At 40.0% G+C, this 72,089-nt stretch overlaps 1 long non-coding RNA gene across 3 annotated transcripts; it reads right to left on the bottom strand.

The window, feature by feature from the left end:
* Nucleotides 1-26,373: 26,373 nt before the first annotated feature.
* LOC311583451 lies at nucleotides 26,374-56,561 on the bottom strand. 3 transcript variants are annotated; one of them, XR_014774521.1, is made up of 5 exons: nucleotides 49,285-49,415; nucleotides 37,777-37,910; nucleotides 37,132-37,261; nucleotides 30,290-30,387; nucleotides 26,374-26,803 (listed from the first exon to the last, which is right to left on the bottom strand). It is a non-coding gene; the product is annotated as an uncharacterized lncRNA (long non-coding RNA). The 3 variants fall into 3 exon arrangements; XR_014774520.1 differs by lacking the exons at nucleotides 26,374-26,803; nucleotides 30,290-30,387; nucleotides 49,285-49,415 and adding an exon at nucleotides 56,127-56,561 and having other exon boundaries at nucleotides 35,124-37,261; XR_014774522.1 differs by lacking the exons at nucleotides 26,374-26,803; nucleotides 30,290-30,387 and having other exon boundaries at nucleotides 35,124-37,261.
* Between the last annotated feature and the right edge of the window lie 15,528 nt (nucleotides 56,562-72,089).

Raw genomic sequence — 72,089 nt, 5'->3', positions numbered from 1 at the left:
TAAAGCAGCACTAAACAGGGTCATAAAGCCTTCTGTTAAGTTCCAGGTACTTCTCATCCTTAAATCCCTCCTTGAGGACTCCCCAGAGGACTTGCCAAGTCTGATGGCTTTTCAGTTTGTCTGAAGCTTGAGCAATCTCTCTGTCCAGAGGGTCTTGCTACTCACTGCAGAGCCAAAATGTTATAAAAAAGAAAATCCCAAAGGATTCTATTTTACCAAAGAAGAGTCAGGTGTCTGGTGCTGAGGTGATAACTTGCTAGCTCAGAGAAGCAGGGAAAGCGCCCAGCTCACCTTCCTCCTCTGTTCATGTCCCAGAGGAAAAACCAAAAAGCCCACAAGCTCAGCTGACAGCTCAGGAGGAAAAAGGCAAAAGCTCTTTCTCTTCCCCACAATGTATTAAATACACTTCAACTCAAAATCCCTCTGAAGGAGAGATAAACCTGTTTTTTTAGGATCCCAAGTGTGGGATTGGAATGGTCTCATGAGAGAACAGGTGAGGTTAATCCACTAGACGACCAACCACCTCGTGCAGGAGCTTAATTGTTGCCAGCTGAAAAGATCCCGTGAACAGACTCTGGGAGGAGATATATAAATGAGCCAAAAACTAGAGGTGGGGGGGGGGCTTTGGAGACTTGGGATAGATTTGGCTGTTCATCACAGCACTTCAAAACGCTCCTAGAGAGAACTGCTCAAGGGAAGGCTTTGGGGCTCCGGCTCCTGCTGAGGTTCTGGGTTCTGGTTATCCTAGGTTCCAGCAGAAGAAATCCTGCTGATTGTGCCAGGAGAATCATTCCTCGGAACTGATATCCTTACGGTTTTATTATTGTGTCCATTAATCCTCATTTCCTATTGTTTTTGTAAGCCGGCTTATAAGTGATGTATGCTCGGTCACTAAGTTGTTAATAAAATATATCTGTTAAGAAATTGAACCTACATCCCTTCTACTCTTTAGCACCTGTCAGCTGGTTTCTTGCTCTGCCTCTTACTTGACCTCTGGTTAGTTTTATTAAATCCTATGTACAGAAAACTCTTGCATTAAACGTATGTGGTAGGACTGACCAGAGCTAAACAAGGAACAGGTTTTTGCAGCTCACAATTTCAGGGTTCACAATGGGATCCAATATCATGAAACATCCCTCCCCTTTTCCTCAGGAAAGGGGAACCTAACCCCATACAAGCCTACCCCAGCACGTCAAGTCACACCAGTGTTATGCACATCGCCTTCCACTTAGGACAGACCCAGCAGCCCAGCTAGGGGAAAGTGATTCAAAAGCAGGGAGCAGTGTCCACGTCAGACACAGCTCCACTCCTCTTGCTATGGGACCCATATGAAGACCAAGCTGCCCATCAATTACATATGTGTGGGGAACATAGGTCCAAACCATGCATGCTCTTTGGTTTCTGGGTCACTCTCTGTACACCTTAGTTGACTCTCTTGGTCTTCTTGAGGAATTTTTGTCCCCTATGGCATCTTCTACTCCCCCCCCCCCCGCATTCCTTCACAGGACTTTGTGAGTTCCACCTAATGTTTGGCTGTGAATCTCAGCATCTATTTAGATCTACTGCTAGGTAGAGCCTCTCAGAGGACAAATCCACTAGGCTCCTGTCTGCAAGTATAGCAGAATATCCATAATAGGGTCAGGAGTTGTCTCTCACAAATGGGGTGGGTCTCAGGTTGGGCCAGGCACTGGTTGGCCATTCCTTTAATCTCTGCTCTATCTTTTCTCTTGTACATCTTGGTGGCGCTCTTCAGGGACCTCACAGAGCCTTCAGGAGGTGCAGCACTGCAGAGGGAAGCACATCACTGAGGGTGGCTTTGGGGGCTTTTAGACTCATTGGTTTACTGTTTGCTTTCTCTGCTCTGTTTTCAGCTGAGATGTGGTCTCTCAACTCTCTGCCCTTGCCACTTGTCCCCACAGTTCCCTGCCATGATGTGACTTCACTCCTCTGCATCTGTAAGCGGTTTGTTGTTGTTGCCATGAGTGACATCTCAGAACCTACTCTTCTGGCCCTTCTAGAACATTTTAAGTCTGCTAGCCCCGCCCCCCGCACACTGACACATTGGCTGTTCTCTGAGATAGATACTCGCACACCATCTCTTTCCTCCTGAGTAGCTAACTAAACAAAATCATATCAACATAGCAGGCCAATTGAGTAGAATGCCCACTTCTACTTGTGCATGAGTAGGGGTTAGAGAGGCTGCACAGTGCACGAGGAGAAATGCCTCTTACTGCGCGTCCTGTGACTGTGTCCCATCGTCCTTCTCATGTGAAACACTTCATCGTCTTGTAAATGATATTGAAAAGGCCACATTTAACAGATCAATAATTCAGTTTCTTACTCTGAAGCTACTGATCTTGACAATGTATTCTCACAGTTCCTGACATGAATTGACATTTTCCATTGTTATCTGCTTTGTACACCATTATTCCACATTAAGCACAGCCATAATTCAAAGCTACAGAAAAAAACTGGTGCTTAAGCTTACGGTGGTCCCCAAGCCTACCACGTACCCTGTAGCACACTGGTAAAGTAGGATTTGCAAAAGGAAATGGTAATTTTTTTGTCTGTATTTATGTGAGTGAAGCTAAATTTATTTTCAATGTAATATACAGAACTTTGCAAAGTCATTTGGGTTTTTTGTAACCCAATTCTTGTACCAAGTAAATGCACTTGAATAAAGCACAGTGTCTATGACAACGCCATGCTAGTCACAGAGAAAGTCTCCAGATGAAAAGTATTCCTGTCACCATCTGCAATTGTCCCTGCACTGATGGAGATGTGGGCCTCTCCAGTGAAAGCATCTGGTCCACAAAGTTCACTGAGTTTTATGCAAGATCCATTACATAGTATAACTGAAGAGGGCATTGGCCATGATCCTTAACTCTTGTCAGTTTTACTATAGAGGTTGAATTTAGTTCATGTGGCATAAATGCCCAACTCTCTCACCACCTACTCAATCAACCTTGACCCTATGATGAGCCCATGCTTAAACAAACTATGGTCAGTTGTAGGTCATCTTCTTATCATGAACTTCAGCATGGCACCAGGGGTTCACCATGAATGATAAGTCTAGCCCATTATTTGAAAAAAAAAATCCAGATATTTAAAAATAGTGTCCCAGGAAACAATGTATTATTTTTAATTCTGCCTCTGCTCCTAAGAGTCACAGTATTGGCAAATCAGTTCTCACAGTGTTTGACTGGATGAACAGCCTGAGGTCTGTTTACTAAAGGGTGTCCTGAAGCGATTTGACCATTCCTCCTGCTGATAAACAACACTGAAAAAAGTAGGCGAGAGAGGTTGTTTTACCTCACAATAGCTCATCACTAGGGGGAGCCACATCACCTCCACAGTCAATGCAGCCAAGAGCAGCACCCACATCTTTGCTGGTGCTCAGCCTCACTTCTCCTTTCTTGGCAGCTTAGACCCCAAGCCTGTGGGATGGCACGCTTCACATTTCAATGGCTCGTCCCACATCACTTACCTTACGATATGCCCCCCCCCATCGTGTCTGACGGTCAACTCCATGTAGACAACCACTCATTAAGATTTCACTCCCAGGTGACTGATAATGCATGGTTTCATCCGTTGTTGTTATAGTTACTGGATCTTAGATATGTTTTCTCTAAGCCTTTCCAGACTGTCCATTTCATGAGAATAGTTAAAATTAAATAGAAGAAGTAGATTTGAGCAGAAAAAAATTTTTACATGGCCCTTAAAAAGTATATAGTGTATTATCATTTATAATCTTGAGTGCATAAAACGGGTAAAATGTCCTATAATTTCTTCTCAATGTCAAACAGGGACTAAAGCGTATTCCACTTACAAAATAATAGGTCATAGGTCATTTATCTTGTTAAAAGAATTCTAATATGGTTATTAAATTAAGCCTTTTAACTCTCAAAACCAAGATGCTATGCATTCTCCAGTGACTTAACTTTCAAAGGCCGAATTGAAGGCAGAACACAGTTGTAGTCTCATTTCTATTCCCAATGAAGAAAACCACTGTTTCATGAGCAATAGCATCACAGGCACTGGAGAGCTTTAGCAAATTAAAGCTGCAGTTCTGAGTCATTAGCAGGGAACACTGTGTCTGTCCTAATGGGCTGTAGAACATCGTGCCGAACTCTTAACCATGTGCTCTCTTATTTTTATTAACTTTCTTTTGGAATGACTTTCAGCCTCAACTATCCTAAATATTGTTTTTATTTTATTTAGAAAATGTGTCAATTATTCCTAGGCTAGAGGAGGAGAAACAAGCTTCCCTGAAGGGCAGTGGACAACAGAACAACAGCATGGACAAAACTCATATCTGCTGTGGTAGAAATACAGTTTTATACACTTCTGGTCTCCTATAGGAATGTGTGCCCATTTTATAACTGACACTACCATGCTAAAATATTCTCATGTCCCATTCTTTACCATCCCAAATTTTATTACATAAATGCTCTTAACTCTTAACGTATTAAAATGGGGCACCATGGGGACTAAAAGTTTCCATCCAGTGTGTGAGTCCTGCTGGCATTTGAGACTCCAACTTTAAGAAATGGATTTGCTCATGCAATTAAACTCCAGCAATTGAGACCAAAGCAGATTTCTATCGCCTTTTACGAGCCATGCTCCAGTGCAGTGACATGGAAGGGCTTTAGCCTTTCAAACTAAAGCTTCCTGCCACGGCTACTAAACCATTCTTGACATGGGGGCTGGGCATGCAGCACAGCACAGTGAGCATGTAAGATTCTATGAATAAATGTTCTAAGAGAAATGGTTGCACAACTCACTAGCCATCTACACTCTGAGGCACTTGTACTCTGAGGTCAGGTACCCTCACAGTTGCTCTAAGGAAGAAGATGGAGAGAGTACGAGTGACCATGCAGGGAAGGTCATGCAGCGTGATGTCACTGACATTGCCGAAGGTCCCGTGCCATGCCTCCACTCTGCATATCCTCAGTCTTATACATAATATCAAACAATCTTAAATGTTTGCATTGATATGTTTCCTTTTCCCTATGGTCTATTTATTGTAATTATTTTAATTTTTACTGTGTATAATCCTCACACATGATAATGCACTCTTTAGTAGATTATTTTAGAGAGCTTTTAATAGCCTATCATACTGTGTATTTCATTGGAATTTTAAATTAAGGCACTTGTGGTAATGTGCCAGAGATTAACATCTCAGATGATGTTATTCTATGCATACCTTCTCAAGTTTGGCCAGGGATGCATTTCCTCAATCTCTGCTCCATCTTTAGCCCTACATTTCTTGAAGGCTAGACACATTTTGATTCGAAGGTTTTATGGGTGGGTTGGAAGTTCCACCTGGCCACTTCAGACTCCTTATGCCCTGCTTCTAGTAGTCTTAACTAGGGTGACCCCATAGACTCCTGGGGACCTCCCCTGTCCAGAGATCTCCCCCGTTGATTTCCATTCTCCCCCTAGTCCTCCCCCTCCCCTTCCCCCATACCTGATCCCACCCTTCCACACCCCTCTCCCATCCCGATCCCGACAACAATCTACTTCAGTTGTCTATTTTATTTTTTCTTCTGAGTGAGATTCACGCAGCCTCCCTTGGCCCCTCCTTGGCTTCTTTGGGCCTATGGATTGTGACATGGCTATCCTGTAGTTTATGGGTAATTTCCACTGATAAGTGAGTATATACCATGCTTATCTTTCTAGGTCTGGGTTACCTCACTCAGGATGATGTTTCCTAGTTCCATCCATTTGCCTGCAAATTGCGTGATGTCTTTGTTTTAAATAGCTGGGTAGCATTCCACTGTGCAACTGCACCACATCTTTATCCTTTAGTATTCCATTGTGTAAATGTACCATATCTTTATACTTTCTTTAGTTTAGGGACATCTAGGTTATTTCCAATTTCTTGCTATTATGAATAAAGCCACTATGAACATAGTTGAGCAAGTGTGCTTATGGTATGGTGGAGCATCTTTTGCGTATATGCTCAGGAGTGGTATAGCTGGGTTTTGAGGTAGAACTAATCTAAATTTTCTAAGAAAGCACCAGGTTGATTTCTAAAGTGATGGGACAAGTTTGCACTCCCACTAGCAACGGAGGAGTGTTCGCCTTGCTCCATATCCTTGCTAGAATATGCTGTCATTTGAGTCTTTGATTTTAATCATTCATATGGGTATAAGATGGAATCTCAGATACATTTTGATTTGTATTTCCCTAATGTCTATGGACATTGAACATTTCCTTAACGTTTCTCAGCTGTTATAGATTACTCTGTTCAGAATTCTCTGTTTGGCTCTGTACCCCATTTTTTAGACACTAAACCTCAGATAATGATTATTTTGAAACTTCCTCTATTAATGAAGCATGTTTTTCAGAGTAACAGAATATATCTACATAAATCTAGAATAAACTGAAAAGTTCAATTACCTCCAAAAATAAATATGTGGTACAATATTATTTTTTTTGCATATGTATATATGTAAAAACTGATTCGTATGTGGGGTGTGTGTGTGTGTGTGTGTGTGTGTGTGTGTGTGTGTGTGTGTGAATTCATGTGTGTATCTATAAAATCAGAGTAGGACACCCAGTGTCTGGCTGTCTCACTTTCTTTCTTGTTCTCCTGAGACAGAGTTATTTATTAAACTCAGGTTATGGTGGTGGCCAATAAGTCACAGAAATAGGTGTAGCCCACACGCATCCCTAACACACTGGGTTACAGACCTGTGCATGTCCATGTCCATCCACCTGCATGCTGAGATGCGAGCTCAGGTTTGTGCCTAGGACACAGGCATGTCTCCCTACTTAACCACCTCTCTATTTCTCTGTCATAGTGAGCCTTTACTATTTCCACTTTCTTAGGACCGCCATATTCTCCATCACTTTGAAACAAAAATCTCAAGTCAGAAGAAACTATTAACTCACATCCTATCCATTTCCAGCATGAATGTACTGAGTGTTTTGTTGATATCTCTCATTTCCAGGCATGACTGGGCAGTTCTAGTATGAGAAATGCAAGAAAATTACTTGTATAATTAATCAGAAACCAGCTCATGCCTGAAGATTTCCTTCGACTGCTGGTAGGTGATTCATAGCCCAATTTATGTTCTTTAATTATAGTGTACTCTTGTTTCAACTTTGGTTTCAACATTGTGTTGCGGAAGTATTTCAGAGCACATTACCATGAGAATTGTTGCGGAGTTAGCTTTAATAAGGTTACATGGTGGTGGAGGTAGCAGTAGAAATGTATTCAATTACCTATATTCAATTGAACTGAAAGATTTTTAAGAGAAAAAAATTACTGAATTGTGTTAGTTAGGTGATAATAGCCAGGCTCTTTTTGGGTTTGACTTTCCAATATAACACAATAGCATACATTTTAGCAGACTTATCTACCATGATTTTAATGGCCCTGCTGATCACATATTGATTATCCCTTATTAAGTTTTACATTCTTTGCTTAATATTCCTAGAACCATAACCCAAAGCTGATATTATAACACAAAGCATCAACTTCAATTTTTCTCCACTGACCTGCATGCCAATATATTTCCATCTTCTTTTATCTAAGTCCTTCATATATCATTTATCCATTATCTATTTTATATACTCATATCTGCAATCTATCTGTCTGTACATATGCCTGTCTATTTTTCTTTTATGTATCTATCATCTTTCTATCTATGTATCTATCTATCATTTATCTGTGTATCTACATCATCCACCATATATCTACTATTTATTTACCCACCTGTCCATCAATTGTTTATCATCATCAGTGAGTGTCCACTATCAGTTCTGTTTCTCCAGATAACTGCAATTCTTTATTAAAAGGAGATTTTTCACATCACCTTTGAATTCTGAACTATTCTTTGCTAAAACAAAGTAAAGGATTTTTAGAGTTTAGAAAAGACTCTTCATAAATGTGAGAACCATACCTTTCTAAAGAGAAAACCTTTCAAAAGAGAAACGAATGAAGATTGCTATGAAATTACAAGGTCCATGTTGCCCTGCAAGCCTAACAAACTGGGAGTAATAACAGAAAAATGGAAATATTTCTAGTGTTGTTATTAACGTGACTATCTATTATTTTGAGTATGGTGGGGAGATACTCGGTTTTCTAACAGATATATGAATTTAGATACAGTGATTGGATCTGTAGTAACAACATGGCTATAGAATTGTTGAGCAAGGTGCTGAGATACCCACCTATAAGCCTAGATCTTGGTGCTTGTCTCAGGATCTCGATTGCTGTGAATAGATGTCATGATTGTGGCAGCTCCTATAAAGGAAAGCATTAAACTGGAGCTGGCTTTTACTTTCAGAGGTCTAGTCCATGATTTCCATGGTGGAATCACAGTGGTGCACAGGCAGACATGGTACTAGAGAAGAAGCCAAGAGTTCTACATCTGGATCTGCAGGGAGCAGAAAGAGAGACACTAGGCGTGGATTTGGTTTCTGAACCACCCTCTGCACCCAGGACACACTTTTTTCAACAAGGCCACACCTGCTCCAATGAAGTCACATCTTCTAATGTTGCCACTCTCTATAGGTATATTAGAATTCAAAGCAAATTCAAAATAATTAATCTTTTTATAATGTAAAATGGTTTACATAAATATTGTAAAGAAACTGTAGGAATCAAATATCATCAGGTCATATTAACACTTCAGATAAGGTGTCTGCTAGAGTGCATGAGTTGCTGCTGTGAGGGACATACAGCTTTTGTGTGTTATTTATAGCTCTCAGTGTTTACAAAGGCAACAATGGGAAGATCTTTAGTGTGACACTCACTGAAATCAATAAAAAAATATCCTAGAAACACAGCAAAACCACAAAGAAGTAAAATCAAACCTACAAATATTCATGGTGAATTTGGAGGCAATTCAATTTTCTTATGAAAGGTAAGTTAAAAAGTAAGACTTGTGTAGGCATTATACATTCACCCAAGAATTCCTGACGTGGAGTTTCATTAATGTCAGTATTGTATCTGATTGATATCCCACACATTTCTGGTAGACTTGTTCATCATAAATACACTGGGCATAGACTCATAAGTCAAAAATAAAAACACTGAACTCAGGGATACAGCCCAGTGGTGAAGCCTTTACCTCCAGTGAAATAAGCCTCAGAAACACACACACACACACACACACACACACACACACACACACACACACACACACACGGAGAGAAAGAGACAGAAAGAGATAGAGAGAGACAGAGAGAGAGAGAGAGACAGAGACAGAGACAGAGAGACAGAGAGAGACAGAGAGAGAGAGAGAGAGAGAGAGAGAGAGAGAGAGAGAGAGAGAGAGAGAGAAGAAAGATGAGAAAAGAAGGAGAGGGAAAGTGAAGGAACAAAGAGAGAAGAAAAACAAAAATTACAAAGATTAACAGCATAAAACAAAATCCTGACATATTATCTGCACAGAAATAGAGACATTAACATGGTAATTATTATCTTCATCAGAATAGGAGAGACCAGAAATATGTGAGCCTAAGGTTTTTCACTGAGACAGTGTGGTCTTCACACATCAAAAACAACTAGTTCCCCAGCACAAACTCAGCAAAGTCAGAGGCAGTTCACACTGAGTTAGAAGAAACCCAGACCAGCAGGTGTTCTAGATGGAAATCAAAACCTGTCCAAAGGATAAAAATGTTAACAGCAGTGTTAATGTTTAGAAAGTCTATTTTCTGTTTTGAACAATTTCTTTAACATCAAAACATCTATTTGCAGTAGATGGTGATTAACACACCCAACTACAACAGACCAAGGTACAGAAAATGAGGCTGGCAATCGTTAGCCCTAAATGGGACTTATATATCACACCCTCTGCTAAAACTCAAGAACCTTTATAGAACAGAAGATGGAAAGCATGAAAGAGCTAGAGGTATTGATTGAATACAAGAGAAAGGTCTTCTGGACGCTGATGAACTTGTGAACTCACTGGCTTGACTGTTGTGAGAAGCCCAGGGCTGGCAACCCCCAGCATGTGGTTGTGAGGTGTGCATGAAGTCCTACTGTACTGAGGAGCTGTTGGTGACTGAGAGCTGCAGAGAGAGTAGCGTTCAGTCTTCTTTAAGGTTATGACCCTGGGTAAGGGGACCACACTCTGCTGGAGACAACACACTTAGGGGCATATGGCCACCAGGGAACCACACTCCACTGGAGACAACACACTTAGGGGCACATGGCCACTAGGGGACCACACTCCACTGGAGACAACACACTTAGGGGCACATGGCCACTAGGGGACCACACTCCACTGGAGACAACACATTTAGGGGCACATGGCCACCAGGGGACCAAACTCCACTGGAGACAACACACTTGGGGACACGTGGCCACCAGGGGACCACACTCCACTGGAGACAACACACTTAGGGGCACATGGCCACCCGGGAACCACACTCCACTGGAGACAACACACTTAGGGGCACATGGCCACCTGGGAACCACACTCCACTGGAGACAACACACTTAGGGGCACTTGGCCACCTGGGGACCACACTCCACTGGAGACAACACACTTAGGGACACGTGGCCCCCGCAAATCAGGACACAACTGTGCATGAGCAGGACAGCATGCGGTAGATAAGAAAGAAGTTGGTTGAAGGAGATGAATATCATAAAAATACACTGTGTAGAACTCTCAAAGAACTAAAGAAACTTAGAAATTCAAAATCAAATTTTATGGTAGACAAAAAAAGCAATTAAGGAATTGAACAATATGTTTTCAAAATATTAACAAAGTAGGGAATTTATCTGTGAGACATGGTCCTTTGTGGTAAGAACTTATGCTCAGGTTTAACAAAATATTTTACACGTTAACATTTTCATGCATTATATACTCTGTATCTTGATCAAATCCTTCTCTCCAACTTCCCTTTGCTTTCCCTACCCAACACATCTCCTTAAAATTAGAAAAGAGGGAAAATATAAAATGCACAAGTAAATGAAACTGCTGAGTTGAAACTAATGCCCAAGCAGAATTCTAAGTGTAAGATAAAGAGAATATGTGAACGGATTACATCTGGAAAACTAGGACAGCCACTAAATATCTCCCATGGAAGCAGAGTCTAGGGTCTGGGATCCTCTCTGCAGAATCATAAACACTTTCAGAAAGAGTAAGTTTTCTACGAGTAAAGGAGAATGCAGATTTTTGGGGTATTTTATGTTAAGATCATCACTGAGACAAGATCTACACAGGATGCCAATAGGCTGAGGTTTGTGGATCTAATAGCAGGCTGAATCTACAAATGTCTCTGAAAGACTCTTTTCATTTTGGACATTAACCCATTGCCGGACATGATCCCTACAAATATCCTCTCTCTTTTCTTTAACTCTTACTTAATCTCAAGGTCCAGTGGAATTTAAGCCTCGGTGCAAGTGCATCTCACAGGTAGAGTCACAATCAGTGCGACTCATGTGAGTCACGATAATGCAGAACAGGAAATAAATATGAGCGTCTTGATGAGAGCCACACAGGGAACGAGGATGAATACCTTCTTCTAGGAGGTTGGCAGGTGTGTGGTTGATGCTGAGGGACCGCGTAAGAGGAATCAAAGCCTGAGATCATCCCGGCTGCACGCTTTCTTCACAGGTGGGGAACCAGGAAGCTGCTGGCCTTGTTCAAAGGGTACACATCCTGATACTCCCTGCTTACTCTTGTGGCACACAATGGGGATGCAGGCCTGGATCTGAAAGACAGGGGGCTCACCCAGACACTGCAGAATTCTGTCACTGTTTCTTTTTTTTCCCCCAAGATATATATTATTTTATTAATTTGTTCTTGTTACATCTCAATGGTTATCCCATCCCTTGTATCCTCCCATTCTTCCCTCCCTCCCATTTTCCCCTTATTCCCCTCCCCTATGACAGTTCCTGAGGGGGATTTCCTCCCCCTGTATATGCTCATAGGGTATCAAGTCTCTTCTTGGTCTGTCACTGTTTCTTATCCTCATCCCATTGAGGCCACGTGATTCTGCTTGGATTGGCAGATACTATTTACTGATTATGTTTTAATTTTATTGATTCAAACAGTACACTAAACCATTTCACTTGTCTTTATTGATTCATTTCTTTGTTTCATGTTTTCAATTTTTATTGAAAATAGATTCTTCTTTCATACACTACATCTCAACCACAGTTGCTCCTCCGCCTGCTCTCCCCCCCCCCCACAACTCTTTGCAGCTCCTCACCTCCCTCTCCCCCGGATCTACTTCCCTTCCATTTTCTCTTCAGAAAAGAGCAGGCATCCAAGAAAAGACAGCTACACAGCAAGAGAAGGAGGAGGAGGAGGAGGAGGAGGAGGAGGAGGAGGAGGAGGAGGAGGAGGAGGAGGAAGAGGTACAAGAAGACAAGGCAAAAGCCCGCATACTGAGGCTGGACAAGACAACCAAATAGTGGGGAAAGACTCTCAAGAATGTATTTCTGAACACAGTGCCTTAGAATGTTCAGCAATTCTGGCTAAAGAGCATATTTCTTTTATGTATTTGTTTGTTTATTTATTTATGATTTGTTTGTTTATTTACTTTACATCATAGGTGTATCCTTGTCCCTTACTTTTCCTCCACCCCTCCTTGTTCCTCAGAGGATGAGAGCCCTCCCCCCAATGCACTCCATCTGATCAAGTAGCATTAGGACTAAGCTCATCCTCTTCCCCTGTGGCCTGGAAAGGCAGCCCCCCGCATGGGGAAGTGCTCATAAAAACAGGCGACAGAGTCCATGTCAGAGACAGAGACTGCCCCTGAGCCCCTTACTAGGTGACCAACAGGAAGCCTGAGCTGCCTAGCAGCTACATCTCTGTAGGGAGTAAAGAGCATATTTTTTAATAGTTGATTTACAACTCAAATTCAAAACTCATAATATTTTTATATATATAGATTTTTTTTCCAATATTAAAATCATGAAGATTAGCAGCAAATCTCACCTGGTGTTGGTAGGTTCCATTTTGGAGGACTTTTTGGTGGTTAGTACTAAAACTTAAATAGGAATTTCCAATAAAATGCTTTATTTCTAAATTAGAAGGTAATTTTTCCTCTTTTTGTGTTTTGTGTGGTTTGACAAATTCTAATAAAAATGGAGAGAATTTTCTTTAAAAAGAATAGAATGTGATTTAATAAGCATTTCTTCCACGAAGCGATAGGCTACACCACCCCAAAGTCTGTCCTCGCCCTTCCACTGTGATGTTTATAATCCATTCAAGAAGGGAGACATGAAAATAAATCACAGCAGAGCCAAGTCAGCTGCATCCTGCAGAATTAAAACGCCATGGTAAGAAAAACCTTCATGGCAGACGTGCTGAACTCACTCATTTGTTTATTCTTATCTGTTGAGACAAAATATGAAGCCTGTTGTCACTAGGAATGTTCTTAGTTGGTAGGGAGGAAATCCGTCTCTGTGATTGCTCAAATAACATTTAAGATATGAAGGAGTTTATAGAAAGGAGCAACAACAACAACAACTTCTTCAAAATAAGCAGCATTGCCTCCATTGTACAAGTTAACTCATTAGAGCCCTGAGGAAATTGCATTCTTTGCTGAAATATCTGCAGAAATCTGGGTTGGACTAGCCCTTTCTCATTTGCCGTGGAGCTTTGCGATTCTCCTGGATGTCATAACAAATTGGAAATTTCTGAGTCATTTGTAATTATAGATTTTCTTCCTAGAAGGTAAAAAAAAAAATCCAGATCTGCAAAGAAGCTCATCTGTTACTTGTTAGACATTAGCAAAGCCCATATGGATGCAAAGCGACATCCATCAGAAGTGAGGGAAGCTGCGTGGCAAACATCTCCCTGTCCAAGTGTGCTTGCCAACAGAGAGACGGTACACCTAAACCCCGTGCAAGACGGATGCCATCTGCATCGAATTAAATACCCCATGAAAAGCACCAGCTTCCCCAACGTACTGACGTGCGATACAAAGACAACTCACTTGTGCACTGAAGCTGCCAAAAAGGCCAAACTGCGCATTGTTCTATAACGCTTTGCGAGAGCTTGCATTTACAGCAGTATCCAAGCCGGCATCCCAAAGCAAGACTTACCCCTGTAAAAATGCAATGAGAACAACAGAGCCTTACTGCGTGTTGAATCCTTCGGTCCTTCCGAGCTTTTTATTTACATGTGCCTCTGTCTCATCATTACTCACAAATGCAAATGTAAGCCGTCTATAATTTCCTGTTCTTCGCATAGAGATCTATTACAGAGGCAATTAGGTGAGCTTTGTTTAAAATGCTTCCAATACTCACAAATAACATCATTAACGTGGTAAAAATGCCATGTAGAATGCTGTACTATTGGACATTTGATGGTTCTGCTGGCAAAATTATGTTTCTACATATATGGTGAGATGTAATATTGTTTTATATATGAACCCATTAATATGTATGTGCCCCTTTCCTTGTAGTATAAGTATTCAATGTAATTCATCACTACTAAAAAGCAACGAGCACAGCCCTCTGATCATTGGGAAACAAGTCATCTCTGAGTAGTTTGTCATCCTGGCTTTGTCCATTAGCTCATAGACCACTGAAAAGAAAAAGCAGGAAGATGTTTAGCAGTGGTTTTTGTGTGTGTGTGAACTGCATAAGCTTTGCTCTGAATGAGAGCTCATCAATTCTGCTTGAAAAGCTAAATTCATAGACAGATAGAGCCCATGTAATTGCATACATTTTGCTGTTTTGTGCCATGGTAAAAGTTTTAGGTACAAAGTATCCTACCAGAGGCATTAGGCTGTCAGATCTCACGCATCACTATCAGAACATTCTCAGAAAAGGAGGAAATTAATGATTTCATGTCACCGACACCTATGGTGTAGTTTCTAGGTAGAAAAGTCAAGCAGGGCCAGGACTTCATCTCCAAACCCAAGTGTCTGCTAGGACTGAGCTATGTAAATCCATAATACTGTTTGAAACACGCCCTCGCAGATCACCAGAAAGATAAACAACACACTTCATTCTATTTAAAAGTGTTGAATTTTACTTTTCTATCATCTTATATTCTACCTAATAAGTGCTTCATGTGAAAGCTGATGGCTGCAGGGTGCATTCCATTGCTTGAGAGAGTCTTACTGTCTTAGATGTGGTTACTGCACTTCTGATTTTTTTTTTTGCAATGTTTATGACACGTCAGTGTTCGATCTCACATCATTCAGGTGAATGAAGACTTGTACAAAATGTCTTTCCATACATAGTTTCTCACTGGCATTCTCTGCCTCTGACTTGATCTAGAACGAAATATTTATGAGGACAATCAGGAATATCAAATAGTGAGGATTAGGTAACGGAATGAACACCTTCTCAGTGCCATGGTCATGTGAAGGATCACGTGAAAGGTGTAACCACCTTGGGAATAACCATGGAGCCTCCTGGAAATCTAAAAATAAAACCAATCTACGACCCAGTGATGTCACTCTTGGGTGCACTTGAGGATCTTAAGCCAGTAAACCACAGAGACACTAGCACATCCATCTTTACAGATGTTCAATTCAAAGGAGCCAGGAAGTGGAACCCGCATATCTGTCTTCCAATTAATTAATGGATAAAATATGTGGTATATCATGCTGTGTAACTTATCATCTATACTATAAATAAGATAAAATTACATTATAAATAATAGCTCTGCTTTACTTGAGATTAGCAACTAGTCAGGCTGACTGGATACAGAAACATGAACTAGAAAACTACAGGCTATTCAGAACTAACAGAAAAAAAAAAAAAAGAAAGAAAATCCCAAGAAATGCTGGGAAACTGGGCCAGAGACCCTAAGCTGCTCACGGGGAAGGATTTTTTGTATTCTCGGTTTTTCCACTGAGAAAAGCCAACACAGCTGCTGTGGTGCGCTGCCACCCTGAACATCAATTGCATGTGTCATTTGTGTACCCTTTTCTGTATATGTTCACTTCCTCAGGATATGTGCACTCACTCTTGAAAGAAAAGTGTGGAGAGCTTAACTATCTCTTAAATTATGTTTTGAATCAATGTAAAGGGGGTTTCAAATATTTGTAAGCAAACAAAGAGAAAGAAAATTATATCAATCATGGCAGATTTTATTTCTATGTTTTTTATTTTCCAGATGGGGCTTCTCTGTATTGCCCTAGCTATCCTGGAATTCACTGTGTAGATCGGGCTGGCCTTGAACACAGAGATCTGCCTGTTTCTGCCTCCTTGAGTTCTGGGATTTACAGCATGTGAAACTTCCATCAGTAGGTTTTATTTCAACATACCTATCCTGTAAACGTTTGGAAAGTTCGCACTACTTATTGATGATCTAATTTTAACATAGGAATCATGTTGACCAATATAGCTTTCTTCAGCATCTCTGATCCACCAAACTGAACTCACCCTCTTTTTAAAATTAATTAATTCATTTATTCACTTTACATTGCAATCATAGCCCCCTTCCTACTCTCCTCCCAGTCCCACTCTCCCTCCCTCTTCCCCATCTCTTCCCTCCCATGCTCCTCAAGAAAGGGGAACCCCCCCTCCAACCCACTCCAGCTCATCCAGTCTCATGAGGACTGAGTGTGTCCTCTTTCCCTGTGGCCTGATGAAGCTGCTCCATGAGGGAGAAGTGATCAAAATGCAGACAACAGAGTCCATGTTAGAAATAGCCCTTTCCCGCTTACTAAGGGACTCACATGAAGCCAGAGCTGCCCATTGCCTACATCTGTGTAGGGGGCCTAGGTCCAGTTGCATGATCCTTGGTTGGTGCTTCAGACTCCACAGTCCCCCCTGGGCTCTGGTAAGTTGGCTCTGTTGGTCTTCTTGTGGAGCTCCTGTCCCCTCGGGGTCCTTTTATCCTTCCCTGACCTCTTCTGCAAGACTCCCTATGCTTCACCCAGTGTTTGGCTGTGAGTTTCAGAATCTGTTTTGGTCCACTGCTTGGTGGATTGTGAACTTTCTCCCTAAATCACACTACAAGTAATCATCCTCAATATGTACCATACATTTCTACTGACTTTCATATAGTTGACTTTGTGGCTAACCAGCTTATTCAGACAAGTTAGAAAAAGGCCTCCCCTTGTATTTCCTTTAAGACATTTCATTTTTGGGGAATAATTGTCAGTTTTTAAAATATATTTTATTAATTTATTCATATTACCTCAATTGTTATCCCATCCCTTGTATCCTCCCATTCTTCCCTCACTCCCATTTTCCCCTTATTCCCCTCCCCTATGTCTATGACTGAGTGTGTCATAGACTCCCCCTGCATATGCCCATAGGGTATCAGGTCTCTTCTTGGTAGCCTGCTATCCTTCCTCTGAGTGCCACCAGGCCTCTCCATCGAGTGGACGTGGTGACACTTATTTTAAACCTATTGTTGACCTATTTCTCACTGAAATCTCCCTTTGCAACGTCGAAATGCTTCTTTGTTTTCTGTACTTTGCAGGATCCAGTTTATAGCATTGAAACAAGTGCAGGCTCAGTCTCCCTGAGCCCATGAACAATTTCACAGGTGATCTGTGCTGTGCCCACTCCCCACTCATTAGAACACATCTGATCCTGTCTTTCATCTTCTTATTTGACACACAGGATGCAGGGTAGTGCTTTATAACCTTCACTGAAGTTAATAACTGATATAAAATGAATTCATATTTGTTGACTGAAAACATATAAGGAACATTACTTTATATTGGAATGAGGAACTAAGTTTTGCTGCTACTGATACTCCCAATTCTGAATTCTGTTTCATAGTTGTGAAGGATTATATTCTAAAACACCTTTATCCTCCTTACAGTTCAGTAAACCCTGTTGGCTCACGTCCCTTTTAGGGGAATTTTTTTACATTTCCCCATTACCCACAAAGTTATTAAAATAAATACTTACATAAAAACTGTAAGAGTAAGAACTTACATGCTTTTTGCAGCTGATAATTATTACAAAAGATTTTCAGTTTTCTAAGTTTTTTTTATAGAATTTGTTTTAAATTCCAAACTGTGTATAAAAGGAAGACACTTTTTTTTCATTCCGCTGTCAAATCATACTATAGCATCCTTTACAGTTTTACTGAATAATTATTCTAAGCAAAACCACCTATTCAGATTTCAGCAGAAGGTATTTATGTTCTGTGTCAGGTCTTCACACTTTGCTTTACATATTCTTAGTGAGCCATTCTTGAATTTGTTGTCAGAAGTTAGTTGATGATATTGGCTCTTTGATGACTTGCTGTCAAGAATGGAAATCCATTCAAGTGAAGAAAACATTGTCATTGATATGCTATTTAATGATGATGAAAGCATTTCGTTTTTATAGTCAGGGATTTGTTTAATGGAAAGGACACAAGAATAAAAGCTATGTGGAGGGAAGTAGGACATTTTATGAAGAAAGCGTGTTTTGGAGCTTTGCTTCTAAGGGTAGTGAGTGAGTGGAGGGACACTTGAGCCCTGAGTCTAATTCCCCACAGCCTGCAGAACACTTCTACGTCCTGCGTCTTCCTGACCTGAGCTTTCCTCCAGGAAGTGAGCTTCAGTCATGTCCACGATGCTCAAGAGCTTCCTGTTGGTCATTCTCTGGCTTTCTACTTCTCCCTTTTGCAATTTGGATCCTTTCTCTCAGATGGGTAATGTTTTTGAAAGTCTACATAATATCTAATCTTGAAAAACATTAATACAGCAGCACATGCGATATTCCAACTATCTTCCTTGAAGCTCGACCTTGAATAATTTAGAAACATACAGTGATACAGCAATTATTTGAGGTGGGTGTCGATAGGAGCCTGGACTCTAATCTAGAACAGCACCAGCAAATTCAAACACATGAATCTATGGGGGCCACTGCTCAATCCACAACAGAAAGTACGAAAAGAGTGTGAGAGCCAGAGGTCATGAGGACAGCTACAGAACAGCTGCTCTGCAGGCATATCAGGACTATGCACAGAGAAGCTCATAGGGACTGCGACTTCATTCAGAGCCCATCACAGCTTCACAGCAGACAAAGCCCCATCATGAACTGGTGAGGTACACAAGAAGTCCTATGACTGCTTAAGAGTTATTGGCAACTGATGGCTACAGGGAGAGGGTCAGTGTCCGTTTCCTTCATAGATGTGACTCCCAATCAGCAGCCTGTGTCATGTCCATGTGTATTAGCAGCACTATATTTTGACCCAGGTTTTACAGTATCACATTAAATTGGGAAAGAAAAGGGGTGGGTGGTGTATAAGAGGTGCTGAAGGCAAAAGGATGAATGTGGGTTTAATAAAAACATTTACATGTGGAAATTATATTTAATATCCATTCACATAATGTATACTTGTTTTTGATGGTAGGAACGTGAAACTTTGCCCAGCCAGGCAGGTCATCTTAATGAGCTGTGAAAAGAAAAGAAAAAAAAAAAGAAAAGAAAAGAAGAGAGACAGAGAGAGAGAGAGAGAGAGAGAGAGAGAGAGAGAGAGAGAGAGAGAGAGAGAGAGAGAACTGGATATCTTCCTAGAAGCCAGCCAACACATTGTTGATTCTTCATTAGTCATAAGGGGAGATGGAAGGCAAGGTTACTTGCTCACGGCTGCATAGCTACCTGGCTGTTCAGTCATTCTTGAATTATTCTAGCAACATGCATCTTTTCCAAGTAACAGATTTTCATTATTAGAGAACAGAAGGTCTGTTTCATGTTTTGCCCCAATGTGCCACTTTAAAAAAGTGATATTGGATATTAAAAACAGAAGCTTCCAAAGGGCCAATGAAGGAAACAGTATCCTATGCCAAAATACAAAATACAAGAACAAAATTGGCCTCCTTCTGTTACCAATTCTCGGGCACCCTCCAGCGAACCCTTTAAGACATGCCTTCTGTTTTAGCAGCTTTGAACATTCAAATTAGGAAGCTGAACCTTCAAAGCAAATATCATCAAACATTACAAAAGCTACTCATAGATTTGTGCTGGCGGGCTCCAAACTCAAGCAAAGAGATGAGTCTGAACTCAAATTTTCTTTGTTTAGACAAAAGGAGTCAGAATCTCTCCCTGCAAAGCATGGTTAATTTTCATTTTTATTAAATGTTTTCATGTTCTTGTTTCATTTCCGTTGCTCTAACAAATACCATAGTGAAAAAGACTTAGGGAGGAGGAGTGTGTTTTATGTCACAGTTACAGGTTACAGTCAATTACTGGGGAGGAGGTCATGGCAGCACAACAAATGCACAACCATGTCCAAACAGAGAATAAGATGGTCCCATAGAGCCTCCTAGCATGTCCTAGGGCTTTGGTCAGTGATGGCACAGCCCACAGCCAGCTTGGTTATTTAATGATCAAGAGAGAATCCCCCCACATAACAACTTTATGTAGACTACTCCTGTATTGACAATCTGATCAGGTAACTCTAGATTGTGGTAGGTTTGCATGTAAAATCATCAAACACACTGTTCTTCACATAACTTCATTCTATATTCTTTGACACAAAAAACATTAAAGTTAAGAAATAACTGGTTTTCAGAGTTTCATTTGACAGGCTACATTTGTAGAGCACCTATCCATTTAAGATTTAACTGGGTTGTTATTTTTAAGGAAAGGACCATAAACTTACATCTTGGCAAGTGCTTAAATTTGATGATGCTCTTATAACAGAAAGTCTTCAATACCTTCCTACAGAAAAACCTATATATTCTAGAGTCTTGCTGATCTTTAGTGCACTGCTTGGAGGTCAAAGATACTTTTCAGTACTAAACAGTAAAGATGTGAGTGTCATGGACTTAAGACTGAATTGCTAAAAATTTGTGATTTACATAGCAGTGGGTACATGAGCAGCTCTCACTGCCACCATGAAAACTCGATGTTAATCCTTCAGAACTTTTGTCATCTATTCAAACTCACTTTGTAGTTCAAATGGTCAGTGTGGAAATATTTATACCATGGCACTGAGTGAATGATAGAAAACTCCTTCAGTCATACACACTGGGAGCTGTTAAACATTTATAGGCTCAATGCCGTATATTAGGGCAAAGTTATCATCTTCATTCTTTAGAAGAATCAAATATTGTGCATGATCTCACCTCAAAAAATAAAACTGTAAAAAAACATATCACGGTGAGAGACAGTTTATTACTTTTTTACTCAAGTCATATGACCTATCTTTCTCTTTAAATTTTTGCTTCATTTCCTTGACTCAATTGAGTTCTATAAAGAAATTTTAGTTTTGGTTGAGATAACCTACCTTCTTTTTATACCTTAGAGTTTTAAAAATGACACCTTAGTTGTTTCAGTTTCCAGATAGTCTCCCTTTCTAAGTCCTGCGAGTCTGAGCTGATGGTTGCTACTCATTTATTCCCTCACCTTTGTGTTGCCCAAAGTGGTTTCACCATCTCAAAATTGGTGGAGCTGTGACTGCTCTCAGAATACCCTGAGCTTGGGCTCACTAATGTCCCCCAGTGGACATCAGAATCATGGGGCTCACAGTGCCATAAGGTCATGGTTCCCAACCCAAGGACATAAAAGTGTCTCCTCAGTAGGGAAACCACCCTTAGTCAACTAAGCTCCTCTCAGGAACTCCAACAACCTCACAGTTGCAGTAGGCTGAACCCAGGTGCAGAGTTTAACCTCACAGCTGCCCTAGACTGCACCCAGGTGCAGTCTATTAGGTGTGTCATTGTCTACTCTGTCTGCAAGTGAGAGACGTGGACTCCTGTGGAAAAGTCAGTCATTGCTCTCCTCTTGTAATGAACACACGCCAAGAATTCTACTAAACATAATATATGACTAAACACCAACATTCTCGCCATAGTGGGTGTGCTTTGTCTATACAAGAGGTCAAAATGTTGAAGGTTTTCTAAGATTATTATTTCCAATGTCACAGAATTTATCTAGTATTTTCAAATTTGTCCTTAGACCGAACATCCTGTATTCATCAAAATAATACACAGATGTTCTTCAGACAAAGACAATTCAAACCTTCATTTTCATTCTCATCTGTCTCAGTTGCTATATATTGCTGTGTAGACACACTATGACCAAGGCAACTCTTATGGAAAGCAGTATTGGATTGCGGCAATTCAGAGGGTTAGTCCATTATCACCATGGTAGGTAGCATGGTGGCATGGGGACAGTATTTGAGACATTTTTTTTGCAGAGATTGCTTCTTTTTTAAAAAAATATTTTATTAATTTATTCTTGTTACATCTCAATGGTTATCCCATCCCTTGTATCCTCCCATTCTTCCCTCCCTCCCCTTTTCCCCTTATTCCCCTCCCCTATGACTGTTCCTGAGGGGATTACCTCCCCCTGTATATGCTCATAGGGTATCAAGTCTCTTCTTGGTAACCTGCTGTCCTTCCTCTGAGTGCCACCAGGTCTCCCCCTCCAGGGGACATGGTCAAATGTAAGGCACCAGAGTTCATGTGAAAGTCATACCCCACTCTCCACAGTATTTGAGACATTTGCAATCTGATTTACAGGCAAAGAGAGAAGACTCGTCCCTGGCATCACCTGTGGAAACCTCAAGGTCAATGCCCAGTGACATCCAACTCCACACCTCATCTTTCTCAACTAGCTCCATTCCCTGATTAGTAACCATTAAGAAGTAGAGCCAGTGGAGCCCTGGAATGGGGTGTGGGGCTCTGAATAGAAACGGTGCCCTTAGGCTCCTCTACTTGAGTGTAAGAGCGGGACCATTAGAGAAGGATTAGGAGGTGTGGCCTTGTTGGAATTGATATGGCCTTGTTGGAGGAAACATCTGGAACTAAAAACAAGCCCTCAGCCATATGAGTTCTTGTAAAACAGATGCCTTGTCTTCAGAAATAGAGCAGTTACTAAGATACCATCCCGTGCTCCATAGCCCCATCAATCCTGATCTGACAGGCAGTAGACCTCATCCTACAATTTGCTCACTAGATGTCCAAGGATTGTCAGCTGCAGTGGGAAGGCAGACATTTCAGCTCAGAGCTGTTTTTCTTGTTGTTCATTCTTGTTTTAGCAAAGCAAGAGTATGTGCCCACCTTGGCGTTATCATAGCACAACTCATGGCATTGGTTTCTGTAGGTGAATCTATTGCAATTTATACACATTCTCTTGACCACCTTCCCTTGGTAATCGTGAAATGTCACCAGCTTCCTGAGCCTCGGCTGGAAAAGAAATCTGTAAATGCCAGATATGAATATAGTTGACTCTTGCATTGCTTCGAAACAAGTATGTGTGTATGTGTGAGATGCCTGGGATGATGAAGCCTCTTGGTCAATTCAGAAGCAGATGACAAACAGCACAGTACTTGTTCTCTGGAAAATATTGTTATCTTCTTGAAACTCAGACATGCAAACAGTTCAACTTAATATACCATGTATGCCAGTGATCATTCAGGGATATAATTCCTGTACTACTTTTTAAAGATTTAAAAACATAATTTATTAATTCAGATTGTCCATGTCTCTACTTCTGACAAACTAGTCACTCTACGTAATTTCATAGCCCATCGTTTAGCCCCTGGTCCATGTTTCTCTATGTTGTAAGCTTCTGAGCTTTGTGACAATTGATTCAATTTATACTCTGTTGTGGAATGCCATCTAACCTCTCCCCATCACAGTAACAAATTGTGCTTCAGTCTCCTGTGATCTGATTTATTAGAAGTCTCCTTCACGCATGTGTTTAACTCCTAAGAAACTGAAGAGTGATACATGAAAAATACACACACCAGAGGAAATTCACAGTCAAGTAATAGTGCATTGACTGGTAGTTGTCCAAATTCCATTACTGGAATTTTTTGGACACAACAGGTAAGGGCACCTGCTTCTGAGACTGATGGTTAAATTTGACTCTGATTTTTATGACTCCTAAGGTAGAAAAGAATCATATCCTTCAGGTTGTCCAGGCATTATGGAACAAGTACATACACTCATACCACCACCATCACAAGCAAATGAATAAATACAATAAAAGTGATGTCATTATCTATTATGAAGCTATAAAAACTAATGCAAAATATTGAAGATGCAATGGGGAGTGGAAGGGAGAGAAATCTGTTAAATCTGGGAGTGTGGTGTAGGAAAATCTAGTCAAGTTAGTGTGGTTATAAATATTCTTAAGTTTTCAGCATTTATTGCATATCTGCCATAGCTATCTGATATCTGTATTCACAGAAGTTGGGCATTTTTATTAAAGTGCTGATAGTTTATAAACTTATGAATGTTGATCTGTACCACATATGCCACTGTATGAACAGCTGTTGGGATGGTGTAAGAACACAGGTGCACAGTACAGTAGTCCAGCCCTCAGACGGTTTCCAGAAGCAACAATTCACTCAGGGTAGACACTGTGCAGAATCATTGTTAGCATCAAGCATGGGACTTAGTATGAAATGCTCAGAATTCTTTTCTGTTGGGGAAACGTCTTCAGAACCTTTAATTGGCTTTTGATAAAGAATTCAGATGAATATTTGTTTTGTGCTTATTGATCAAAGGCTCACAGCCATAATGTGTTTCAGAAAATCAAATGCATTAAATGAAATTACTTTGAAATTTGAAACTGCTACTTCCATTAAATGAATATAGAAATTAATATAAAATTAATGAAAATTTATTTTTCAATACATGCATTTTAATGTTAGTCACTTGATTGTTTCTCAGTTTTGCTGATGTCAAATTGAACAGGTTTATACATGATTCCATTGATTAGAATGATGTATTTGCTATGGTTATGACATGTTAAATGATACAAGTTTGCTAATGGATGCAATATGAAAAGATAAAATGAGACGGGAGAAAAATGAATGATTTGTTCTTTCTGATGAAAAACACCAAACAAACTTCTTGCAGCCCACAATGAGGTCAGTGTCTGTCATTCATCCCTTTCTTCTTTGTTATAGAGTCTTAAAGTCCTGTGCTCATAAAATTGGCATAGAATTTTGGTGTCCCATATGTATCCAATTTGAAACACAATTTTGCGTATGAAAATAATAGAAGATACAGATCATTTTGTGATCACTTTCTTGACAGTAGAAAAGATTGTGATTCCTTTGGCTTCAGACATGGAATGGCTGTAAATGCAGGGCTTCCAATCTGCTGCCTATGAAAGTTTTCTCATTATTTTTAAATTTGAGTACAAAAAACTGTTTGTCCAAAATATCTTACAAATATATATCTGCCTCATCTTATTTTCTTTTATAGACAACACTGCATGTGCAAATGTTTTATATATTTCTTTAGTTTTTATTTCACAGCTAGTAGTGCTTTAAAATGTCAGTGTCCTGGTATACATCTCAGGGTATGAATTTCTCCAATTAACTTAATTGAGAAGCTTGTCTAATAACAGTAATTCACTTTGATTAGCCAAATATTTTTACTACTTGTAAGATTTTTGGCTTGAATAAAGCCAGCCTAGAGCCCTGTTTGAATATATACAAAAGCAGATTTTCTAGGAAATATGTTCTCTTTTTTTTTTCTGATACAAAGTAATGTTTCTTATGAACTATAGTGAATTCAGGTTATAATTAATGTTCTTTAAAACAATCTTTCTCCACCACTTCAAACAATTTCTCAATCAAAGGTTACACATTCCATCCTTTCTGAATTCTCTGCAGGCCTTGCCTTCTGTAGGCTGCCTATTGCTGTCGCCCTAAGCACTGTCTAATATTCTGCCAACTGTTTTAATACAAAAGCAGCATTTTTGAATTGCAAAAAGCATTAGCAAAACTGACATTAAGCACAGTTTGTCTTTATTAGAACACTATGCTTTTCCCCAGCGTGGGTAATTTTGATACATGCATAAAATGAAGTCAGCCTCCCTGGCTGGGTTTTCCCTCCAAGTGTTACATATGGCCTTCTTCACTGTCGCTACCTCTTCCATTGGAGGATATCAGCGTCAGCCTCACACACACTAACAATTATATTAAGAAAGCCAGAAGATGTGCCTTTTTTCAGGGTTATGAAGAAGAGAAACGTCTATTCGCATGCCAGGTTTTAATTTATATCCAAGAGAACTGTGTACTCAGACTTCAATTATAAACTAAAGATTATTGAATTTAAGTTTCACAACATAGCTTTTCATTTATTCTTTGACAGTTTCGTGTATTTGTATAATGGATTTTAGTTTAGAATTTAGAATAATTTGCCCTATTCTCCTCTATCGTACATAACCTTTACCTTCACTCTTTCCCATTGAGGATTGTCTTTCTTCCCAGTAAATCCTCCCTCTACTCTCTTGTCTTATATTGCCTATGACCCACTGCACTGAGTTAGGATAGCTTGATGGTCACATACTTTCCCATTAGTAGGGATTACTTTACACGCCGCGCTTAGTGAACTTTTACCTACACGTTGGGGACAGACACTTCAGTGGTCCCTTTTCTGAAAGGCACAAAATTTTCTCCAAATGAAATAAAACAATCACTCATAGTATTTGCTTTATTTGGACAATCATGACACTTCAAATACATTTTAGTAATGAAATATTTCATCAACAAATAAGAGAAATGAGTGAAATACATAGCTCGGCTTTATAACTTGTCAAATTAAGAGGGAAATAAAAATGTTGCTAGCCGATCTTTACAAATATCTTAGGTAGAGATTCTATAATCTTTTAAAATCTGCATGGAGGAGATGGCACAAATAAGACATTAGACTTGGCAGCATATTTTAATCATGAATGAAATCAGAATGCTGGAGATCATGGTTTATAAAATAAAAATCTTGCTGCCAGTCACAGTTTGCCTCCCTATGGGTTAATGGTCATTAAAGCCAGAGAGGCACAAAACACTACAGGATATTACCATGGCTGATGACTGGCCACCATGGCTAGACTGTCATACACCACAGACTTCTGTTATGGGACCTTAAGAAATCAATCTCTAACTGGTGAAAAACTCTCTCAGATTGCTGGCGTTCATAGTGCTGGAAGAGACTATGGAAGCACCTGGGACACAAACAAAAGATATCAACAATTATACACAGCACTAAATCCTGTGTGCCATAATAAAGAACTGCAGAGTGAGATGTAGTTGTGGTAAAAATATTCACTGGGATCACTAACTCCCAATGATTGGCTGTGAGTCTCCCAAAGGAGGGACCAAAGTAAACATGGCTCAAAGCAATAGCTAGAGAAATCATAGATGGTAGACAAGAACCTATTGTTTTTCTAAACCATCATGTATTGAAGCGACTTCTAAATATTTATGTTTATACTCTTTGCTGCTCTCAACCTTTGTCAGAGAAATTTCTTATTGCAGATTGTTGTACTTAACGCAGAGGCTTATAACTGTTTAAAGTGCAGGGATTCAGTGACTGAGTCCTCAGCCACGAAGACAACACTCACGAGATCACTTAGAGGTTCAGGAAAGACAACAGAAAACAACAGAAGAGTTAGAAGTGTGCTATGAAATACTGGTTTTGTAGACAACATGTCTATTGCACACACACACACACACACACACACACACACACACACACACACACACACACACACACGGCAGCTGTGGTTACCAACACAGACTTGCACCAGATCAAGCTAGTTAAAAAATTCTAGCTTGAAGAAAGAAGCGGTTCCAGAGACTACACCCCTGGCTGAAGGGATGCTGCTGGTTAATGGTTTCTTGGAGAGAGAGAGTCAGTTTTGAGGGGAAAGATGGACACAGTTGGGACATGTCCAAGTGGATGACACAACACCTATACACATATGGCAGCACTAATTTGTACTCATTGGCTTATAGACAGACAGACAGACAGGCAGGCAGGCAGGCAGGCAGACAGACAGACAGGCAGGCAGACAGACAGACAGACAGACAGACAGACAGACAGACAGAGACAGAGACAGGGAAACAGACAGAGACACAGACACACAGAGAGAAAATGCAGTTGAAGATGAAGAAGTGTTGGAGGAGTCTGAGGAATTTGAAGGGATAGACCCAGAGGTGAATATGGTCAAGACACATTGCATACATGCATGAAAATTTCGAATAACAAAAAGGTATTAGAAACTAAAAACAAAAACAAAAACAAAAAACCTAATAAACTAAAAAACTAGAAGTTTTCTTTTTTTAAAAAACTATTGTTTATTTACTTTACATGATGGGTGTAGCCCCCAGTCCCACTCTTACTCCCTAACTCCCCCTTCCCTATTCCATAGAAAAGGGGAGCCTCCCCTACTTACCCACCTCAGCTCATCAAGTCCCATCATAACTGACTTCATTTTCTTCCCCTGTGGCCTGGCTAGGCAGTCCCACCAGGGAAAGTCATCGAAAAGAACACAACAGAGTCCATGTCAGAGACAGCACCTACTTCCCTTACTATTGGAATCATGTGGAGTCTAAACTACTCACTGGCTTCATCTGTGTAGAGACCTAGGTCCAGTACATGCATGGTCCTTGGTTGATGCTTCAGACTTCAGGGCCCATCTTGGCCTTGGTCAGTTGGCTCTGTTAGTCATTTCGTGGAGCTCTTGTCACCTCTAGGTCCTTCTGTCTTCACCAACCCCCACTTTTCTAATATACTCTGTAAGCTTCACCCAATCTTTGGCTGTGAGCTTTAGCATCTGTTTTGAATTGCTGCTGGATGGAGTCTCTCAGAGGACAACTCTGATAGGCTCCTTTGGCAGAGCATCATTAATAGTGTCAGGGGTTGGGGTGGGCCTTGGGTTGAATCAGGTATTGGCTGGATATTACTGCAATATCTGTTCTGTCTGGTCTATCTTTATCCCTGCACATTCTGTAGTCAGGGTGAATTTCGGATCAAAGATTTTGTGGGTGGGTTGGTGTTCCCCTCCCTCTACTAGGAGCCTTGTCTAGTTAGAGGGTGTCCTCTTCAGTCTCTACGATACCTACTACTAGGAGTCTTTGTTAGAGTCCCTTTCATATGTCCCTGGGAGCCTACACTGACTTAGGTCTCCAGCATGTCACAGAGATGCCTCTGCCCGTGGTTTCTCCTTTCTTCCTGTCCCCACCCATATCTCTCTGTGTTTCCTCTCTTACCTTATTCTTCTCTTCAACCACTACCTCAATCTATTCTATTTGCTCTTCTGTGTAAGACTGAAGCATCTTCCCTTGTGTCTTCCTTTTTATTTGTCTGCTTTTTATTTATGTGCATTGTAGTATAGATATCCTGTCCTAAATGGCTAAAATCTGCTTATAAGTGAGTACAAACTATGTGTTTCTTTCTAGATCTGAGTTACCTCACTGATGATGATCTTTTCTAGTTACATCCACATTTGCCTGCAAATTTCATGCTATCCTTGTTTTTAATGGCTATTTAATGGTTTTCTATTGCATAAATATACCACAGTTTTTAAAATATTAGAAATATATAAAGAGTTAAACAAACAAACAAACCCCGCCAACAAACAAAATAACCCAATTAAAAAGATGGGGCACAGAGCTAAACATAATTCTCAACAGAGAAATCTCCAATGGCCGAGAGACATTTAAAGAAATGCTAAATGTCCTCCATAATCAGGGGAATGCAAATCAAAATGACTGTAAGACTCCATCTTACATCTACCAGAATGACTAAGATAAAAAAAAACTCAAGTTATAGCACATTCTGATGAGGATGTGGAGAAAGGGCAACATTCATTCACTGCTAGTGGGAGTGCAAACTTGTACAACTACTTTGCAAATCAATCTGATGCTTTCTCAGAAAACTTGGTATTTCTCTACCTCAAGACCCAGCCATACCATTTCTGGGCACATAACAGAAAGATGCTCCACCACACAACAAGGACATTCGCTCAACCATGTTCATAGCAACTTTCTTCGTAATAACCAGAATCTGGAAACAGCCTAGATGTCCCTCAACCGAAGAATGGATAAAGAAGTTTTCTTTTTAGAACTAAGGGAAAATATTCACAACTAATTGTATATGAATATTTTTATAAAGATTAAATGCTGTATTGCTCTTCTGCTCCAATTAAATAAGTAGTTGACTACTTATTCCAAAACTAGTGCTAGGCCCTTCAAGAATAGGTGCGTTAAAATAGTGTCTTAATCGTCAGTTTTCACTCCCTGCGTTCTCCAGAGAATAATTTTCTCAAGCAATGGCACCCATGGCTGTTGTGTCACATGGTGGTGAGCACGGCTGTCATTGCCATAGTGTTTTGCAAACAAAGACAAGAGTAACTGACTCTGCCTGTGTGAGATGATATATTCCCCATCTCTGATTTTGTTATCGTCATTTTCTCATGGTTTATTTTGTAAAGAAGGCCAAGTGCAGCTGTCTGGAATGTGAATTACAGCACAGAGACTTCATTTTGAGTGAAAATATATCTAATAAAGCCAGAGGAGATTTTGTGAGCTATCCATTTGTGCCATGATGCACAGGCAGATGCCTTATTTATAATCCAAGATGGTTATTTGATATTTTTTCAGACAGTCTCTTTATTATAACAGTGAAACAGGTATATACTGCTTACTTTCATTGTGTTTCAGGAATACCAGGATTAATTTATTATGACTTTTATCTCATTCTTCCAAAAGCTTTTATAGTAACTTATTATCTTTTTCATAGTTTCTAGGAAAAGAAAAGATAGAATGAAATTATTATGGAAATAAGTGGCATTATTAATTTTCAGCTTAATTTGGGAATCCAGGAAAAATAATCATCTTGAGCTCAAAGCTATCTTTTACTGACAGCTGATAATTTCAGTCATTTTCATCTTAAGGATATATTGGTAACTAATGTCTATACAAATGTAAATATTATTTATATGAAAATAATAAACAGCCACGTGTTGCTGGTAAAGGGTTTATCTGAGAAACAGGGGCTCAGGTTCCTTCATCAAACATGATATTGCCAGGATATTCTATTTGTTTTTTTTTTTACAACCATTATCATGTGTACAGTCTGTTACCAATGGGAATATTACTATGTCACACATGAATGTCATGTATGGTCTTTGTATGATCTACTGTGTGCATATATGAAATTGTGAACATATTACAACTGCCATATTTTATCCTCTATAATCTGGCTTATAATATTGAAATCAACCTCTTCCTTACTAGGACAATTTTTTGAAGGCAGAATCTATTTTGGTCCAGTGTTTGTATCTGATGTTTGATGACTTACTGACTGTAGATATGTTTCTGGTAATGTGGATTTCTTCCCTTCTACAACTTGAAGGCATAATTCTAGCTTAGTATCACATCATGTCTCAACCATGCTCAGTCTTTCTAAATGCCTTCCTAATGGATGCTCTAGTGATAGCTGCTATCCCAAAGCATTACACTTGAGATTATTTTCAAGATGTCTGGCCTTCATTGCTTCATGGCTATGTATAAAATTTAAGTCTAGTTCCTTGGCAAAATTAGCAAATTGAATCATCAACTTCCTTTGCTTTTTTTGTTTGCTTGTTTAATTATTCTGAACGATTAGTTTGATGTTTTGAATTCTAGGCAATTTGGCTGCCTGACATTTGTCCACTTCATTGTACTGTGTGGACATCACTATCTGGTAACAGGGCATTTCGTTCCTCATGGTAAAGGCCTTGGGAACTAGGAAGCCACTTCCCATTGATATTTCACAGGCTTTGGCAACCACAAGCTTCCGACAGATGGAACTTTATTCCAGATATGCTATGCAGACATCTTCGCAGAGTATGGCTCTAATACTGGCTTCTTTCAATAATTCTGATAATTTCCTAAATAATTTCAGGATTTCAAACTGAAAAATTGACTTAAGCCAATCATCTTGTCCATTCATTCCCACCAAAACAGTTTCTGGTTCTCAGAAAAGGATACAGCTAAGCTGGGCAGTGGTGGCACACATCTTAATCCCCGCATTGGGCCAGGGGGGATCTCTGAGTTCTAATCCATCCTGGTCTACAAAATGAGTTCCAGGAAAATCAGGGCTACTCAGAGAAAATAGGAAATATATCTAATAGAAAGAAACCAGTTTTCAATTTATCTTAAAAAAAAAACTAGCTAATATAAATAATAAAAATACAATACCTAAATGTTCACAAATATTCACTAATATTAAATTAATTACATACAATGGCCCATGCTTATAATTCTAGCACTTGGGATATTGAAGCAAACAAACAAACAAACAAACAAACAAACACCAAAAAACCAAAAATAAATAAATAAAATAAAATAAACCAAACCAAACCAAACCAAAACAACAACAACAACAACAAAAACAAAAAACCTAACATGGGTTCAGGCCAACTCAGCTACAGAGTAAACTTCAGGCTAGCTGGGCTATAAGCTTGAGATTTTGTTTCAGAAGTCAAAACACAGCCAGGTGGTAGTGGTGCAAGCCTTTAATGCCTGTACTTAGGGAGGCAGATGCAGGAGGATCTTTGAGAGTTCAAGGCCAGCCTGGTCTATGAATCCAGTCCAGGATAGCCAAGGCTACACTGAGAAACTCTGATGCGCGCGCGTGCGCGTGCGTGCACACACACACACACACACACACACACACACACACACACACACACACTATCCGAAAAGATTAACAAGAACATCAATTTGTTACCCTTCCACTAGCTTGTTTCTTTTGACCTCCAAAGCTTGACTTTTGAGCTATGGGCCCAGGATATCCTTCCTGGCACCCTGATAGCTCCACAAGTGGCTAGACTCACAGGGAGCGGCTGCGTCCAGGAGGCTTCTAGAACAGGAGTCAAACTTGACACTTAAAGCAGTACTAGTGACACTGGGACATACATTTCTTCCACCTTTCTCATCATTTCTCTTGATGCTGATTGCTGTGGGTTTTGGTTTTGTTCAGTGAGTTTATTGACTAATCCTTCAAAGTCTATGTTCTTCGTCAAGCCCAGTCACAGAATTCTCCACTTGGTTAGCCACGTTATCAGAGAGCACTGAACAAAGTTTTCTATAAAATGTTGTAGTCAGTGAGCCTCACCATCTCCTGAATACACACAGAGACTCAGCTTCAAGACAGATGATAAGGCGTCGGCAGCTAGAAGTTTCTAGATGGAAGCAGATCCAGGATAACTTGGTGCAGTGTAAATTGTCTCCCTATCCATGTAAACCGCTGCCATCGTGGCTGAGTACAGCTGGAGTGGGTCCTAATTGGAAATGCCTTGATTAGCCTCTGGAGTGCTAATGAATGCAAATTTTAACACTTTCAAAATTATATCCTACTGTGTGAATCTTTTTTTATGCAATCAACAAAATGGAATACTGATTTACTCAGATGAAGCTAAATGTTATTATTTCATTGTTAATTTAATCAAATTTTACTTTCTGTCTTTCTACAAACCAGAATCTCACATGTTTCTGTTTACACAATATACTGAACTTCATTTTGAATGGTAACTTTAAACAACTGAAGTGCAGAAATTACAAAAGACCACATTGTGTTTTTACAGTATGAAAAATTCTGATATTTAGTTACCTTAACTACATCTGTTGGACTATGTGATATCAGCCAGAGACCCAGCCCTTCTCTGTGAATTCAGGACATAAGAAACTTAGGACAGAAACTGAAGGTCTTTAAAAACTGTTGTAACTGGGCAGGTTTAGTGTCAGCAGCTCTCAGAACTCACATGCAGGATGAGATACCCAGAACTTACTTTACATTGTCCAACTGACTTTCTTCCACTGGCAGAGAACAGTATCCCACCGGAGCACACCCTGTACTCTATAAACTGCACATTTATCTCAGAATGTGGAAAGTAAATCAGACTCTGGAGTTCCTGTAGAGCACGGTGTCCTGGGACTACATCACTCAGAGAGAAGTCAGTAAAAGTCACCGGTGTATAAATCCTCTGGAGCTCATGAGAACATGCATGTGCTAACTTCACAGTCACTTGTGAAACACACTAGTTTCGTCCTAAACCCGTGTGCATAAATGACGCCGCAGCCACCGAAGCTAAGTAGCACCTTGCCTCATGCAACAGTTGCAAATTCTCTTTACCTGTTGTGCAATTTCTGTGTCTGTGTTTATGAGTGCTATGTGTATGTTCATGTGAGTGCTTTATGTGTGTGTGTTTACAAGTGCTTTGTTTATGTGTGTATTCATGTGAGTGCTTTACATGTATGTGTCTACAAGTGCTATGTTTATGTGTATGTTCATATATGTGCTTTACACGTGTGTTTGTGGGACCATGGGTGCTTTACCCATCATAATATATCTAATAGAAATAAGTCAATTTTTTTCCTGTCAAAATCTGTCAAGGATGTTCTTACATGTATGAATGTGTTTGTATTTTTGCCTGTGTCAATGTACTTGTTTCTTCCTTTGAAACTTTAATGCAAGCTCCATGTAGAGGAATGTTACATTTGTATACATTTTCAGCTGGTGCTAAGTTCTACATCTTTCCTATGCATACAATTGCATCCTTCTGAGCTGGAAGTCACTCTCTCATAGCACATATCTATGGTAAAGCCCATCACTTCACATCCCCACAACCCACTTGTACTAATCTGTTTTGTCCTGCTGCTGTGGTGCCTCCCTTCAGCACTTGGTAGAGCACTAGGCTCTGTCCATTAGGTTCCTGGGGACAGCTCTTTCTCTTTGCTTCATCCTACAGTGAGCCGCTTGCCGTGGCTGAAGCCATGCCTTCCTTGGTCTGGCCCAATAGATGAAATGCCTGCAATGCAGTAGTTGTGCAATAATTGCTTAAGTAAAGAAGACCGAGGTTCTGGAGTCATGTAGGAGGGTGATTCGTTTCACAATTGAGTCTGAGATGAAGGCAGTTATTTCTTAAAACAAAGAGATCAAATCACTCTCTGAAACAATATTTAATATCCCCTCTTCTGTGATACAGCGCATATTTTGCCAATGAACCTGTTACAAACAGCAAAGATGCTTAGTAGACTTCTTTCAATTTTTTGAGGCTTATCAGTGGTATGTCTGAAAGTGGCTCTAGTCCAATGGCATGGGTTATCTCCATCAAATAACTGAATTTTAAAATGGTTAGAAGAGATTAGAAGATTAACTTGCATGGTCTTGAATTACAGGATCATATCTTGTTTTTTCAACATACATGTCTTTCATGTTCTTTGTCTGTCCGCATGTGTGCATAAGTATGTGGGACGGGGCCAGAAGTCAAACTGAATACATTCCGTCATTGCTTTCCACCTTGTTTCTTTGTGTTCTGCTGTGTGCATGTTCATGTGATGTGTGTCTTTGTGTGTGAATGTGCATGTGGTGTATGGTGTGTGTGTGTGTGTGTGTGTGTGTGTGTGTGTGTGTGTGTGTGTGTATGAATATGGGTGGCACATGTATACTTGTTCCCAAAGAGGCCAGAAAAGGGAGTCACACAATTGGTGTTCAAGTGGGTTTGCTCTGGTGGAAGACATAATGCCAAAATAGATGGTGGGTGCTTCAGTACTGTCATTTTTGCTGTAACCATTCAATGAAAAAGAAATAATCATTGATCATCCACTTTGAGGGCATCTGAAAAAATTCATTGTGGGTAATTTTTAGCAAAAGGTATAGGAGAGTACACTATAAGATAATAATTCATATCATTTAACAACCTAACATACTGTCTCTCTTATACTTCAACACTGATCCAGTCACGTCTAGACACAGCAGAGCTGTGGGACAAAAAGGACTAGCAAAGTATCCAAATCTGAGACATAAAATAGATTCAGAAATAAGTTGGGCAGAAATTGTGTAATGATGCCTCTATTGCTTTCATCAAGCCTCACAGAGAGAGAAAAGAGGAGATCCAGGATACAGGCTGGGCTAATGTAAAATCCTCTAGCCTAGGCCAAGATCTGGTGCAGGGAAGTGACAGGCAGAATAGAACTTGAGAACTGAACACACAGCTTTGCTCCACTTCCTCCCCCTGAGACTCTGAAGGAAGATTGCCCCACCAGTGCTCTTAGGCTAAGTGTGGAAATCATAGCGTTTGTCTGAATTGTAGATAAGCAGTGAATGCTGAATGTGGCAAAAAGGTTTTGGCAAATGTTCTTCTGTGTCTCTAGAATAGTGACCAGGGTAAGAGAAACACCCTGTATACATCGGGAAGAGACCACGCTGTGGGAAAAAGTAAGCCTCATAGTCTCAGAGAAGCATGACCAGTGCAGTCTCAGAGTGTAGGGAATGACCAACACAGCCTTAGATTCTGAAACACAATGGTTTGTGCAGTCTTGGGAGTGGGGCAGTGACCAACGCAGCCTCAGAGATGAACTGGGGCTCATTGAGTGTCCAGCCTCAGGGTGTAGGCTAGAGGGGGACAGGAGAGTTTCTGTGGGATGCAGTCGTCCCATGGAAGCCTTATGAGTGTCTTTGTAGGTTGTGCTTCAGGTCTCCACATGATTATCCCTAGCACAATTCAAGCTAAATCTAAATCAACAGGAAAACACCAGTTCTATTAAGCAACATCCGATGATCACGTGAGGCAAACATGCAGAGAAACGATGTTTGTCAGCACAAGCAGATGTCAGTGACATTCTTCTACAGTAGAGCTAAGCATCTTCTGCATCTGTGTACTACCACCATATTTAAGCATGTGGCCCATGTTACTGAGCTGACTACATATTAAAGGGAAGCGACTGATGAGCCTCCGGAGTGGAGTTTCTTCGGCTGATGGCACCCAGGTTGATGCCTGCTCTTCAGACTGGTGAGACCTCAGACGACATGTGTAAATCAGAACTAGACAAAAGGAGCTCATGAGATGTTGCAGTGGTGCCCTTCTCACACTGCTCGGGGCTTCTGAACAAAGAGCAGTGTGTGGGCGTCTACACTCAGGGTTTAGATTCTGATGTAGTGATGCCTTGGTAAGCTGGAAGAGTTACATATTAAAGGGAAGGACACGAGAGTAGTTGATATGAGGTCTGTGGCTTTCGTCGTCTTTTACCCCAACATTGTTGAAGACAGACTATGGGTGATGTGTACAAATGGCAGATTTGAAGGGCATTTCCTTTAAAATTAATATGGTCAAACTAGTCATATCATAATACATTCTATAGTGTGTGTAATATAGAGTTTAACAAAAGTAGTCTAATTTATTAATGTAGAGAGACATAAAAACTATAGGTAAGTTGTGATACAGAGTAGTGTCATTGAATATGAATTTTCTCCTCTGCAGACCCAAGGGATAATTGCAGAGGCAGAAACAAAGTCCAATTTTTCTTCAGCTGTTTTTGTTTAATTTTTAAAATGTTTAGTACTGGATGACAAAATTGGTTGTTGAATCTAGACAGTCAACCATTCCTATTTGTAGGGGTAGTTTATCTCAACATTGTTTGCTGAACAACAACAAAACAAACAAACAAACAAAAAATAAAAACCAGAAAGAAATTAACAAAAAACAAAAACAAAAACAAAAACCTGTTCACTAGGCATGCTGGCTCACATCTTCAATTCCTGCAGTTTGGAGGCAGAGGAAGCATATCTCTGTGAGTTCAGGGTCATCCTGTTCCACATAGAGAGTGCCAGGACAGACAGAGTTACATAGTTTCTAGAGAAAAAAAAAAGCAAAAATAAAAACAAAACTAAACAACAGCAAACTAAGAAAAACAGATTAGTGCAGACATGCAATACCAATTAGCAAATATAGATATTTAAGCATTCTATAGTTCCTATAATCATTCAATATATTTGATGTCAGAAATAAAGGCATAGGTATCCTCGAAGGCTGGTGGAAAAAGGTGAGAAAAAAGGAACCGGACTCCTTTGCCCAGATGTAGCTGGACTTTTAGCTGTGTCTGTTCTCAGCAGAAGACAGGGACAGTGGTATGGAGTCAGGTTTCAAAAGTTTACCTAGATTAGCGTGTTCAATAGCCAGAGATAGCATTTTTACACTGTGGTTTCCCCAAAACATCAATGCACCCCACCCAACGTTGGCGAAGACGAAATCCCAACACTAACAATGCGGTTTAGTTCATGGAGGTAGGAGTGATTTGAAATCATGAACAGGGGTGGAGCATCAGCCTGTCCTCAGCCCTTTGCCCTGAAAGGTCCTCGACTACTCACGTGTTGTACCAGCCAGGTGGTGGAGAGCACATTGCAGCCATACTCTTCCTGCTCTCTCTCTGTGTGTGAGCTGAGAGCCTCTCCTGACCTTAGTGACTGTGACAGGCTCGGGAACTCAAAGGGCAGCCCTCAGACTGGATTATGACACCATGTGCAGCAGAGTGGAACATGCAGTAGGGAGAAATGATCAGGACATGGTCAGGGTCTGAGCTGGACAGGAATGTCATTATTAAAGCCTTTATTAAGAATGGTAGGTCCTTTGTAGAATATAAGAATTATATTATCAGGAATGAATGTCAAAATATGTGTAAACACCTTTCACAAAAATTAAAAAATATTAAAAGTAAACTTTGGCAAAATCGAACCAATAAATAATAAAGGACAAAGATGTGCTTTTAAAAATGTGATCATTGCTGAGCACAATGCTGCATGCTTGTAATCCCAGCACTCGGGGAGGCAGAGGCAGGCAGATCTCTGTGAGTTCAAGGCCAACCTGGTCTACACAATGATTCCAGGACAGCAAAGGATATACAGAGAAACTGTTTCCTGAAAAAAAGTTGTGATAATCAAATACACAAAATATAATTTTAAGATATACCATAGATATTGATTATAATAAATGTTAATGTATTAAACGTAACAATTTTAAGAAAGATACTAATATCTTTAAATAAAATAAAGAAATACAAGCCTTGTGGTATTTATAGAAGAAATCTCTGTACAATGGGCCACATTAGAAAAATACTTTGAAATATATATGACATTATAACATGCAACCAAACCTACAAAATCATAGTACGTCTACATATATTACATCAAATCTAAACTAACTAAACGTTTCTGTAATACCAATACTTGAGAGGATAAGATCATAGAAATGTTATATTTGCAGCCAGCCAGGCTACATAGCAACCCATTACCAGGCTAGCCTGGTCTATACAACAACTGCCATGACAATATGGGCTACACAGCAAGACTCTGTCTCAAAAACAAAACAAAACAAAACAAAAAAACCAAAAACCAAAAGTAAAACTATGCATAGATATGTTGATTTCAAAACTCTGATGTTAAGGAGACATTCTGCTGTGTTTAGCACTGGAGCATTTGGAAGCAGAAGGAGACAGAGTCACAAAACAACACACAGAGCCTTGGCCTGCGCTCCTGGAACCATGAGCCCCCAAAAATCTTCCTTTCATTAAAGTTGTTTTTGCCATGTGCTTGGAAACCAAAACAACAGCAGCAAAAAGATCAACAGATACTCAATGTGCAGCAGAGAATTCATTTAAGCAATTTCCCATGGGAATCCACTAGCTGGTTAAACCTGAAATGAGATGACCCAAATGTCTCACATTGGTACCGAAGACCCTTGGGACTCCTGGAGAGCCACCAGCAGCCTTCAGCCTAACAGCTCAAAGGTCTGGACTCTGACACCAGTGACAATGGCTGCAATAGCAGTGGCAACAGGACAGACCCACACAGCAGCTGGAAAGGCGGCAGGCAGCAGGGCTTTGGGTTTGGGTCCCTGGAATCCCAGGCTAGCAAAGAATGGTGCCGCTGACTTGGGAAAGAGTCATGCCCCTTGGTAAATCTTTGTTGGAAGTGTCCTTTAAGGTCCACACAGAGGTCTGACTCTTAGTTGAGGTGCATCTATCCAAGTCAACAGCCCATGTTGACCCCCACACATAGTAAAGCCTCAATGGCTGTATTATGGTGAAACCTTAGCTCTGCAACTGTTAGATCATTATTATTATTGGCGAAACCAGGCAATCCTGAATTTTTCTTAAAGGTTAATCACTATGCGACTGCACAGAAGTGTTATTGTTGCTTAATTTAGGAGTGAGGAAGAGAAACAAGAAGGTAACTCAACTGCAGATAAGCAATAAGAAATGCTTCCATGGAGGACGCTGTTAAAGTCTCTTAAGGCATGGCAGATGTGCAAATTAGGTCTACCACCAATTTTTTTTATTCTCCCTATTGTTTGGTATCAAAAAAAATCCATAGAAAACACATTTCTTTGCCATTGAGATGCCCAAAGAGATTCATGTTCTATCAATCAACTGAACTCGACTTAAGAAATATACCTGGCTGAACTGGACCTGAATCTGAAAATGAGTCCCATTGAGGATGAGGTTTTGGCTGTGTGTAGGTCATTTATTTTTGCTGTTGGAGTTTTTTGGATCCTTTTCTGCTCTGCAGCCAGTGATTCTGGCGACAGATGACCATGGATTAGAGTTAGGTTTATAGTTTGAAGCCTGGGAGGCTAAAGTGGGAAGACCATGATTCAAATGTCTGGGCAGCTGACTTCCTCGGTAGCAAGTGTCCCACTGTGGCTAGAGAAATCACTGCCAATTAGGGTACACAGTGTTTCTCCAGTGAGTCAACCCCTGAAACTCATATTAAATAGAGCTCTTTTAACCTTTCTTGCTATTTCAAAGGGCTGGAATTATGTTTTTCTCAACACAGCATGGCTGCATTCTTCTTCTTCTTCTTCTTCTTCTTCTTCTTCTTCTTCTTCTTCTTCTTCTTCTTCTTCTTGTTATTATTATTATTATTAAAATATATTATTTTCTCATGAAATACATCCTTATAGATGCCCCCTCCACTCTTTCTATTTTCTCCAAATCTCTTCTTCCTTCCAGATCTGCTCCCTGTCTCTCATTGGAAAAGAACAGGCTTCCCAGAAATAACTACCTAATGTGACATAATAAAAGATGAAGCTAAAATTATTATATCAAGGTTGGATATGGCAACAGCTGGAGGGAAGGAGTCCCAAGAGCAGTCACAGAAGTCAGAGACCCACTTGTTCTCAGAGTCAGAAGTCCCATGGAAACACTAAGCTGGTAGCTATAAAACACACACACACACACACACACACACACACACACACACATACATACATACACACACATGTGTGTGCGTGAAAGAGAGAGAGAGAGAGAGAGAGAGAGAGAGAGAGAGAGAGAGAGAGAGAGACTCATGCTAAAGAAATGTAATGAAATTATAAAAGCAAAGATATAAGTGCTTTGCAAATTCACCACTACATTGCACATTACTAAACTATATTTTACATGGCTTAGCCAGACTTTGCAGTGCACACCTGTAATCTCTGCACTCGGGGAGGCACAGGAAGGCAGTTCTCTGTAAATTCGAGGCCAACGTGGTCTGCAAAGTGAGTCCAGGACAGCCAAGAATACACAAAGAAACCCAGTCTTGAAAAAAACAAATAAACAAAAATTTACATGGCTTCTAAAGTTTATATAAAATTACAAAATATTGATATAATATTAGACTATTATAGTGAATTGTATAATGGAAAAACAAAGTAACTATAAATAAAAAGGTGACTCCAGGAATATGTGCTTGTTTATATTGATTCATTGAATATTTCAGTAGGTTAAAGTAAGTACTTACATCTTCTCTACACTGGCTAATGAGAGAAGAAGCTGTACATTATCACTAACTCATAATCTGTTTAAAATACTTATTTGTTCATATTCCCTTTACATTCTCTATCAAAGACCCCTTTCCACCTTCTTCCCTATTCCCCACCTTCTCCTCAGAAAAGGGGATCCACCCAACGACCCACCCAGATCCTTCAAGTCACATCAGAACTAGGCGCATCCTCTTCGACTGAGGCCGCAAAAGACAGCCCAGCTAGGGGGAAGTGATAAAAAAAAACTGGCAGCAGAGTGCATGTCAAAGACAGTCCCTGCTCTAATTTCTTGGTGACCCTTATGAAGAACAAGTTGGCCATCAGCTACATATGTGTAGAGGACTCAGGTCAAGGCCATGCATGCAATTTGGTTGGTGTTTCAGTCTCTGTGAGCCCCATGGTCTTCGGTTAGTTGACTCTGTTTGTCTTTTTGTGGAGTCCTCATTCCTTGCAGGTCCCTCATAATCGTAATGGAGAATAATAAAACTACCAGTAGAAGAATTTTAGTCCAGTAACATGACTGCTCTGGCAAGGGATCACATCCAAAGGCACAGGTCTGTGTAATCTGGCTGGAATAGAGATGTGCCCTTAGTATACACCTTTAATGCCACTCACTGGAATTTAGCATACACTTTTAACTCCAAACAAGAACATCTATTTGAGGTGCAGACACAAAGTGACCAATCAGAGAAAGATTTGACAGAATGAGTCAGAGATAGGATACACCCAAATCTCAAGAGAATAGACAAGAAAGAAGGGCTATTTAAGAGCAATGTAGAGAGAGAGGGAGGAGGGGAGGGAGAGAGGGAGGAGGGGAGGGAGAGAGGGAGGAGGGGAGGGAGAGAGAGAGCAGGTAGTTCATGGAGACAGTACAGTTGAGTTTGAGAGTACAGTACAGTTTGATGCAATTCAGTGATCAGTTGAGTTCACTTGAGTTTATGTGGTTCAGTTTGTGGAGATCAGAGGTCATTTTTACAAGTAGAGAAATTAACTGAGAAGTAGAGAGAAGCCAGTTTGAATAAGTCAGTTAGGAGAGGAGTTTTGAGTCAGAACAACTGTGTAGAACCAGATATCAAGAGTTCAGAAAGAACTAGAAAGGGTGAGTTTATTCAACAGTAAATCTCTAAGGCTGAAAACATTGTAGGCCTAGGTTAGCTGACAGAGGCCGCAATCTGAAGCCTTCCAGGCCTAGGCTCACAGCAAATTAGATTGCATGGAGGCTAGAAGCTCCCACGCCTAGGCATAGTGATAAATAGAAATGCTCAGGGCTCATCCCAAGCCATGTGTTTAGCAAAACTTAGGTACATCTCTCATCTCATCCCTTCATCTGAAGAAATAAAAGTAACATTTACAATGTACCTTGTAAAAATTATTTTATGTCCTAAATTTGAAAAAATAGAATGGTGAGACTTCAGTCTTATGGTATATACAAAATCATTTATACAGGTTCACCTTTAAGATGAGCACAAGCCATCTTACAGTTTGTAAAAGGAGCAGACATGGTTGTGTGGGGTATGTGATGAAGGTCTTAGGGATAGATAGAAAGAGGGTGAAACATAAAATGTCCAAAGTAGTCAGGAGAGTTGTCATAAAAGTCAAATGTGCAGGTGCCAATGCCCAGAAATCATACAAGCAAAGAAACTGAAAGAAAATAGCATATCAGCAGTTGATAATTCTATCTTCACAAGAGTTATCATCAAGAATAAAAGGAAAACAGGATTTCCCTAGAGAGTTCAAAATGAGGAGATGGGCTGTAGCAGATCCAACACTCAAAAAAAGATGTTTTCTTTATATGAGCAAGTGTGAGAGAGTCAGGGCTCCCAGACTGACTCCTTTACAGAGGAGAAGGGGAAAAGAAAGAAGGGTGAAAGCAAGCAATGCACCCTTCTTTAGAACTGACCTGCAAGCCAGCACTATGTTGCTAATTCCTTAATGTACTTGAAGATTTCAGCACCAAGTGAGACAGAGAGAATCCAGTAACAGCCAGTGGGAGGAAGGACAAATGCATCATTTAAAGTGGAATAGAGATGCTTCACTCTGGACTTAATTTGCTTAAAACATGTTGTAATCTCTGGAGTAAGAGCTATAAATTGAGTATAATTGATGCATTAGGAGAGAGAATGAATTGCCATCAAGGAAAAAAAATCAATTAAGTTCAGAGAAAGCAGAAAAAAAAAGGGAAAAATGTGTAAGTATAGCAATTGTCCCTTAAAATGCAAGTACTCCAAGTCAATCAATCATGATGCAGGAGTTTCACAATGCATGAAAACATTCCTCAGGATGATGCAGGTATAGATCGTTAGTGTCCAGAGACTGGTCAGAGGGACACTGGAGGAAACGAAACAAGACTTTCTTTTATCCTAGTACACAGATTATAATTTTTTTAAATTTTTATTTAAGTAGTTTATTCAAATTACTTCTCAGTTGTTATCCCCTCACTTGTATCTTCCAATTCACCCCTCCCTCCCTCCTTCACCATATTCCCCTCCCCTAGTTCTGTGACAGAAGGGGACCTCCTCCCCCACCATATGGTCACAGCCTGTCAGGTCCTGGTAGCGTGCTTCCCCTTCCTCTGGGTGCCAACAGGCCTCCCCACCAAGGGAGAGGGGTCGTCAGATTATAATTTTTATGTCACAAATTCACTAATTTGTTTTATATTTGTTTTTGTTTTAAGATTAATTTTCACAGATATTCTTATAAAATTACAGTTTCTTCCTCCCTTTTCCTCCATCCAAACCCTCCCATGTTCTCCCTTAAATTCATGCCATTTTTCCTTGTTCATTGTTTCCTAGCTTTTTTGCTACATTTAAATGCAAACTGCTCAATCCATATGTTTCTTGTATGTGTATGACTTCTTTTTTTTACTTTAACTTTTAAAAATTAATTTATTCATATTACATTTGTTATCCCATTCCTTGTATGCTCCCATTCCTCCTTCCCTCCCTCCTGCTTTCACCCTATTCCCCTCCCCTATGTCTGTGATTGAGGGGGACCTTCTACCCCTCTATATGCTCATAGGGTATCAAGTCTCTTCTTGGTAGCCTGCTATCCTTCCTCAGAGTGCCACCAGGCCTCCTCATCAAGGGAATATGGTCAAAGATGGGGCACCAGAGTTCCTGTGAAAGTCAGTCCACACTCTCCACTCAACTGTGGAGAATGTCCTGTCCACTGGCTAGATCTTGGTAGGTGTTTGAAATATGGGATAGATGTGAGGACATCCTATTGGGACTCTAGGTGAGAGAAGTATGGGAGAATGGGGAATTAGAAGGGTCCAGAGGGTCCTAGAAACCTACAAGAAGAACATTATGGTGGGCGGATCTGGGCCCACAGGTTCTGCTCATACTATGCGTATGACTTCTGAGCTGATCATTTAGTGTTGCATAACTGATTGAGGGGCCCTTCCCTGAAAAAGACAGTTTCACCTGTTCCCAGTTTTTCCTACTTGCCTGTAGTTCTTTGTTCAGAGTTTAGGCCTTAGACATATTAGTATATCTCTCAGTATTCTCCTTGTTTGTGTTTTGTTTAGGCAGCTATGTTGATGAGACTTCACAGGGGTGGGTTCTCTGACGTTCTGGGAGACACTCTCACAGAAAACTTACTTTCCTCTGATGGTCTGTGCCTAGTCTTAGTGTAGCTTGTCATGCCATGTTTTTTGTTTTTGTTTTTGTTTGTTTTTAATGTCTCTAGGAGGCCTGCTCCTTTCTGAGAGGAAGGGGAAAGGAGAAAGGAGTGGACCTGGGAGAGAGAGGTGTTTGTGGGAGAGAGACTGGGTGGAAGGGAGGGAGATTACATTGAATGGGGAACCATTCCTGGAAAGACAATCATCACATGTTCTTCCTCACACCTCATCCTAGCTTCGTGCAATAACCTAATTAGAAAACTCAAAGAAAGTAGAGTGAATCAGCCAGAAGATGGACCACCAGAACTCAAAGACAAGTAAAGCCTATAGAAAAAACAAACAGTGTGTATGAGAAAACACAAGGAAGGAATGTTAGGCAGGATGGAAACTCCGAACGCTTAAATGATAGGCATAGATGGGGACGAAGGGTCCCAACTCAGGGGCACAGGCCAGATCATCAAGATTTCCCCAAGCTAAGGGAACACACACACACACACACACACACACACACACACACACACACACACACACACACACACACACACACCCCTACACAGATACAAACAGCACATAGAGCACCCATAGACAATGGCAGATAATAAAATCCCTACAGCTTGTGATAGTCAGAATGAAGTAAGTGTGCTGAAGATGCAAGAGAAAAGTACATAGAAAGGAAACCCCATCAGAGTCATGACTGGTTTCTCGGTGGAAACTTGGAAACCCTGAGGAATCTGGAGCAATGCATTTCAGGTCTAAAACACTCAGACTGCCGGCTGAGAATAATATACCCACGAAACTGTCCACCATAACTGAAAGAGAAAGCAAAGCTTCTCTGGAGTCATCTTCAACGGCTTTCTTTATTCAATTCCAGTCTCGGGTCCTCAGGTACAGTTGTCATTTCCTGTAGCCTTAAGCTTGTGTTTCCTTGGGCATCACTCAGGTGTTTCCTCTCATTAAGTTCACTAAGTTTTCTCTTTATATATTCTTTAAATTCCTTAAATTATTTAATGGAGTTTATGAACATTCTTTTAATTTCTGCGTCTTAAAGTTCACCTAAAGTAATTCTCATTAGCACACCTTCTACAGGACTACAGGTTTTTGGGATCAGATACTGCATTATCCTTTCATACTCTTTGCATTTCCATAATGAGATATGGACATCTTTTATTAGTTCTAAGGCTGTTATGGTCAGAGCAGGACGCTACGGAAGAGAGCTAGTGAGGGTGAGTGATGTCGGGAAGTTGGAAACGGCTTGGGTGGAAGGAAACTCCATGGAGACAGGAGGCTGGGCTGGCACACAGGACATGACTCCTAGTCCAAGCGTGTGTGTGTGTGTGTGTGTGTGTGTGTGTGTGTGTGTGTGTGTGTGTGTGTGTGTTTGTGTGTGTGTGTGTGTGTGTCTGGCTGGGTGCTAAGGCTGGATGTGGCACAGGAGGCCTGTGCTTGTCCTAGAGGAAACAGACACTGGTTGTGGCAAAGGCTCAGGTGGCCTGGACAGTCCACATGTGATCTGATCCAAGTGCATACATTTCACAATGAACTGCTATTCAGTTCTTAAAAAATGAAGTTATAAAAATTATCAAGTACATGGATCAAGCTGGATACTTCCTGTCATCTTGAGTGATGTAACCCAGACCCATAAAGACAAATACTGAATGTTTTCTCACTTGCAGATTTTAGCTTTGAATCTTGAGATGTAGACGTTTGTTCGGAGAATTCTTAAGAGCTCAGAAAATTAGTACTGTTCCATGTTAGAGCAGCTACATGGGAGAGGAAGTGGGATGTGATATAGAGGAAGAATGGGAATTTTTGAATAGGAGGGCGTATGAGGCGGGATGGCAGCGCACGTCGTTGTACAGTAAGATCAGTGTCAGGAGTGGCTTATTTCTCTGAGCGCTGTTGGCCTTGGAGGTCCATAGACTCACAAGCTCACAGGCTGCTGCTGTTGCATGGGTTTTCCATCAGAACTCGACATCAGATCTTGCTGCTGAAGACACTGCATACTTGAGCTGTGGAAAGCAGAGAAGCAGTCTGGCACATACCTCAAAGCTTCAGGAACACTATATAATGTTCATAGTGCTGGAAGGCGAGATTCATGCTCCACAGTGAGCAATATCATTTTTCCACCTGTGAGCGACAATGTGACTGGCCTGGCAAGACATGACCGATGATGCAATCATGGAATGGTTGCTTTGGGACTAACCAAACACTTTCTGATTGGACTTAAGGCTTATTCTACATGGTCGCTCATACATTACATCTGGGCCCAGAAGCTGTAGTTAGAAAGATCACAGACCATAGAGGAGACGCCATCATTTTTATTCTGCTAAATAGACATAGTATTAAACTGACCCCTAATTATTTGTTATCAGCAGATGAGCTCATCTTTCAACTCTCTTCAGAGAAGCTTCTTCATGCAGTAGATGGCAATTATTACAGAGGCACACAACCAGTTAACACATGCATGGAGAATAAGGGACTACAGAGCACTCAACATTATATGGGATGTCTATAGCCCATTCTTCCCCCAAGGTTCGCGTTCATAGTGCAAAGAGCTAAGGGTGCTGGGTGAATAAAAAAACAGTGATTCTTGGACCCAACAAGGAAGTTGTACATGTGAACCTGCTGTCATGGTGACAACATGCACTAGGGCCACCCAAGATCGTGACAGACCATCTCTCACCTGAAGGTGGGTAGTCAACACACATCATCCCACCTCATCTGAGGAGCGATTGGCCACCAGAAGAGGGAGGGTCAGTTTTCTGTAAGAGCTGTGATGCCTGGAAGGTTTGATTATTCACATGCTGATGAGTACTCGGGTTTTAAGGTGAAAAATATTAAACAAAATTGGTGGGAACGTGGTTGCATCTGGTGGTGTTGATGAGGAAGGATGAATACAAACAAAATGCATTGCATGAATTTCTCAAATAATTAATAAAATAAATCTTAAAATGTAAAAATGTTTAGCTCTTCTAAAATTAAAATTTTTTTCCAAAATTGAACTTTTACTATTATAAAATATTAACAAAATGTTTCATAAAGAGTTACAAAGTTTGAAAAGAATATTTGTAACATCTATTATGGACAAAGATTCATTTACAAACTATATAAAGAAATTTTATGAACCATTAAGTTATTTTGAAGGAAATTTGGATGAGCAATTATGCCAAACATAAGCTTTAATACCTCATAAATGTATGAAAAGTGCTTACATTCACAGATAAGCTAGGAAAGGCAAGTTAAAGGGTATTACATCGTACATCCATAGGCTCAGTGATTTAAATTATCAGTAAATGTTGATGGGGATGAAGAAGCTCTCAGGGTCTGAAAACAGGACCATGAACAAACACTGTCACTACAGAGAAGCATTTGCTGCTAAGAAACAAATTAAAACTGCACATAACAGTGGGCACAAAAGTAGAAAAGATATTTTCTCGTTCCATTTTCGTTGAACAAAACACTAAAATTTCAAAGGACATTTATTTTAAGAAAATAATTCATGAAATAATTTTGTTACTATTGTTTAGAAATAAATTGGCATTTTATTACTTTATCACTTCATGGTTAATGCAATAAGTTTTTGCATATACACAAAAACACCATCATTTGGCCTCTCAGCTCCTTTAGGTGTATAAGCGGATTTTGATACCCAGCAGCTTGAGGAGTGATTTCTTAAAGGAATGATTCTATATGTACATAAATAAAATGTACTAGCCACCAAATATAACACATGACAGAGGCTTCCTCCTACACTTTGGCCAGTATCGGCTGTCCTGAGAACTTCATTTCTGATGCAAAAGTTTCAATTTCATGTAGCCAGGTTGTTGATTCCTGAAAAACTACTTCCTGGGTGATTGGAGTCTTTCCTCTTAGGAAAGTCTTTTGATTGACTTCTAACTTGAACTGTATGCCCTATATTTCTCTCTAGCAGTTGTGATATTTCAAGTTTTAAATTAAGGTTAGTGATACATTTTGAACTGATTCTTTTGTGCAGAATAAGAGATGTGGATCTAATTCGATTCTGTGTGTGGTCATCAGCACTATTTACTGAAGAGATGTTACCACATACATTGTTTTCATTGTCTTTTTTATGTTTGCTTGTCTAGAGAGAGACAGACAGATAGACAGACAGACAGACAGACAGACAAAGACAGAGACAGACAAGAGGGTGGATAAGGAGTTGGTAGGAATCTAGGAGAGGCTGGAAGAGGAGACATATATTCAAAATATATGGCATAAAGTGTTCTAAATGAAAAATTACTACATATGCACAACTATGTGAAGACTGAGGAGAAACAATAGTGAAATTACTAAACGACAATACTGATAGTAAAGTCATTGGCTATAAGCTTAATGTGCAGCTGGAGCAGACAGACCATTTTGAAAAATTTTTGAAGAAAATTTTCAACTTTTTCTGTTATTATTTTTACATCCCCACTGAGGTTTCCCTGCTCACCTCTCCTCACAGGTTCTCTCCTCCTCTTCCTGTCTTCTTCACCCCATCCATCCTTTGGGAGCTCACAGTTGAGTATAATGCCAGCTCCCACAGATGCCACAACCCTGGCCTCCGTGGATACTGAGCTCATACTTACAATACCTTCACAAAAACACATACTAACCTAAGATTAATCTTTAAAAAATAAATAATAATCAAAGTCACCATGAGTGCTTTATGTAATGTAAAAAATTAATTATGTATGTTTATAATTGGAACAATGGAAAAATTTATCTATTTTAGTGCATTCAAACCAATATTTCAGATAGGAACAAGATTATTACACCAAAGGTGACATAATTTTTTGAGGAAATGAAATTAAGACCTGAATAAAATGCTAAATGAATACATAGATATAAAGACAGTATTGAAATAAGTTCCATTATTCCTAAAATAATTGCTTTACCATTTTTGTACATTGAAAATTAGTATTCCCTTGGCCTTTAGAAGGAGACTTGACTACTCTGCATAATTTCACACCACCACAGTTCAGTGTCAGCTCCATCATACAATAAAAACTCTTGAGATCCAGGCATCTGAGGATGTTTTCTACCATAGGACACTAAAAATGGGGTAGGCAAGTCCAACAGAACCACTGTTTCCTAGCTTTTCCCATTAATTATTAACTCATGTCATTATTCTACAAAAGAATATGCAGTAGTAGGTACATACAATCCATTTATTATGTCATAGTTAGACTTGAATTTCATTTTCTTGTACATATCTCTGAATTTTAATAAAGAAAACAACATTAGAAGTTTTAGGACATTAAGTTCTGAACTGCTCTGATATGGTAGTTCTATGATTAGGAAAAATGGAACACAACTATCCAAGACTTAAGTTTTCTTCTTAAATGGAAAGTATTAGGCTCAGTAAAAAAAATTCACATTGATTTTTCTTTGGGGAAACACACAAAAATAGTACCTGCAATAAAGGAGAAAACAATTTTCCCATCAAATTAAAGAGAACTAGATTAAACTACTTAAATTGATTGTGTACTTTAGTTCTTATTCTAGTGAAGTATTAACTGCCAGAATATTGAAAAATAAACAAAGAAACAAACAACCCCCCCCCAAAAAAACGTTTCACTATTTTACAGGCGAACCTTAATGTGAGCTTTTGTTTAATGGAGATAAATTAAAATCAGAGTAAAATTTATGGTTGACATTTCTAAGCCAAAGAACCTTCCCTGCACTGCACATTCGATTACAGATTAAATTGTGTCAAGTTAATTACACAGATCCTTGGCCAGAGAAACATTTGATTAGACTTGCCAGTTCTGAAATATTTTTGGTCTAAAGGTTCAGTCTGAATTGCCAGATTAGGATTTCCACCTACGTTCTGCGTCTACAGTTTTCGTCCCATAATGTGGCACTGTGAGGACTCCTAACTATTCTTTAAATATTTTAATAGTGGTTAACATGCTTTTGAACTAATTAACTGAAAGTTTTGATGAAATTAGTCTAAGTGAATGAACGACAAGCCGCATGTCTACTGTAAAATGCTTGTAGCACGGGGACTCGGGCAGGAAGCAGCATGCTCCCCAACCCTGTGCACCCTGGGCCTCCTACTCTAGTCAGCTGAGCTCTTGACTACGTTTCTCAGACTAGTGCATCTTTTTTTTTAATACATTTTTATTAATTTATACATATTACATCTCAGTTGTTAGCCCATCCCATGTATCCTCCCACTCCTCCCTTCCTCCCACTTCCCCCTTACTCCCCTCCCCTCCCCTAAGTCTGTGTCTGAGGGGGACCTCCTCCCCCTGAATATGCTCATACGGTATCAAGTCTCTCCTTGGTGACCTATTATCTTTCCTCTGAGTGCCACCAGGCATCTCCGTCCAAGGGACATGTTCAAATATGGGGCACCAGAGTTTGTGTGAAAGTTAGATCTCCTTCTCCACTCAACAGTGGAGAATGTCCATCGGCTAGTCCGGGTAGGGGTTCAAGGTTTTTACTGCCTATTTTTTCCTTGGCTGTTGCCACAGTTTGCGGAGGGCCCCAGGGCCCAGACTCGCCTGTAGTTTTCCAGGACCCACTGGGTCCTTCCATTTCCTCTTTCTCCCAGGCTTCTCACACCTAAAGTTTCAATAGGATGTCCTCCCCTCTTACCCACTATTCTGGTAGGTACAGTTTTTCATGGGGACGTACACCTTGGACTAGTGTCTCGATATAAGTGAGTATATACCATTTAGCTCTTTTTGCTTCTGTGTGAACTCACTCATTATGACAATTTCTAGTTCAATCCATTTGTCCACAAATTTTGGAAATTCCTTGTTTTTAATAGCTGAGTAGTATTCCATACTGTAAATGTACCACAGTTTCTTTATCCATTCTTCTATAGAGGGACACGTAGGTTGTTTCCAAGTTCTGGCTATTATGAATAAGGCAGCTATGAACATGGTTGAGCATATGTCCCTGTTGTGTAGTAGTACATCCTCTGGGTATATTCCAAGGAGTGGAATAGCTGGGTCTTGAGGAAGCCCTATTCCCATTTTTCTGAGAAAGCACCAGATAGCTTTCCAAAGTGGTTGTACTAGTTTGCATTCCCACCAGCAATGCAGGAGTGTTCCTCTAGGTGATGGTTAAAGTACACTTTAGACTTCAAAGATGCTCAGAGACTTTGTAATGGATGTCAGCACGTTAAAAACAAACAGACAAAATACCAGTGAAATGAAACTTAATTCCTCATCTAGCAATAAAAGTAGAATAGCCCTGCCTTTTCACAATCCTAGCAAAGTGTAATAGCTGAACATTACACACACAAAATCACACAGTGTTGTTCCTAATTTAAACATATACATTATATACATGTATAATGCAGTTACTGCACATCTGATATACTATATATGATGCTTTTGATATAACAATACTATTGAGATAGAATGCAAGTAATGTAACTACTATAATTTAAAGAATGTACTTCTATCATTTTATATTGATTCCAAACAATTATATGATCATCTTTCAGTCATCTTTAAAATTAAACCGCGCACACAGAAACTCAGTGTCTGTGATCTCTTTTCTGCCCGCCTTTGGTGCCTTTGCTAACCCATCACAGTCTAGGCCATCAGGGCGTAACTGAGACTGCATAGTCAATGGAAGTGGACTGTGGAGCCTGTGACTTTCATGACATATTTCCTTCATTCATTTTTTTTAAATTTTCTATCTGCTGAAGCTCACATGTTAATTCTTCAACTGACTAAAATAACAACGTGCTCCTGTTCGTCCAGCATGTCTTTAAAATCCATTCATTGGTGGATTCTCATACATTTCTTACTATCAAAGATGATGCTTTGTTAAAGTTCTTTAAGGGCATGTTATTTTTTAAATTCCCATGGGTTTATTTGTCATTACTGGATATAGCAGGTTTTCGGAAAATATTATTTAATTTTTAAGGAACTCTTGGCTACCCCACATTGCTTCAGCTATGCTTAGACATGAGTGATGAGAAGGCTTTCCGTGTGTCCACACAAAGCTTATTCTTATTTCTCTGATCATAGACAGAGTAAAGCATGGGAAATGCAACCTGATTCTGATTTTTATTTGCAAGATTCTGGTGGCTAACAGTATCAAGAATCCTAAAATAGAGTTATTTTTCCACATGTTCATTTTATTTAAAGAAATATTTACTTAAATCAGCTTTTGTTATTGATTCGTATTGGTTCTTTACATGTTCTGTGGTGGTTTGAATGAAAATGGCTCCCACAGGCACAGAGGGAGGGAAACTATTAGGAGGTGATGCTGTTGGACGGAGTAGGTGTGGTCTTGTTGGAGGAAGTGCATCACGGGAGGCAGTTTGAGGTCTCAGAATCTCCAGCAAGGCCAAGTGTCACTCTCTCTTCCTGCTCCAGATGTAGAGCTCTTGGCTGCTTCTCCAGCACCATGTCTGCCTGCAGGATGCCATGCTGATAACGGACTAAACTGCAAGCCAGCCTCAATTAAAGGCTTTCCTTAAGAAGAGTTGCCATGATTGTGGGGTTTTCTTCCTACAAATAGAAACCCTGCAACATTGTAGATAAAATGCTTTGAGATATGTGTGTTCTTCAAGCCATTCTTTCATTTTATGAGCTGGGTTAAACTTTCTCATTTTTTTTTTTTTTTTTTTTTTTTTGTTGTTGTTGTTTTTTGAGTTTTTTTGTGCGTGTTTTTTTTTGTTGTTGTTGTTTTAATGAAACAAGGTTTTCATTTTTATATTGCACTCTTCTCCTCTTTTGTCTTTTGTTACTTCTACATTGAGTGTTGATCCTGGTGAACTTTGCCAAACCTAAGGTGACCATAATTTACACTGAGAGTCTTCCTACACATTTTGAAATTTTATTTGTTGGTTCTTATATCACTGTTCACTTAATTTTTGTATTTTGTATAAAAATCCTGTCTGCTGTGGATGGATTTGGGAACCTTGGAAGCTACGGCGAAGAGTCTAAACTCTGTCTCTTCAGAATGAGGTTAGGGGGAACAACCATTGCAGATACAGGTTGTTAATAGGTTGAAAACGTTATAGGGAAAGAGAAGCTGTATTGGAGGAGAGAGATTGATTGGATAGATGTTACATAACAGCAGCTGTAGAGACAGGCATTCCAACAATCTTTGCCAACACCAGAGGGTCAGGAGAGACAAAAAAGAAATGAATTCATTCTGAGAGGGAGCATTTATGAGTGAAAGTGTCACATTGCCCTTTTCAGTCTCATGCTTCTGCAATTGCTCAAGGACACACTTTCCCCTCTCCATGTTACTTTGTTGGTTAATTTTTACAGAGAAGAGGTTTCAGTTATTTGATAAGAAGATGATGATCAAAACAAATAAATCAGTCTTACTATAGTAGTATAGTGAAAACTGTAGTTTGTTTATTTACATATAATCTATTTTACCATCAACATTTTTTTCTTTTAAGGTGAATAGTCTCTGATACTCTACACAACACCTTAAATTTACCAACATGGATCTTGGAACAGGCTGTTGGTGTGACAGATTACCTAAAGTGTGGAAGTGACTGTAGAAATGCACGAAAAATAGAGATTGAAAGAATTTTTAAGAGGTTGGTACCAAAAAGCCTTAAAGGTGGCATTTGTAGAAATACAAGTGTGAGAAGTGTCTCTGTTTATGCCTCAGGGAACAGTCAGGAAATATTTGGGAAACTTTTACCTCAGCAAACCACAAACAGAAGCATAAGTATCAGTGATGGGTGTAAGGAAATCACAGAATGGTGTAGTTATGTTGTGAGAAACTGGAGAAATCTATGGTAGGATATTTGATCCCACTGTGAACCCAGAGACTGTGGACTGTAAAAGCCTGTTTTTTGTTTGGTGTGGCTCAGCCCTTACACAAGCTTTAACCCAAGAGCTTTCTGTTTCCTATAAACAAGTATGTGTGGTGGGGCTCAGCCCTAGCACACACCTTTAATCTGAGAGCTTACTGTAAAAATGATTTAATAAAATTAACCCTAGGTGAAGAGGCGTAGAAAGCAATCCACTGACAGGGATTAAACATAAAGGATGGGCAATGATAAAGGAGTCTCTAAGAAGTGTGGGGTAGGAGGAAGGAAGTGCTCTTGAGTTTTTCCTTCTGGGACATGAGCTGAGTAGGAAGGTCAGCCTGGTGCTTTTTCTGCCTATTTGAGCTAATAGGCTTTCACGACTGGATCTGGTTCCTGAGTCTTCATTGGTAAAGTCTAACATTTGGGGGTTTTCATTTATTTATAACAACATAAATCACTGTTTGAGATGCCACAGAAGTTAATGGGGTCTACAAAGGCAGATCTATGCAGCTAAGAACCCGAATGGGTCCACCGAGAATTTCCCAGCACCACACCTGCAGTTGCCTCCTGCTGCCTCCTGTGAGCTGAAAGGAGAACAGGAGAAAAGTCCACGGAAGTTCAAAGCAATTGAGCTGCCCGTAAGCGCGCACATCTTCAGCTGTTTTAACTTATTTATTAACTTTACATCTTAGTCTATGTCCATCCCAGCACTCCTCCCAGCCCTGCCTTCCTCTCTTTGCCCCCCCTTCCCATATACCCCAGCTTATCAAGTGCTATTAACGCTGAGTATGTCCTCTTCCCCTGTGGCTTGACAAGGCAGTCCTGCCAGAAGGAAGCAATTGAAAGCTGGCAAGAGAGTCCATGTCAGAGAGAGCCCCAGGTCCCTTACTAGGGGACCCACATGATGCCTGAGCTGACCATCAGCTACTTCTTCCTAGGGTCAATGCAAGGTCCTTGGTTGGTGCTTCAGTCTCAGCAAGCCCCTCGAGGCCCTGGTAAGTTGGCTCTCTGGGTCTTGCGAAACTCTTGTCATCTCCAGGTCCTGTTCTCCTTCTCCTGACTTCTCCACTAAGCCCCAAGTAGCAGGATACATTTATAAAGGATTTTCTCGATTGGATCATTTGAGTCCCACCCTAAATCTGACCCACAACTTCTCGTGGCAGAGGACATTAAAGGACAAAGATGAAGGAAGCTCTTGCTTTTATCCTGCTTGTTCCCAATCTCACCCTCTCACCAGGAAGTTTATTCAATGTTGGTGAGACACTTCTTCCCTCATAGTAGAACCCACTTCTTCAGGATTTCAAGGCAGGCAGAAGGCACAAACATCAGAAAACATCAGATTGGATCTGCTCAGGCATTCAGTCTTGTGCACTGACGGAGGAGATCTTTGGCTTTCCCAGTGACAGACAACCATTGTTGAACCACTCAGACCAAAGTGTGCAAGCCCCTCTAATAAATCACACACACGTGCATGTATCATGTGTGAGTGCTTATTACTTCTGTTCCTTTGGAGGACCCTAAGACCATCTACAAAAAATAATCACCTGAGGTTTTGCTTCACTCCCGTCATTTCCTTTAGTCTTAAATCACATCAAACAGACATGGCTAGAACATCTGAAGTGAAGTCTTCCCCACAGTGGTGGAAACTGGTCCTCTTGCTTTTCACTATTGTAGAAAATCATTGTGTTACACATTTTGTGCTCTCAGTGATGCTGGCTTTTCTCGATGTCCTTCAATAAGCTGAAGAAATATCCTTATATACTCAATTTACTCTGTTACAATTTACGCGATGATTTTTCAAGATTGCTGAGATGAGTGTATGATATTTGTATGAAATGCTAACTTGGTTTACTGTGTGAATTTTTGTGATATAAAAACAGTTTTTCATTTCTGTAATGAACTACCTGACTTATGTAACTTTCCATGTGATGTAAGACTTTTACTTATACATTCAGAATAAAATAGTGATATAGTTCTAACCGTGTGATGTAGTTTACTTTACATAAACTTGACCAAGTTTCATAGAATCAGTCTGTCTTCATCACACCTCTGTTTTTCTAAATTTGGAAACACACTTAATGTTTCACAGAATTCACTGACAACATATGGTCATACTTGTATTTCTGAGAATTTAAAAATAATTAATGATTTAGTTACTGTAACTGTAGTCACAAATTCTATTGTCTTATGCTGGTATCCGTGCCTATTGGTGGATATCTGGAAATGAGGTTATGTTTCTTTGCATTATGCAATTTGATGACATTTATTTTCAAAATGTCATCTTTGAATTAATTTTATGGAAACTTATAGGAAATCTACAATGTAGTTATAGATTTAATTATATTCTATAAAGTTAATAAATTTCCTATTTTCTGAAATATTTTATCTGAGAAACAGACAATTTTCAGGCACTTTCACATACTTAGTACTTAAAAATGGGTTTGCATGAAGTTTAAATAAACATATTTATTAAAACTATCTTGGTGGGTATTTTACTTGACTGGTCCTTTCTCATCTTATTTTATTACATTTCATTTGAAGTCTATTTAGTTAGATATTAGTATAGCTTGATTCTTCCATCGATTTGCTTGGGAAATCTTTTTCCAAACTTTTATTCTGACATAATGTATATCTTTGATGTTGGGGTGTGTTTCTTGTATGCATCAGCAGCATGGATCCTATATGTGCAAATATTTGGTACCCTGTGTCTTTTTACTTGGGGAATTGTGTCCATTGATATTGAAAGATATTAGTGACCAATGGTTGTTAATTCATAGTATTTCATTGTTATTGTTACTATTGGTGTTAATATGGTAGTAGTCATAGTAGTGTATGTGTGTGTGTGTGTGTGTGTGTGTGTGTGTGTGTGTGTGTGTGTGTACATATGCTTCCCTTCTTTTGGTTTTGCTGGTGTGAGATCATTTATTTCCTGTGTTTTTATAGATAGATAAAATTATTCCTAATGATACTCTGCTATAATAGTAGACTGGAGGTGAGCATAACTGTCATCATAGAGACTTCGTACAGAAAATGATAGGAGCAAGTGTGGAGACCCACAGCCAAGCAGTAGGCAAAGCCTAGAGGATCCCGCAGAATATGGGCAGGAAGGAGCCAGAGGGCTCAGGGACACCACACGAACACGGGCCACAGAATCAACTTCCCAGGGCTCACAGGTGCTTACAGGGATTGGAGCAACAATCATGGAACCTGAATGAATCTGACCTAGGTCCTCAGCATATGTGTTATGGCTGAGTAACTTGGTTTTCTCGTGGGAGTCCTAACAGTGGGAGCAGGGACTGTGTCTGACTCCTTTGCTTGCATTTGTGACTCTTTTCCTCCTACCTGGTTGGCTCATCCAGCCTCTATATCAGGTATGTGCCACGTCTTATTGTAACTCGTTGTGCCATTGTTGGTTGATACCCCTGCGGGGGGTGGGTATTCTTTTCTGGAGGGAAATGCAGATGAAGTGGATCTGGGGCAGAGGAGAGATGTCGGGGAAGGAACTAAAGGAGAGGAGGGAGGGGAAACTGTGGTTGGGATGTAGTATATCAAAGGACAAAACACAGCATCCCCAAATAAATAGCAAGCAATGATCCTTCCCATTGTTTGCTGTTTTACTACTTTGCTCCTCCTCATTCATTAAAACGGCCCAGTCGTGTTCTGTAGTTTGTTCTTAGCGTCTTTCTAGAGTGTACCTGTCCAGGCCATCCACTTGAAATCTTCAGCGTCTGAAACGCAGGGTCCAAATGTTTTAAGCTTTCCTCTCGGTGGGCGCTGCATGGATCTCCCAATATGTTTCTTGCTGCTGCTGCTCCGCAGTTTAAAGCTACTCCATTTGTCTTTGGCTGACGCTACAGTCAGTAGTACTCTAGCAACATTTAGATCAATGAGAGACACTCCATGTACACAGTCACGTTCCATGATTAGGAAGGCGGAGGCTTCCAGGCAATACAAGTTCACATGCAGTGTATTACTAACATGTTTACAGTGATGCTGGTCTGAACACGTGCACTATGACAGCATTCAATATGCTACCCACATACAACTATGTGTATCTACAACAATATTTAATACTAATAACACTCCATTATGCTACCAATTCATGTGTGTACTATGTTTTACCTACTTAAATTTTTTTACACCTCTAGTCCCTTTTAATAATAAAATATATTAAATATAAATTCATCCAGGTTCTTAAGGATGTATTATAAAAGGCACTTTTACTACAAGTCCTAACAGCTCCATGTTTTTTTTTTAATTTATTCATTTTACATCCGGAGTGCAGCCCCCTCCTGTTACAACAAATTTATCTCTTTGCCCTAGGAAGCTGATCACTGACGCAGAGACTGAAATGTACTTTAAAACTGAAAGCATTTCGCTGGGCAGAATCCAAACTGATAGTAATCTACTTGTAAACTACAATGAACCACTCTAAACCTCACAACACACATATACCCCAAGCACTTGCCAATCTGTTCCTCAGAGGCTTCCCTGCTCAGTCCCAGTCAACTGTCAACTGTCAGCCAAGCTCCTCATCTCAACTGACAATCTTGGCTTCTCCCCCTCTCCAGGAAGTCCCGCCTTCCACTTCCTGTCCTTCTGCCCATCTGATTGGTTAAATAGTGCTTTATTGACAGTTGTTACATCCATTCAAGACATTCCTCCACATATTCCCTCATCTTCTCCCATTCCTGCCCTTCCTCTTTCATCCCCTCTCCCCACCTCCCCTAGTTCTCAGAAAGGGGGAGCACCTTGCTGCTGTCATCTGACCTCAGCCTATCAAGTCTCATCTAGATTGCCTAAATCCTATTCCTCTGTGACCTGGCAAGGCCACACCACCCCCACCCCCCATGAGGAAATGATCAAAGAGTGGGCACATGTCAGAGGAGGTGGCCCCTACTCCCCATATTATGCGACCCACAAGGAGACTGTGCTGCCTATGTACTACATCTGAGCAGACTGTCTGCTCACCATACATGGTCCTTGGTTGGTGCATCAGTACCTGCAGCCCCCCCACCCTGGGCCCAGATTTCTTGGCTCCATTGGTCTCCTTATGGAGCTCCTGTCCCTTCCAGGTCCCTCTATCCCCCAACTCTTCTATGAGACTCCCTGTGTTCCACCCCAGTTTAGCTGTGAGTCTCATCATTTTGATTGAGGTGTACTTAATTTAATTTGGAATTTTTTGTTTGTCTGTTTGTTTGTTTGTTTGTTTGTTTCAGACAGGGTTTCTCTGTGTAGCCTTGGCTGTCCTGGACTCACTTTATAGACCAGGATTGCCTTTAACTCACAGGCATCCACCTGTCAATGCCTCCTTGAGGGTTAGGATTATAGGCGTGCACTACCACACTCAGCTTTGGAATATGTTTTTTTAAATTCTACTGATGAATTATTTTTATTTTAGTAATTATCTACAAGTGCATTCTTCTTAAGTTTTTGTTATTGGCCATTTCATTGTGATGTTATGGTATTTTGTTATATTAAAACATAATTATATCTTGAAGTTTCTTTTATTGTTTCCAGTTTCTAAATGCATGGTTGATGGTGGAGCTTGTGCTTCCCTCATCTGAGTAAAAGCACATCTTCCTCTCATTAACAGACTGTCTGTCTACAGGTACATGTGGACTTCCTGGATTATAGGGCAAGTCAGAGCTTTCCTAGCGTGGCTAGGGAATTATGGGTAGAATTTTCCTTATCATTTTTGACTTTCATGTTCTTTGATAGTGTCAGTTTTCCTTTTATACTATTTGGAGTTCTGTGTTTAGTGCATCTGGGAATACTCTGTCAAGATGCAATCCTGCTGACATTCATAAATATTTCTACCCACCTCTAGAAACATGTTTTACTGGGAATACATTTTGTCTATTATTAGCGTTTCAAATTGATATACATAGTTCATTTTTATTAATTTTTCAGTTTGTGGCTCTATTTTATCTTTTTTGTGTGTTCAATTTTACTTAAAATTTTCAACATAAAGTTTGCCTTAGCCATGAAAGAATTTATTTATTTTGTATTTTTATATATAAGTTCCACAAAGGATTCTGTTTTTCTCCATCATCTGTTTGAATAAACAGTTTGATACTTTTGGCTCCCACTATTCCTGATGAAATCTGAGATGTTAACCCTAATGATGTACTTTTGCTTGACAAATATTTTGTTTTCTGTATCTCTCAAGATGTTTTCTCTTTCTTTTAAACCTTACTATGATAGTGTTGAGTATGGGTCTCTTTGAGTACATTTTTGTGTTTTCTTATTTATTCAATATCTTGGAAATGTACCAGATTTATGTAATTTGGGTCGTGATTTCTTCTGATTTTGTGTTTCTGCTTCTTTCTCCTTTCTTGACATTCTTTTTGCATGTATGCTGCTGCTTTAAGTTATATCTAAGTTTCCAGTCCTCACTCAATTATTTTCATTTTGTTTTCTCTCTGCTTGTGAAATGGAAGTGACCCACATAGGAACCTTAAATGGAGACAAGAAAGTTGATGGAGAACACATGAAAACAGTGCATGCTTCATTGTGGTAATAGAAATTCAGAAGAGTTCAAATATATTATCCCCAGGAAGAAGAAAAGTCAAGTGGAGGGAGGGGGCAGGCAGCCACTAGGATGCTTCATGGCAAATGCTGATCAGCTGCAGCTCACACACAGCATGCAAAACACCGTGCATTGGCCAATCTCCCTTGCACTCTGTGAAACTGAAAGTTCTTAGTAAAGCTCTGTATGATTTTTAGGTAAGTGTTCTTGTGCCCTCTAACAGACAACAAAGCAGCCAAACTGAAATACAGTGGGAGCCACCCCCACGTTCACTTTGCAAACGAATTGTGCTATATTTATACAAAATTTAAAGGAATTAAGGAAAATGAGCAAGTCATTGCTACACAAAATTGCATAGAAGAATTTACTAGTGACATTAATAAGTACGTTTATAAGAAATGGCACAAGGCTGTCTTGATACATCAGGTAGAGGACTGTGCTGCCAAGACTTGTGAACTCAGTTCACTTCCTGGGTTCCACATAGTAGGAGAAGCAAAGGCTCAGGAGTCGCTACTTGTCCTTTGACCCCCCACAATATACTGTAGTACATGTGCACACACACAGCCGAAGAAGAGAGAGAGGGAGGGAGGGAAGGAGGGAGGGACGGGGAGGGGGAGAGAGAGAGAGAGAGAGAGAGAGAGAGAGAGAGAGAGAGAGAGAGAGAGAGACAGACAGAGAGACAGAGAAAGACAGAGACAGAGACAGAGACAGAGGCAGAGAGAGAAACAGAGAGATAAAGACAGAGAGAGACAGACAGAGAAACACTTCACATATAAACGTAATTAAAGATTCAAGATTTCCTATGATTCTGGTGATACAAGGCATGTAACTTGCATGTAATGTCAGGAACATAACAGCTTTCTAAACAGGTGAGTCTTCAAATCCCTACAGAGAAAGATCTTCTCTAGCCCTACAGGAAGAAAACAACTGCCTTCTGCTCTGCCAATGAGGGTAGCTGTGGATGCAAGCACATGGTCCTTGCACGTAGCAGCGACCCTGGCTGAGAGCCAGTGAGCACAACATTCTCCAGAAAAGAGGACCTTGGTCTCGAGTGACATCACATTACAGCATGAAGCCTGGCTAGTAGCCTGGTGTGTTTCATGAGTCTCTATGTATGGAAATAAGAAATTATAAACTTCCATTTCTTAATACCAATAAACATAATGCAACTCTGTACAGAGAAAAAATAACAACAACAATTGAGCAGAAGGCTAAGATGTGTCTTTGTGAAAGAGGACATGTCTGAGAAGAGTCTTCGAGCCTCTAGAGTGCTTTGATGTTTTATTCTATGATTTTGATATCTTTTAAGTGGCACTGGAAGTCAGGAAAGTCTTCCAGTCAGACACTTTTACATACTTGTAGGATGCTACAGGTAAATACATAAATTCCATAGAGAGGAGGATTGCATACAGATGCCCTCAGTGCAGACTGCCCTACCTTATGGTAAAATACGTATCTCATAATTCTATGAATTTTATTTTAATGGGTCACAGCGTGGCTCTATTTCTGTATCATTTTTCAGAAACTTTTCAGTCTGTCATATCTTCCTCTATTGTTTTGTGTTATTTTAACTGTATTCTATATTTTCTTTCAAATATGAACAAAAAGAAAAAAATCACTAAGTGAATTGAGCCAATGCATAAATAAAATATTAATGCTCTATTTCTTTAAGATGCACTGAATATATTAAAATATGAGATAGCAGAAGTGAATTTCCTCTTCAACTTTGCCGACAACATTCATATTTGGAGACAGTGCTGGCAGATGCCTTATGTTCAGAGAAAACCACTTGCAGCCTCCTTTCTGGATACATTTTCTTCACTTATTTTCACTAATAGTATACAGATTCTCCAGTTTTCAGACCTCACTGGCTAGCTGGTATCTATTGCCTCATGTGCTATTATATTAATTACAAACTATCAATTGTAAGTTTTAACATGTCAAGTAGAAATGCTAACTTCTAAACACTGAATTTTCTCCCACATCTCTAAGGCAGTGACATTCTCATGCTCTCTTACTTGGGCCTCATATCTGGAACTTAAGGAGACATTTTTAACCTTCAACTATGTAACATATTAAAATTTTAACTTAACAGTAGAAACCATGGACTGAAACAAAACCTAGATCAAATTAATGATTATGAACCAGCTCCAACACTGACAAATCTTCATCCATTTTCACTAACCCATTGTGCATGAAATAGAGCAAGTCTTTTTTAAAAGCAAACATGAAATAAGAGTTAATGAATTTCTTTTTTTCCCATTTATTTCATTTTATTTTGATGTGTACATTTATATTACATATAAATTTAAAAAACTACATAGAACAAGAAGAATGATGAAACAACCAGGAATTATATAAATATTACAATCAAGGTTAGACTCAGCCGTTAAAGGCTATGCTCATAACCAAAAATATAAAAGTTAATGGATTTCTTTATTAGATAAGTGAAATCTCCAAGAACAAACAAACAAACAAACAAACAAAAGGACATTTAGATGAGGAAGGAAGATGGTGATCACAGAATTCTGAATCAACAAAAGATAAAGTAGGAAAACATAGGAGCTCATGAAAGTGATATTTAAATTGGGCAGTTGGAAAAAATCAACTCACAAGGAAAGTTGTAGAATAGATGGGTGTTGAAACATTAGATCTGTTATGATTCCAGTATCAAATAGCGGGAGTTGCCAATTGCTACACACAAGCAGATATAACTTGGCATCTCACCTTTAAAAAACAGGAGTTATCAACATTTTCAGAAATAAGTCCTAAATGTGTGTTTTAAAATAAATTAATAAAATGATATCGAAACAGAATGTTTTATTTATAAGAATAAATTAAATTTTCTATTGGAAACCATTTCGGTTCCAGCAGAGAATTTGTTAGCTTTAAAAATACATGAAAAAAATATGAAAAGGAAGATGTAATCATTTATTCAATTAATATTTATTAAAAATCCTTCTAAGAGACAGCCACAGACACAGAAACATAGAGGTGTGTGTGGAAACACAGCTGGAGTACACACCCTGTCCTTACATGCATCATTAAAGAGACCGCGAGACCCCGTGACTTCACTGACCGCTGAACCTCACAGATTTACGGCAGAGGACCTTTCGCAGGTCTCTGTTAGCCGGTCACAGCTCTCAGAAGTGCCGCACTACTTCTACATTTGAATTCTCACATACTGCAATCAACATAATGTCCTAAGATGAAGCCGCGCATGGAATTCATGGGAGGTAACCAAATTCACTCAAGCGACAGCGTTCAGCATTACTGTAGATAAAAACCTGATGGCGGTGAAACAGGGAAGTCCTTCAGGAAGCAGAGCACAGCTGACCTGACCTCAACAACACTCAACTGCCTTCGGCCCAACTTAAAAAGCAACAATAACAGCAAAAATATTTTCTTTGCTCACAATCTTTCCCAGTGAGTGTTCAGACCAACTAAAGCAAGCAGTATACATCAAGGAAAGTGCTCGTGAATATTATGATAACTCAGTGAATGTTATTTGAAGGTAAGCATTGCAGCAAAGTCAAGCTTAGAGAGTTAATGACAACCAAATCCATTCAGAGGTACAAAGATGGACGCCTGTTGTTACAGCTGTATGGGATACAGTGAAAATATTAAATAGATGAAGCCACAGTGTCAGCCATGATCATTACAGAGACCTTGGAGAGGACACCAATCAGAGAGTAGAGAGTATTCAAGCCTGGGAACGGTAAGGCAGAGTGACATCTCTTTTCCTGGTTATGGTTTGTATGGTGTGTGCACAGGTATGTGTGATGTCTGTATGTGGGCGAGCTGTGAGCACACCTACGCATGTAGGGCTGTGTTCATGTGTGTCGGTGTGCAGGTGGTTTTCAGAGGTTCAGACCAGGTGTTTTTCTTCATCTCCACTTCATGTATCATGACAGCATATTTCACATGAACCTGGAGCCTCATGATTCCTGTAACCTGGCTAGCCACCTTGTTGCAGAAATCTTGTCCCTGCTTCCCAGGCCATGGGATTAGAAGACAACACCATGCACCTCAGTTCTTCTCGCTTCTAGGTGAAGGACTTTACCCACTGAGTCATCTTCCTAATCCCCACCTTAATCTTTCAAAAACAATATTTAAAAAGTTTTCCTTGAAACATTTCTTAAATTTTTTTTATTTTTTGAGACAGAGTTTCCCTGTGTAGCCTTGGCTGTCCTAGACTCACTTTGTAGACCAGGCTGTCCTCGAACTCACAGCGATCCACCTGCCTCTGCCTCCCTAGTGCTGGGATTAAAGGCGTGAGCCACCATGCCCAGCTTGAAATTTTTATATCACGCATAATTTTAAAAATTAAGTTTTTAAATAGTAAATTTTTTCTCATGGTCATTAAGGCTTCCTGAGGGAAAAGGGGAGAGATGGATCTCATCAAAGAAAATGGTGATAACAACTCTGATCAAATTGTTTTTTTTTATCAAGAATTGAAAGTGAAAGGGATAAAGAGGTACTTGCTGTATAAATACAAGGGTCTGAGCTTAGACCTTAAGCACCATGCTTAACCTGTTTATACAACTTTGTGTTGGAAGCACAGACAGCAGGCTCCTTAAGACTCACCCTAGCAGCCTAAGCTCAGATGAGAGATTCTCAGGAACAGTGTTCTACTTATGTACACACACATTTATGCACACACACACACACACACACACACACACACACACACACACACACATGCACACACAAACACACAAACGCACGCATATACAAATGTAAAATAAAATTTAAAAATTGTACTGAGAACTTTTGATAGACCATTTGTCTAATGAGGTGAGATGTAGATTCTATGACATGCCAAAACTGATTTGACTGAGCCTCAGGCTCTCATGCACCTCCTGGGTATTATGGACTGAAATAATGACGTCACTTCCTCCATATCCCTCATGCTCACTCTTACATCAGTTCAATCACAGAGAGGATGGACAAGCAAAGTTGTCAAGGCAGTTAACAAAGTCTGCCCTTTCCAAGGACAGAAATTGGAGGAAGAGGAGACTCTTGGGAGAAAATAATTTCACTCTGGGCTCATTTGACTTGACTGTTTCTAACAGAGCACATTATCAAAACTGCTGCTTGTGGCTCCTAAGTCGTTATGTCTAGATTTTTTTTTTAACCACATATATTGGAATGTCTTATTTCTACAGCAGGAGGAGATACTAAGATGAGCTGTCCATATCTGGGAGCAATGACTGAAAAGCAGTGAATCTCCTGGGCTGTGACTCTGAGTCCTCACTCTTGCCTGAGAATGCCTCTCTGTGAATCTCTTGTCAGTGTCTTGGGTCTGGGACATTCACTCAGACCTTAGTAGCTCCTGATGGTCTACAGGAGGCACAGGGCCATTTAGGGACCACAGTGACCAGCAACTCCAGGGAATCCAACCCAACTTCTTCTGCTTGCTGCATGCATAGGCACTCACATGCACATGTACTCACATGCACATGCACTCACATGCACATGCACTCACATGCACATGCACTCACACACACATGCACTCACTTACAGGCACTTACAGGCATATGCACTCACAGGCACATGCACTCACTCACATGCACATGTACTCACTCACACATTCACTCACAGGCACATGCACTCACAGGCACATGCACTCACAGGCACATGAACTCACAGGCACATGCACATACAGGCACATGCACTCACATGCATATTTCCTAGGAGAAAATAAGAACATGAGACACAAATATCTAACACTGAAAGAAAGTAAATATTATATTTGACAAATATTACCTTAGCATTTATCACTTTATGTCACTCAGTCCTAAACTGATTCTCTGTGTACATGAAACACATCACATACCCTCAAACCTAATTGTTAAATTTCTGGTTAACATTGGTATTGAATAATCTTTGATGAATAAAAAATTCTACAACTAAATATGTGAAAAAATAACCACAAAATCCATCTTTATTATGCAGAATTCACCTTTGTGACCTAGCTCAGTTAAGTTTTAAAAATCCACAAAATTTAAAAATGCATACATATTTCTATGTTATGTACAGACCATAAAATATCTACTTTTAGTAAAGTCAAATATTCCTGTGATCCATTCAGAATTTTAGACACACCAAGATAGGAAAGATGTTTTCTTCAAGGCTGCCAAATACATGGTTCTTTTGCTGTAGGTAGTTTAGTGTATATATGTGTAATAACATAAATGTACATGTAAACAAATATAAAATTAGGAAGTATTCCTGTAATGTATTTGCTATAAATAGTTATAGACTATTAATTTTGAAACAAGGTTCTAAGAAACATTAGACTTCTTTGAGTTTTGTTTTGCTTTGTTTGTTGTTGTCTTGTTTTTTGATTCAAGGGGGAAGAGCAATCACCAAGTTCATGTTTAATTTGTGTTTGATCTGTGACCACAGAATATGTCTCAATATCACCACAAAAGCCAAAGTTGTAAAGCATAAAAATTTCTCAGCAGGTGCTGGAACTCCAGAAGTTAGAAGCACTGAGGCGGAAGTTGACACCCGGAAGCCTGAGTTCTAATTTTGGCTCTGCCACCCACTGCGGACGGAAATAACTAACTTGCTTTGTTCTGCCTTTGCATAATGCCATGCAGGCTACAGGACAACTTTCTTCCTCAGCCATCTTATGAACAACTCATCTTGATGCTTCTTACTGTTTATTGAGTAAAATGCTAGGTACAATGAATAAGGTTTCACCTATAAATGCTTGTAAAACATTTAGCAAATGAGCATCTGTGTATCCACACACAATAAGTCATTAACCAGAAGGAGGAAAATAAGATTAGATACTTAATGCCAAAAATAGAGGGGGAATTCTTATATATTTTGTATGTAAAGAAAAAGAAACTCTTGGCAACTTTATTTTATACCCGAGTGAACACTAGGACTGCCTCACAGCCCTCTGACTGCATCATTCTTTTATTTTACACTTTTAAATTATTTATTTATTCATGTATTCACTTTATATCTTGGTCCTAGCCCCCTCCCTCCTTTCCACCCCATTCCCCTCTCCCTATTCCTCGGAAAAGGGGGGACTCCCACCCACCCCGGGGGACTCCCACCCACCCCGGGGGACTCCCACCCACCCCGGGGGACTCCCACCCACCCCAGCGCATCAAGTCACATCACGACTGAGTGTGTCCTTTCCCCCTGTGGCCTGGAAGGGCAGTCACACCAGGAGGAAGTAATTGAAAAGCAGGCAACTGAGTCCATGTCAGAGACAACTCCCGACCCAGTCCCCTTGCTAGGGTAGTAAGAAGACTGAGGTGCCCATTGGCTACATCTGTGTAGGGGACCTAGGTCCAGCCCATGCGTGGTCCTTGGTTACTGCTTCAGTCTCTACAAGCCCCTCTGGGCCTGGTCAGTTGGCCCAGTTGCTTGTCTTGCATCGTTCCTAGATCAAGTGGACTTTGTCCTTCTAATGAGCACTCACACTAAGCTACTTTAGAATAATCCTTTTGCGTTGCATTGATCTCATTTTTCTTCCAAAGGCCTTCTTCAAGGCAAGGCTCACATGTAACATAGTAATTGAAGTAACCTCCAGGCCAGTGGACAGTGCAGATGATTGAAGTTTAAGAAAAACTCCAGCACTCACAAAGTGTGATGTCAGAGTGGTCTTACTGTGTAACCACATGAAGAAACGCAAAGCAAACAGTGTTTGTGTTAACTTCCCTGTGGGTTATATGAGCCCTATGTTCACTTATCTCCAACCATCATGTGCCCTTATATGTACATCTGATAACTATACTGTTCCTTTTTGCCTTCACAAGTATATTTTATATCAATATATACATTTCAGTCTTTATTTCTGATATGTGAACTTCTTGAGCCTTGTTCTGTTCTGATCATTACTGGAATTCTAAGGTTACAGTGTATGTTTCTCTGATTTAAGAACACAGCAAAAATGGATAAAGTAATGCAGTATACATATTAAAGTTCACAAAAAGAGTTTATGAGTCATTGCAGAATATAAAAATGTAGAAGCAGGACTACTCTGTCAAGCTGTGTAGACTCTGCAGGCATCGGCTAAAGGCTCACATGTATTTATGGAAGCAAGTGCATGCTCCACGGTAATCCCCCGACACTAGAAACTTTGCAAGGTTTCAGGACCCACAGAAGAGATTTTAATAAAAAAGAGAAATATTCTAAGAATGTATACAAATTTAGATCCAGAGAAGGTTGGTCTTAATTTTCCTTTTATTATTACTTTTATTATAATTTATTCAGATTACATCCCAAATGTTATCCCCTCACTTGTATCTTCCCATTCTTACCTTTCTTCCCTCTTTCACCTTTCGCCCCTCCCCTAGGCCTCTGATCAAAGGGCCCCTCCTCCCCCACCATAAGACCACTGCCTATCAGGTCCCATCCTGATAGCCTGCTTTCCTTTCCTCTGTGTGCTGCCAGGCCTCCCCACCAAGGTTCAGTGATCAAATTGGGGGCCCCAGAGTTCATGTCAGAGGCAGTCCCTGCTCTCCACACAACCACAGAGAATGCACTGCCCACTGCCTAGATCTGAACAAGGGATCTGGGTTTACCTCACGTGCTGTCCTTGGTTGGCACAACAGTTTGTGTATCCCTGCCCACCAGTCCTGATCTGCCATTTTTGATGGTCTTCTTGTGGGACTCCTGAACCATCTAGGTCCTTCCATCTCCCCATTCCTCCACAAAACTCTCACCTGGAGTCCAGGAGCAAGTCTCAGCATCCGTCCCAATCCCCTGCTGGGTCTTTCAGAGGACATTTATGTTGGGCTAATATCCACTTATAAGTGAATATATGTCATGTGTGACTTTCTGGGTCTGGGTTACCTCACTCAGGATGATCTTTTCTAGTTCTATCTATTTGCCTGCAAATTTTAAGATTTCCTTGTTTTTAATAGCTGAGTAGTATTCTGTTGTGTGAATGTACTACAGTTTCTTTATCCATTCTTTGGTTGAGGGACATTTAGGTTGTTTCCAGTTTCTGGTTATTATGAATAAAGCTGTTATGAATATAGTTGAGCAAATGTTCTTGTTGTATGGTGGAGCATCTTGGTCTTAATTTTCTATTAGTAGCAATAATTATTGAATTTAAAACTATTCTATAATAACATGACATTTGTGTGTACATAAGAATATAATATTTTATAATTTATTATACAATATTATAAGATTATTTCTAACATAATTTATGTGTATTTGTATTCAATTGTATGCAATATGAAATTATAAATTCATTTTTCTCCTTTTTCTTTTTTAATATCAAATTTGAAAGTTGTAAACTGGGCTAAGTAGAGAAAGATTGTAACAAAGCTAGAAAATGTTCTTCTTCCTTTAAGGAGACTGTTCACTGGAGGATGAGGATACAACTTTCCTCCCAATACATGGCTTTGCATAATGACCAGGGAGGCACAAGGACAGAACACTGGAGTGAAAAGAGAACGGAGATGCACAGAGAAGAAGAAGAGGCATCGAAAACCAGAACCAGCTTCCACTCAGTACTGAGTGTTTACTGTCCTCTTAAACACAGAGAAGAGCAAAGCCAAGAAACTTGGGATGTGAACTTGTCTAACATAAACACAGCAGAAGACCATGAGATATCATGGTAGGTGCTGTAGGGATGAGCAGTGCACACTCAGCCTCTAATTTTAACTCTGAGCTAAAAGACTTCATGAGCCAACGGCCATCAAGATGGTGGACGAGTGACCTGAAGACAGGTGCAGGCTTCTGATGGGGTCGGTACTGGAAAGCCAAAGGAAAGCACACTGCTCCTGACTTCCTCCTAACTGCTTTCTTCTACCCACTGCCATCTCCACCTCCCGCCTTAGAGAGAAAAGGCGCCAACAGCTCAGTGATGAGGAAGCCTGGGAGCAAACCACAAAGTAGGATGCGCTGGAAACACAGTATCCTCAGATGTATGGGACTGGCTTATAGTGAGTTATGCATGTCCTTGCCCTACAGAGTCAAAGTTAGAGACAAAATCATCCTTGCTACCCAAGTCTGAAATGTGGAAAACAAATATGGGGCAGAGATGTTTTCTCTGGTACCAGCATCTTTGTCTGAGTCCAAGAGAGAGAGAGAGACAGACGGAGGAGGAGGAGGAGGAGAGAGAGAGAGAGAGAGAGAGAGAGAGAGAGAGAGAAGGAGGAGGAGGAGGAGGAGGAGGAGGAGGAGGAGGAGAATGAATAGGAGGAAGGACAAGAGGGACAGAGAGGAATAATGAAAATAAGAGAGATCTCAAGGAAGCAGGTTACTGAGTAACTATGTAACTATTGGTATAAGAACTTCTTGGGTTGGGTAATTTTTTTCAGAGACAATAATAGAAAAATTGAAGAAAGAGAACAGATGCTGTCCAGATTCAGTTTTGTAAAACATGAAATCATAAGTGAGAATTATCTTTAAATTAAAAAAAAATGTGTGAAGAAAGAAGAGTCAAAAGGCAAAGTGTAATGAATTTTCAAAGGAGATCTGAAGACTGGTTCTTTGGATAGTAGATAGGCTCCAGAGAATTGAAGCCAAAAGAAGACAGGTCATATTTAAACAATTTTAAAAACCATTTTCTTGATTTGGCTAAATATAGAAGTATGCAGAGTGAACGAGATTAGCCACCTTCGAGGCTGCTGTGTCAGACCAAATTAACAGCTCGCCATATGAATTCACACCTCTGCAAACTCTGCTCCTTTTCCAACCAACAAAACCCTCCTCCAGGCTCCTGGGTACAATGCACAGCTATGTCCCCTCTTACTTTTGCCTCCAAGGCGAGAACGTGGTAGATGTCATCTGCAGAACAGAAAGGACACAACATGTGACTCAGGAAGTCAGCACGAGTTCTCATCTCCTCTCTCAGATAGATATTTTGGGATTTGTAAAAACTCAGAAATAAACACATCAGGAAATTCTTACTGCAGAGGCATCAAAGGGTTTCATGCAAAACCACTCTCCTGCCAATATTTCTTACTTACTGGAAGCACATGCACTTAGC

This window comes from Acomys minous (assembly GCF_964271855.1).
Source record: "Acomys minous genome assembly, chromosome: 14".
In the NCBI taxonomy this organism is placed as follows: domain Eukaryota; kingdom Metazoa; phylum Chordata; class Mammalia; order Rodentia; family Muridae; genus Acomys; species Acomys minous.
The sequence above is the reverse complement of the archived record's forward strand: the minus strand, read 5'-3'. Positions and strand labels throughout refer to the sequence as shown.